The 62,470-nt window shown below is 45.6% G+C and overlaps 1 protein-coding gene across 1 annotated transcript; it reads right to left on the bottom strand.

Annotated features, from left to right (window-relative positions):
* Positions 1-24,405: 24,405 nt before the first annotated feature.
* Positions 24,406-33,460, bottom strand: LOC144499602 (collagenase 3-like). Its single transcript, XM_078221745.1, has 9 exons — positions 33,246-33,460; positions 32,316-32,464; positions 29,716-29,841; positions 29,033-29,194; positions 27,346-27,472; positions 26,633-26,766; positions 26,041-26,200; positions 25,849-25,952; positions 24,406-25,007 (listed from the first exon to the last, which is right to left on the bottom strand). Exons 1-9 carry the CDS (start codon positions 33,443-33,445, stop codon positions 24,907-24,909), a joined length of 1,263 nt encoding a protein of 420 aa, XP_078077871.1. The 5' UTR covers positions 33,446-33,460; the 3' UTR covers positions 24,406-24,906.
* Between the last annotated feature and the right edge of the window lie 29,010 nt (positions 33,461-62,470).

Raw genomic sequence — 62,470 nt, 5'->3', positions numbered from 1 at the left:
AGGATGTAATTGTGCGATCGAGAGCCTCATGTGGTGGAATAGGGTATAGCAGATCAAAGTGAATTGCTTCTCTGTGTACGAGTTTAATAAATTACGTTCCCCAGTTGAGTTTGTTACAAACTGTTAGCGATTAAAGTGCTAAGATTTCTTGAATTTACTTCTGTTTTGAGTTTAATTACAGTTTGGAGGACAGAAGAATAAAAGTGACTGTCTTAATCAACGTTCTGTATTCTCTTTAAGTGTTTTACTTTCATCCCAGTTTAAGATGTTAAGTTTGAATGAATGTTGGAAGCTTCCATGTGTATCTGTGTGTGTTTAACAAAGTGGTTGCGTGGATGCTTTGTTGTTGTTTGCTTTAAGGTTTTAATGTTAAGAAAAGATTTCTGAGACGTTAGAGAAAAAATAAGTAATTTTGTGGAGAAGTAGAAAAGCAGGAACAAAAGAATGAGGTGAATACACTGTCTATGAGTCAGTTTAAAGTATATCACGTGAGTGAAATGAATCGTAGTTCTGATTACTCCAAGTTCCAGCAGGAGATTAATCAATTAAAACCTCAGTTGTTAATGCAGATAAGCATGTTGTCATTAAGTATTTTTTAATCTGCAATTGTTGCCAAACATTGTTGAAACTTTGTAACACCATGAATTGTTGGAACTTGTGTTGCCATCAACTGGCCATCAGTCCTTTTACTCGTTCTAAATAACATTTGGACCAATATGAAATTCAAGGCTTGTATTATGTTGTTTCGTTAACATGCAACAAATTACATCGTCTAACATTGATGATAGTTCTGACTAGCCCGTACAAAGGAAAACCTGACTACAGTACTAACTTCTGGAGACCAACACCAATGCAAATTGCCCAGTTAGAATGCAGTATTAAGGTCCACAGAATATAGTGAGTTATGAACGTCTGATAGTTTAGTATTCTGTAACTGGTTAAAGTTATGCACTGCTGTTGGAATTTCACATGTCATCTATTGTTCAAGGTTTTCCAAATATAAAAACACTGCAAAGCTCAAAACTTAGCCAGCCAGGAATCAAACCACAACATTTCTAATCAATTAACTATTGTTATTGTTATATGTGTTGTACCTACTTCGATTTTGATTTGGCGCCTGTTATTTTCCGAGAGTGCGGGGGTTTGATCTGGAGCTCAGTTTAAAAATAGAAACAGCTTAAATTTAAAGGGTTTGGATAAGACAGTTATGATGTATAAAGCAGCATGATACAACTGCCGCTCGATTATCATACAGTATAAGCACTGCCATATAGACACGAGAATAAAATCAAATCCTGAAAAGTCTTAACCAATTTTATAATATATATTGTGTATTGATAAAAACATAATTCTGTAGGAGAAAAGGCTATTTATTCCAAGCTAAATGTTGGTGTTAGGCATTTGAGTAGTGGCATTTTGTGAAATACTGTAATGCAGCGCTTAGAACATAGAACATAGAACAGTACAGCACAGAACAGGCCCTTCGGCCCATGATGTTGTGCCAAGCTTTATCTGAAACCAAGATCAAGCTATCCCACTCCCTATCATCCTGGTGTGCTCCATGTGCCTATCCACTAACCGCTTAAATGTTCCTAAAGTGTCTGACTCCACTATCACTGCAGGCAGTCCATTCCACACCCCAACCACTCTCTGCGTAAAGAACCTACCTCTGATATCCTTCCTATATCTCCCACCATGAACCCTATAGTTATGCCCCCTTGTAATAGCTCCATCCACCCGAGGAAATAGTCGTCGAACGTTCACTCTATCTATCCCCTTCATCATTTTATAAACCTCTATCAAGTCTCCCCTCAGCCTCCTCCGCTCCAGAGAGAACAGCCCTAGCTCCCTCAACCTTTCCTCATAAGACCTACCCTCCAAACCAGGCAGCATGCTGGTAAATCTCCTCTGCACTCTTTCCAGCGCTTCCACATCCTTCTTATAGTCAGGTGACCAGAACTGCACACAATATTCCAAATGTGGTCTCACCAAGGTCCTGTACAGTTGCAGCATAACCCCACGGCTCTTAAACTCCAACCCCCTGTTAATAAAAGCTAACACACTATAGGACTTCTTCACAGCTCTATCCACTTGAGTGGCAACCTTTAGAGATCTGTGGATATAGACCCCAAGATCTCTCTGTTCCTCCATAGTCTTCAGAATCCTACCTTTGACCCTGTAATCCACATTTAAATTAGTCCTACCAAAATGAATCACCTCACATTTATCAGGGTTAAACTCCATGTGCCATTTTTCAGCCCAGCTTTGCATCCTATCTATATCTCTTTGCAGCCTACAAACAAGTGATCAAATTAGAGATAATGTAAGAGTACATCATGTAAAGATCGGAGCTGTATGGCATGTGATTTTAATGGGGAAAGTGATGTTTTTTGATAGGGTTACATACAAATGAATGGATCTCCAGCTGCAGCCAGTGCAAAGTGTTATTTGATTCACACTAAGCTTTCTTTGGAAGAGGGACATGTAGTTAAATGTATAATGCACTGGCTAAAGCCATACAGACATCGGGAAAAATGTGGACAAAGGTATTACCCACCATACTAATGAGATTAAGGGCGACCACAAACCGGACAACCGGATTAACTCTTTATGAAATAATGACAGGACGGGTGATGCAATTACCAGCAAGCATCATAACAGGTGGGACCGCTGTAGGTCCACTAAAAGATAAAATCAGGAGATATGTTTTGGAACTAAGCACCCAATTAAAAGGGATGCGCAAATTGGTAAAGGACAATCAGGAAATAAAAGACGCGGAGAGAGAGCTTGAAATGCTCCCTGACATCCCAACAGCAGAACGTCCTCGTGAAAACACTACCTGACAAACCAGGGTTTGCACCAAAATGGAATGGGCCGTATGAAGTTATAATTAGTGGAGATACCTGTGCCTGTATAGACATAAGAGGGAAAGGTATATGGAAACATTAAACTCAGTTGAAAGAATATGCTGGAACTAATTGGAAAAATATGTGATATACTCCAATTGCAGATATAAACAGACAACGACTGACTTCCAAGCAAGCTGAACGGGTTCGCGGGAAGTTGCGCGCGGGCAGTATAGCCTTTAAACCATTGTATAATGGTCGCGCAGATTATTAGTAAGTGATAGGATGCTTCTCATGCTGCTTCTCACGACCCTGGCCCTGTTAGCCAGAGTGGGAAAGTATAGATGGAATTATGAGGATTTAGGGATGAAGCACAGTGAACATCTCTGTAACGATGACTCTGTCTATTGTATGAACACCTTTGTGTATATGTCTTATCTTTATGCATCACAATCAAATCTGAGCAAGTGCTGGGTCTGTTCACACATTCCCGCGCACGGAGGAAAGGGAGGAATTCCTTTATTCCCTATCCCTTTATCAGCTCCGGAAATAATAGAATGGATTTTAAATCAGAATGGAGCCCAGGAAGGGACAAGGAAACTGAGATTCCAAACCCCATCGGGTACCACCATGCAGGGTACGTTTAATATCAGCAACAGTGATGTTGTTTTCGGGCTAGGGGGCGGAGGGTGTACTTTATCGACCTTTAAGAAGCATTACCAACCTGGCTATGACAGATCAGATTCCCCACCCTACTTCATTGTGAAAAATCAACAAAAGGGACCTATCTGCCTGACAAGAAATGGAACCATACCTGTTGGCCGTAGCTACTGTATACAGCAGATTGTTATCACTAATGACGCTTGGACCATGGTACAACAGGTCACAATCCAGTGCCCCATAGCCACTGTCCCGGTCAGCCTCTCCTCCGCTTATGTAAGCGGGATGACTGCATATAATGGTGCCTATTTTGTCTGCGGAAACAATGCCTATCCGTGGCTTCCCTGGAATTGGGCAGGATCGTGTTATTTGGCATATGTGGTGCCTTGTATTCACCATTGCACCGACTGACGGGACCATCCCAAGATACACCTGCTTAGGGCTAAGCGAGCCATTAGTGAGACAGAACGGTTCTTCATGATAGCCTACCCACTTTATGGGGCAGCAAAGGCAGCACAGGAACTTATACAGATGGCCTCAATCCTAGAGAGAATTGCAAATAAGACTAAGGATGGGTTCGAGGAGGTGAGCACGGCCATCTCTGAAATGTCAGCAGAGGTCGTAGCTATCCGGACTGTGGCGTTACACAACCGATTGGCACTCAATTATGTGCTAGCCTCCCAAGGAGGAACATGTGCTATAGTTGGCTCCGAATGCTGTATGTATATTCCCGATGCTTCGGAGAATATAACTCGCTTGGCAGATCATATTAAACACGTGGTGAAAACAATACAGGATGAGGGGAACCAGTATCACAATTATAACCCTCCGGGCTGGCTGAGGCAATGGTTCGGGTCGTGGGGTGCATTCCTGATGCATGGATTGATTGTATTAATTGTAATTGTAATTGCTTGCTGGGTTTGTATGGCATTATTGAACGCTTGCTGTAAAACAGTAACAGCGCGGATTATGCCGGGCGCAAGTGTACAGACAGAGGGGGCAGACCTCCCGACAAAGGAGCTAGGCCCATTCGCCGATAACATGTGGTTCTAAGTTGGTCATGGGGCCATGTTTGGACCTTGCCCGACCAAAAGGGGGGAAATGAAGACGGGAATGGGTTAATGAACTCTGTAATACTTAGAGATTTTGTGAGAAGCACTGTAGAGCTCATGTTTTCGTTCGAGCTCGGTGTTTTCATGTCTGTAAAGCTTGTTTTCATGTATCCAAACAGATAAGAGAAGCAGCTGCTGAGTACAAGCCCATGCTATTTCCCAGCTAATCGTGTTCAGGAATGTGGCTCATTTAGAATCCATTTTGTGTTCTTTTATATTATGTACTTCGCCGTTTAACATGGTGGAGCTCATATGCATGCCTTCTGTGATCGTATAATGATAGATTCATATATATTCATTATGTACCATTCATCTTTGTCGATACAAATTGTTATATAGGCCCCTGTATTTTAGTTAACCTGTTTATGCAAACTTATAATCTTGTGTAATAGATAAGTAACGCGACAAAACAGATATTCGCAGCCTTGAGATGGCCACGGTTACATGGGAAGGACAGAACTGCCGAGGCAGCAATAATCGTGGGAAGATCAGGATGTGACCAGGGGCGAAAATATATGTATAAATGTTTGCTCTTGACCTGTATTCAGTAAGAAGTCTGGAGACCATGTTATGGATCGGACTTCTTCCACAATTGTGAAAATAAACCACTGTACTTCAACTCACGACTAGTCTCAGAGGTATTATTTTACCTACAACAGCCACAAAGGCAATGTATCATGCAGGTCAATGCATGGTCTCCTGACTGAAGTGTTTATTCTGCTGCAATCCATCATCCTAGTCACCAAGGCAAACTGATGGATGCTCAAGGAGCTAAATGCTACATTGACAAAGAAAACTCAAGTGGTAATCTTCAGATTGCCTCCTGTGCTGTACATTGCTCAAGTGAGGAAGTGAAAGATTAAGAATGTCAACACATGACCAGAGGGCTGAGAAAAAGGAATAGTTTATTTCCATGGGCATGGCAGTGAGGTCTGGAACGAGGGAAGGCAATACTGAACACACAACGTTCATATCAACTAAATTCACACCAGAGGAAAAGCAAAATCAAGAGTTGGAGAAGATTTAAATTAATCTTTGCTGATACAGGTCCAGTGAGCTGAATGAGCTAACTTGCATTTAGCTGGCTTGTCTGCTTTAATTTGTGCAGGAATGGCCCTTTTAATTTGTGTGAGGCAGGACTCCCATCCATCTCCAGGAGAAGCTGCTGCCTCAGAGAGCTGCCAGCCACACCAGCAACACCAAGCAAGAGCCACTAAGGTAAAAGCAAAATACAGCAGATGGTGGAACCTGAAACAAAAACAGAAAATGCTGGAAAATCTCAGCAGATCTGACAGCAACTATGGGGAGAGAACAGAGTAAGAAGTCTCACAACACCAGGTTAAAGTCCAACAGGTTTATTTGGTAGCACAAGCCACTAGCTTTCGGAGCACAGCTCCTTCGTCAAGTGAGTGGGAATTCAGTTCACAAACAGGGCATATAAAGACACAAACTCAATTTACAAAATAATGGTTGGAATGCGAGTCTTTACAGGTAACCAAGTCTTAAAGGTACAGACAATGTGAGTGGAGAGAGGGTTAAGCACAGGTTAAAGAGATGTGTATTGTCTCCTGCCAGGACAGTTAGTGAGATTTTGCAAGCCCAGGCAAGTCATGGGGGTTACAGATAGTGTGACATGAACCCAAGATCCCGGTTGAGACCGTCCTCATGTGTGCGGAAGCTGGCTATCATTCTCTGCTCAGCGACTCTGCGATGTCGTGTGTCGCGAAGGCCGGCTTGGAGAACATTTACCCGAAGATCAGAGGCCGAATGCCCGTGACCGCTGAAGTGCTCCTCCACAGGAAGAGAACACTCTTGCCTGGCGATTGTCGAACGGTGTTCATTCATCCGTTGTCGTACCATCTGCATGGTCTCCCCAATGTACCATGCCTCAAGACATCCTTTCCTGTAACATATCAGGTAGACAACGTTGGCTGAGTTGCAAGTGTATGTACCGTGTTCCTGGTGGATGGTGTTCTCACGTGAGATGATGGCATCCGTGTCGATGATCCGGCATGTCTTGCAGAGGTTGCTGTGGCAGGGTTGTGTGGTGTTGTGGTCACTGTTCTCCTGTAGGCTGGGTAGTTTGCTGCGGACAATGGTCTGTTTGAGGTTGTGCGGTTGTTTGAAGGCAAGAAGGGGGGTGTGGGGATGGCCTTGGCGAGATGTTCGTCTTCATCAATGACATGTTGAAGGCTCCGGAGAAGATTTCGTAGCTTCTCCGCTCCGGGGAAGTACTGGATGACGAAGGGTACTCTGTCCACCGTGTCCCGTGTTTGTCTTCTGAGGAGGTCAGTGCGATTTTTCGCTGTGGCGCGTCGGAACTGTCGATCGATGAGTCGAGCGCCATATCCTGTTCTTATGAGGGCATCTTTCAGCGTCTGGAGGTGTCTGTTGCGATCCTCCTCATCTGAGGAGATCCTGTGTATACGGAGGGCTTGTCCGTAGGTGATGGCTTCTTTAACGTGTTTAGGGTGGAAGCTGGAGAAGTGGAGCATTGTGAGGTTATCCGTGGGCTTGCGGTACAGTGAGGTGCTGAGGTGACCGTCCTTAATGGAGATGCGTGTGTCCAAGAATGCAACCGATTCCGGAGAGTAGTCCATGGTGAGTCTGATGGTGGGATGGAACTTGTTGATGTCATCATATAATTGTTTCAGTGATTGTTCACCATGAGTCCAAAGGAAGAAAATGTCATCGATGTATCTAGTGTATAGCGTTGGTTGAAGGTCCTGTGCGGTGAAGAGGTCTTGTTCGAACCTGTGCATGAAGATGTTGGCAAATTGAGGTGCGAATTTGGTCCCCATGACTGTTCCATGTGTCTGGATGAAGAACTGGTTGTTGAAGGTGAAGACATTGTGGTCCAGGATGAAGCAGATGAGTTGTAAAATTGCATCTGGAGATTGGCAGTTGTCGGCGTTGAGTACTGAGGCAGTTGCAGCAATGCCATCGTCGTGGGGGATGCTTTTGTAGAGTGCCGAGACATCCATTGTGACGAGGAGCGCTCCTGGTTCAACTGCTCCATGTGTGCCGAGTTTCTGTTGGAAGTCCGTAGTGTCACGACAAAAGCTGGGGGTTCTTTGTACAATGGATTTCAGGATGCCCTCGACGTAGCCAGAGAGGTTCTCGCACAGGTCCCATTGCCCAATACGATGGGTGTGTTTGCCTTGTGTATCTTCGGGAGACAGTAGAGATCTCCAACGCGGGGAGTACGTGGGATGAGAGCACGGAGGGTGCTCTGAAGGTCCGGATCAAAGGTCTTGATCAGAGTGTTGAGGTGACGGGTGTGATCTTTGGTCGGATCTGCGGGTAACTGTCTGTAGTGTTCCTCGTTGTTCAGTTGTCGGTACATTTCTTTGCAGTAATTCGTTCTGTTCAGTATGATGGTGGCTTTTGTCTGCTGGTTTGATGACAATGTTGCGGTTGGTCTTGAGAGCATGGATGGCGTTGCGTTGTGCTTGGATGATGTTCGGGGCTGTCTTGTGAGTGCGGCTGATGAATCTGGTGTTGACACACCTCCTGACGGTTTGGGCATACATGTCAAGTCGAGGGCAGCAGCCTTCCGGAAGAGTCCAATTTGACTCTTTTCTCTTCGGTTGCTGCACTGCGGATCTCTCTGTCAGCTGTCATTGGCTGTCTCATTGTGTTCACTGTTAGCCTCTTGGGGTTTGTGGAAGAACTCCTGCAGCCTCATTCGCCTGATGAATTCCTCTGTGTCTGCTGCGAGACTGATGGGGTCGATTTTGGTGGTGGGGCAGAAATTGAGCCCTCGGCTGAGAACTTCAATTTCATCTGGTTGAAGTGTGTAGTCAGACAAGTTGACAATGGACTTCCCTGCAGTGGTACTGTTTTCTACTGTGGTACCGGGGGAGGTTTGGTTGCTGCTGGTGGTGATGCCGAGTTTCTCAAGTTTCCTGTTCTTGGTGTGCATGTAGATGGTGTAGTTCCATTAATGATGGCATAGCTTGACAATCACCAGGCAGGAGTGTTCTCTTCCTGTTGGGGAACACTTCAGCAGTCATGGGCATTCGGCCTCTGATCTTCGGGTAAGCGTTCTCCAAGGCGGCCTTCACAACACACGACAACGCAGAGTCGCTGAGCAGAGACTGATAGCCAAGTTCCGCACACATGAGGGATCTTGGGTTCATGTCACACTATCTGTAACCCCCACAACTTGCCTGGGCTTGCAAAATCTCACTAACTGTCCTGGCTGGCGACAATACATATGATGTGGAGATGCCGGCGTTGGGCTGGGGTAAGCACAGTAAGAAGTCTCACTACACCAGGTTGAAGTCCAACAGGTTTATTTGGTAGCACAAGTCACTAGCTTTCGGAGCGCTGCCCCTTCATCAGGTGAGTGGGAGTTCTGTTCACAAACAGGGCATATAAAGACACAAACTCAATTTACAAAATAATGGTTGGAATGCGAGTCTTTACGGGTAATCAAGTCTTAAAGGTACAGACAATGTGAGTGGAGAGAGGGTTAAGCACAGGTTAAAGAGATGTGTATTGTCTCCAGACAGGACAGTTCGTGAGATTTTGCAAGCCCAGGCAAGTCATGGGGGTTACAGAAAGTGTGGCATAAACCCAAGATCCCGGTTGAGGCCGTCCTCATGTGTGCGGAAGCTGGCTATCATTCTCTGCTCAGCGACTCAGCGTTGTCGTGTGTCATGAAGGCCGCCTTGGAGAGCGCTTACCAGAAGATCAGAGGCCGAATGCCCGTGACCGCTGAAGTGCTCCTCCACAGGAAGAGAACACTCTTGCTTGGTGATTGTCGAGCGGTGTTCATTCATCCGTTGTCGTAGCGTCTGCATGGTCTCCCCAATGTGCCATGCCTCAGGACAACCTTTCCTGCAGCATATCAGGTAGACAAACTTGGCCGAGTTGCAAGTGTATGTACCGTGTACCTGGTGGATGGTGTTCTCATGTGAAATGATGGCATCCATGTCGATGATCTGGCATGTCTTGCAGAGGTTGCTGTGGCAGGATTGTGTGGTGTCATGGTCACTGTTCTCCTGAAGGCTGGGTAGTTTGCTGCGGACAATGGTCTGTTTGAGGTTGTGCGGTTGTTTGAAGGCAAGAAGTGGGGGTGTGGGGATGGCCTTGGCGAGATGTTCGTCTTCATCAATGACATGTTGAAGGCTCCATAGACGATGTCATAGCTTCTTCGCTCTGGGGAAGTACTGGACGACGAAGGGCACTCTATCCGCCGTGTCCCGTGTTAGTCTTCTGAGCAGGTTGGTGCGGTTTTTCGCTGTGACTCGTTGGAACTGTCGATTGATGAGTCGAGTGCCATATCCTGTTCTTATGAGGGCATCTTTCAGCGTCTGGAGGTGTCTGTTAGAATCTTCCTCATCTGAGCAGATCCTGTGTATACGGAGGGCTTGTCCGTAGGGGATGGCTTCTTTAACGTGTTTAGGGTGGAAGTTGGAGAAGTGGAGCATTGTGAGGTTACCCGTGGGCTTGCGGTACAGTGAGGTGCTGAGGTGACCGTCCTTGATGGAGATGCGTGTGTCCAAGAATGCAGCCAATTCCGGAGAGTACTCCGGAGAGTTCATGAGTACTCTCCGGAATCGGTTGCATTCTTGGACACACGCATCTCCATCAAGGACGGTCACCTCAGCACTTCACTGTACCGCAAGCCCACGGGTAACCTCACGATGCTCCACTTCTCCAACTTCCACCCTAAACACGTTAAAGAAGCCATCCCCTCTTGACAAGCCCTCCATATACACAGGATCTGCTCAGATGAGGAGGATCACAACAGACACCTCCAGACGCTGAAAGATGCCCTCATTAGAACAGGACATGGCGCTCGACTCATTGATCGACAGTTCCGACGAGTCACAGCGAAAAACCGCACCAACCTGCTCAGAAGACAAACACGGGACACGGCGGATAGAGTACCCTTCGTCGTCCAGTACTTCCCCGGAGCGGAGAAGCTATGACATCTTCTCCGGAGTCTTCAACATGTCATTGATGAAGACGAACATCTCGCCAAGGCCATCCCCACACCCCCACTTCTTGCCTTCAAACAACCGCACAACCTCAAACAGGCCATTGTCCACAGCAAACTACCCAGCCTTCAGGAGAACAGTGACCACAACACCACACAACCCTGCCACAGCAACGTCTGCAAGATGTGCCGGATCATCGACAAGGATGCCATCATCTCACGTGAGAACACCATCCACCAGGTACACGGTACATACTCTTGCAACTCGGCCAACGTTGTCTATCTGACACTGTTGTCCCGAGGCATGGTACATTGGGGAGACCATGCAGACGCTACGACAACGATGAATGAACACCACTCGACAATCGCCTGGCAAGAGTGTTCTCTTCCTGTTGGGGAACACTTCAGCGGTCACGGGCATTCGGCCTCTGATCTTCGGGTAAACGTTCTCCAAGGCTGCCTTCATGACACACGACAGCGCAGAGTTGCTGAGCAGAAACTGATAGCCAAGTTCCGCACACGTGAGGACGGCCTAAACCGGGATCTTGGGTTCATGTCACACTATCTGTAACCCCACGACTTGCCTGGGATTGCAAAATCTCACTAACTGTCCTGGCTGGAGACAATACACACCTCTTTAACCTCTCTCCACTCACATTGTCTGTACCTTTAAGACTTGATTACCTGTAAAGACTCACATTCCAACCATTATTTTGTAAATTGAGTTTGTGTCTTTATATGCCCTGTTTGTGAATAGAACCGCTGGTATTGCAGCATCAAGCAAGAGCAGTGGCCACTGCTGGTATTGCAACACCAGCTTTTGCTGTGTGGCTTTTGCTACCAAATAAACCTGTTGGACTTTAACCTGGTGTTGTGAAACTTCTTATTGCAACATCAAGCAAGAGCAGCGGCCTCTGCTGGTATTACAGGTAGGCCAAGGTTCAACAGGAATTTGAATTTCCAAAATCTTACTGGGTCTAGGCTGACAGGCCTGATAGACCCTCGCGCTCGAGGAGGTGTGGGGGCATGTGGAAGAGGGAAGGATTGGGTATGATAGGCAGTCCAGGGGCAATATGAACCTCACTGTCTGAATGCAGAGAATGGAGACAGTGCAGAAGAGCAGTGAGCATGCAGCAGGAGCAATCATTGGAGGCGCTGTGTACCCCAGCTGCAGGAGGGGTAAGGGTTGTATGCTTCACAGGAAACATGCACAGCCTGGTGTGCAGGGCAGTCCTACAGTCAATGTCTCTGAGTGCGGCGGACTCTGTACTAGACTGCAGAGGGAGTGCTGATGGTCACAAGCCATATCTGCAGCCTATAAATTGGAGAATATCTCATGGTGGGGTATGGGGGGAAACCCCTGTAAGTGACAACACACGCAGCCTCCAAATGGAGTGGGTATGGGTTCACATGAGGCATGGACAGCTGATGGGATCGGGGAAGTGTGTGTCAATGTCCATTACCACAATGACAGGATCCAGTATTAACAGCGGAAGCCGGGGAATAGCAGGTGGCATCTCTACCTACACACTGTGGGGCACCAGGTAAATTGGGGGCACACAGACAGTGACCAAGGGACGGTCAACTCTATCCTGTAATAAAAGTGCAGCAACACCATCTTGATACAAAGGCAAAATGGTGTCTTCCAAAATCGAACGCAAAATCGAGGACTGCTAAGCTGGCCTCTGAGGCTCCTTCTTGGAACACATGTATGCTTGTTGGTGCTACTGCAGTGGACAGTGTCTAGATCAGTTACAAAAGATGCACACCCCATTGTCCAGCAAGGCAGATTTCTAAATTTGTGTTTTTAAAGTAATAGGTACAACTCAATCACCTCATGTCAAATTTGGAAAAGCTACATAGTGGAAGACAGGAATGCAGCCTTGGCTCGTGAAGGCTATAATGAAGCGGGTACAGTTGCATCAATTCTGCCATCTTCTCAGTGAAGGGGAGTTGCGGATGAACAATTAATGTCATTCGTCAGTTGCTATATGGATTCCATTCATTCACCATGAGCAAGCAAGTGCTCATAGGCCAAGTAAATGAGTTCTGAGCCACATTGATTCACAAGTTCTCACCCCTACAGGCATCCAATGTAACACCTGTGGGCTGGACTGCCGCTCACCTCTGTGTGAGTCCCAGGGGTAAGGCAGTGTGAGGAGCAATGCAATCTGAGGTGCTAAGGCTGAGCTGCCCAATCTCTCCCATAACTCTGTCATTCATACCTTTATTTTCTGCACATTTTAACCATTCTGGCCTTCATTACCTCTTTTCAGAGAGGAACCAAAATGTGAGAATGGATCCAGTGGTCTAGGGAGCCACCATTCGATGCAGGAGACAAGAGAGGGAAATGTGTCTACACACAGCTCCAGCTGGAGGCGCTGCATGTGGAACAAGGCTAGAGGGAGTGTGAACATCAACAGGGGGCTGAGAAGCAGAGACCCAGACTGCGGAGATGACTGGCAACATCGGGGATCTATCGTCCACAAGTCTCCTTTCTACAAGTGAGTGAGAGGCAGTGCAGAGCAAGGCGGCAATTCTCCAGAGTTCTGGTCTGCCATATATGCCACACCCTCTGAGAAGACCTGGCACCACATGGGTTTAGAGGCTTCCTCCTGCCAGTGGCCCTGAAGCACTCAATTTCTTTGCTTCTGTGTCTTTCCAGGGTGCAACTAGAGACCTGTGCAGCATTTCAAAGTCAACAACACATCAGTGCATTTCGAAGGTGACCCCTTTACAGGAAGGCCCACCATTACAAAGAACAAACAAAGAACAAAGAACAATACAGCACAGGAACAGGCCCTTCGGCCCTCCAAGCCCGCGCCATTCCCTGGTCCAAACTAGACCATTCTTTTGTATCCCTCCATTCCCACTCCGTTCATGTGACTATCGAGATAAGTCTTAAACGTTCCCAGTGTGTCCGCCTCCACCACCTTGCCCGGCAGCGCATTCCAGGCCCCCACCACCCTCTGTGTAAAATACGCCCTTCTGATATCCGTGTTAAACCTCCCCCCCCCTCACCTTGAACCTATGACCCCTCGTGAACGTCACCACCGACCTGGGAAAAAGCTTCCCACCGTTCACCCTATCTATGCCTTTCATAATTTTATACACCTCTATTAGGTCACCCCTCATCCTCCGTCTTACGTGAAGTTTGCTCTGGATGAGGACAGCCAGACTTAGATTCACGGGCTTTGCAGCTTTCTCTGGATTCCCAAGAGTGCAAGACACAACAGACTGCACCCGTGTGGCTCTAAGGTCTCCCTGTCAGCAGCCCTTTAGGTTCATTAACCGCAAGGGCTCCCATTTTGGGCAGCACAATGGCACAGTGGTTAGCACTGCTGCCTCACAGTGATCACAGTGCCAGGGACCCAGGTTCAATTCCGGCCTCGGCCACTGTCTGCGTGGAGTTTGCACATTCTCCCTGAGTCTGTATGGGTTTCCTCCCACAGTCCAAAAATGTGCGGATTAGGTTGGCCATGCTAAATTGACCCAAGTGTTATGGGGATTAACAGGGTAAATATGTGGAGTTACGGGAATAGGGCCTGGGTGGGATTGCGATCGGTGCAGACTTGATGGGCCGAATGGCCTCCTTCTGTACAGTGGGGATTCTATGATTCAATGATTCCGTCAATGTGTAGTTTGTGTACGATCACTGAAAGTAAAAGGTACATGTGTGTGCATGGTTCCCTCGAAGTTGCCATGACTCCTACATCCTCAGTCGCCTGTGATGCCTGAGATTATTAAGATGCCAGAAAGTCTGCAGGGATGGTTTCTGGGGATAAGGGCTACCCACTTATCAGCTCATGACTTCAGTGCATCACGTTCAGACTCCAGTCGAGGCAAGGTGAAATGTGTGTCCCTGGTGTGTGTCCAGAAAGATCCCGAGATTGGAGTTAGAGCTGATTTTCGAGAGAGTTAGTGTTGATGCGTCTCATGTGACTGAATGTGTGAGATCCATGGAAAGCATTGCTTTTTGGGCACATGATGCCATGCTGACAGTTTGGTAGTGGAGGGAGCAGAGAGAGAACTTTGGGCAAAGAGAGGAAATTATTCACCCGCCTCCTACACTGGATGGCGCTTCATGGGTGGGTGACATCTGCACCCTCCTCAGGGGCACTGAGCTCCCAGACCAGGGAGGTGAAGTTGGTTTGCTTCTTTGAGTCATCCTTGGATAGAGGAAATACTGGTGGGTCCAGACTCCATGAGCAAGGACCTCGAGGGCCCTGCTGGTGAAAGCTGGTGCGGCCTTCCTATTGAGGCCTTTGCTGTCTGGATCGCTGACACCCTGCATGGTCTGATAAAGACAGGTGGGCTGGACAGAGTGATATGTGGTGCTGGTTTGGTTTAAAGATGGCACCGGGACCTTTGAACTCATCAGTTGATAGCGACCAGGTGAATCATCTGCCGACCCGCCAGGAGATTCAGAGTGGGACTCACCTGTGCATAATCACTGAGGTTCCAAGCACAGAATCCCAGCCATTGTGGCCAATGGGAAAGCTGTCACTGGAACCTCCCACCACCGCACTCAGCCTCACTGTGGGAGAATTCTGCCCTAAGAGATGATTTTATTATAATTCCCATGGAGGCCTCAAACTTTTAAAAAGATATTTGAGTTCCCAGTAACCGACCTAACAGCCCAAGAAGTTTCAAGGTTGAAGACATTTAGTCTAAAACGAAAACTAAAAGCTGAATGGAGGCTGTGGTGATGTTGTAATGTCAATACACTAATCATCCAGAGGCCCATGCTAATGCTGTTGGATCACAGATTTGAATCCTGCCATGGCAGCTGGTGGAATTTAAATTCAGTTAATAAAAGCTAGAGTTAAAAAGCTAGTCCAAGTAATAATGACAATGGAACCATTGGGATAAAAACCCATCTGGTTCACTGGTGCCCTTTAGAGAAGAAAATGGCGGGCGGGAGGGCAGGGTCAGTAACACGTGGCTGGGAATTTCCTGCTCTGAGGCAGTGGACAGTCCATTCACTCCATAAGGACCGGAAATGATGCGAAAGGCTGGAAAATCCCAGGTTTGGAGTGTTTTAGTCTTCCTAGTTTTTCCTGCTAACTGCTAAGAGAGTTTGAAGGGTTGGGAGGCTCCAATTATAATTCTGGGGCAATGTCTAATGACTGGAGAAATGTAAGGCTCAACTGGTGCCAACATCAACTGAGAAGGCAGAAATGAGGAGTTTAGGAGCCTGAGGAGTGAGGAAATCTATTAGCGATTTCTGCAGCTGGGACCGTGAAGCACAATGGTTCAGTGGCAGCCTTCCTACACATGAATGAACCTACCTCTCACTGCTTTTGGCAGCGTGAGACTATTGGGAGTTGCTGACACCTCACCCATCCACAGTGAGGATTCCTCATGAGCAGATATGGAATATCCCAATAAAATACCATTATAGAACCATTATCTTGGAGGACGAGTGGACACTCAGGATTTAAGAAGAGTGGACCCCAGCAAATATTGGGTGAAATTTTACTGGCACATCTGCCGAGGTTTGTACGATCCTGCCCGAAGCCAACAGAGAATGCCGTTCTCCGAGCCTCGCCCGCCCCCGGAATCAGGGCAGGCTTGCCGGTAAAATTCAGGCCCTTGTGTCCGATTCTTTCCATTGGTTGCTGGGAAATTTATATCTCTTTTTAAACTATATCAGTCTCCTCATGGATCATAGCAACAGCGCTGATTGGATCTGCCTTCCCTATGTCCTTCGGCAGTTCAGCCGCTGTGTAAAAAGGTTGACCTCACGCTGCCATTGGTCCTTTTAATATTCACTTTAATCTGTGAAACCCTCACTTTAAACTCTCTTCCAAAAGGCGGCACATCTGTCACTCCAGAGTTTGCATTTTACATTCTATAGCTCCTTTAAGTAATTATAACAGCCCAAGACATTCACAGGAGTGTTTGCAGACAGAATTTGACACCAAGCATTGTAGAAATGTTGTGTAGAATCTTTACAGACCTGAGCCCGGTGTGCAGTTGGTCAGGAAATTGTTGAGAATCCGATAAAAAAATTTATTCATGGCACATGGGTAACTCTGGGCAGCCGGCATTTATTGTCCATTCCCGGTTGCCCTTGGAGAGCAGTTGAGAGTCAACCACATTGCTGTGGGTCTGGAATCACATGTAGGCCAGGCCGGGTAAGGACGGCAGATTTCCTTCTCCAAAGGACATTAGTGAACCAGATGGGTTTTCCCGACAATCGACAAAGGTTTCGCAGTCATCGGTAGATTCTTAATCCCAGATATTTTTTATTGAATTTAAATTCCACCATCTGCCATGGTGAGATTCAAACCCAGGTCCCCAGAACATTAGCTGAGTTTCTGGATTAATAGTCTAGCAATAATACCACTCGGCCATCGTTTCCTGCCCGATTAGGGCAGGAAACCAGACGTTGAGACAAGGAAGTAGGATTTAAGGCAATGGTGGGCAATCTGTGGCCCATTAGGGCTCTGACTGCGTCTCACGAGACATTTTGTCGTGAGGGTGAGAGCGGAACTGAAGAGATAAAAGAATGAGAGAGAGAGCGAGAGAGGAACTGGGAAATATAAAGGCACGGGAAAGAGTGAGACTGAGCAGAACAATTGGTTGGTGTGCATTTTCTTTGGTTTCCTTATTGATCTTTAAACACTTTTATAATTTATTGGTAGCTGCAGCTTCTTCAGAATAATAATGTTTTTTATAACAGCAGTAGCAAAGTATCGGGAGCAATCAGATGTATTAATTAAAATAAATCAAGGTAAATAAATAAAATAAATACCTAAAGCACATATCTGTGTAATTAGGAAATGTATAACTTCTAGTTATAGCTGGTAATCGCTTTGTTAAGCAGAGTAAATTGTAAATATGTGAGGTAAGTGTCAATATTTATTTGGTTTTTCCCTTGTGAAGTTGAACATGGTTTTGTCAGAGGGAGATCATGCCTCACAAATGTGATTGATTTTTTCAAGGAGGTGACCGGGTGTGTAGATGAGGGTAGTGCAGTCGATGTAGTTTATATGGGTTTCAGCAAAGCCTATGACAAGGTTCCACATGGGAGACTAATAAAGAAGGCAAATGCGCATGGGATACAGGGTAATTTGATAACGTAGATTCAAAATTGGCTCAATTGTAGGAGACAGTGGGTGGTGACAGAAGGCTGCTTTAGTGACTGGAAGCCAGTATCCAGTGGTGTACCACAGGGATCTGTACTGGGTCCACTCTTATTCATCATTTATATAAGCAGCATAGATGACTATGTGTGGGGTAGGATTAGAATCGGGGCGGGCGTGCCGGTAAAATTCTGGCCATTATCATTCCCATTGAATCTAAAAGGAACATCAGTCCTGTGAAGGCCTCAGTGAGTGAACCTCATCAAAGAGATGCTAGCAGAGCTGCAGCACCTACTACATCAGAATCAGCCGCCACTGTCATCTGTCTTTACTGCTGACTACATGGCGATTAGGTGACGACTGCATCATGAGAGAACTGGAGAACTCTTTAACTTTGGTATCACAGCAAAGCTGCAGCAAGTAATTAAGGGCCATTAAGTTTTATGTTGGCTTTACCAAGGACCAGGGTACAATAAATGATTGCTATAACATGTGCTTCAAAAACTACCTCAAAGGAAGGGTTGCCATTCTGTCAACATACGGACTATATGTGACTGTTACAACCCCTGGTTGATGTTATAACTGAACAGGAAAATTCCAGAATGAAACCCTGGCTCAAAATACCGTAACTTTCATTGGTTCTTTTTAAACACGGAGGAGCAGAGTTACAGGACTGCTAATTAGTTTTTAAGAACAAGAAATAAACATTTGTTAAACATGAAAAATGTTATTATAATAGAATTCTCTTTTACCCCACCTTAGCTTCATAAATGTATACAATTTTCAAAAATAAGTAACACTCTGAACAAATTGGCCAATGCCACTCAATTGATCTCCCATGGGTTTCTCTCACAATGGCCCCCCCCCAGATAATTGTCACACGAGAGTTTCCAAACTCCATTCTCAAAAAGACACACTTTAAAATCTTTATTCAAACAAAGCTTTCCATCAGTTGTTTGCGTTAATAATCTATTCCAGGTTTTCCACCTGCCCTTTCAAACAAAACTTCTGTTCCATTTTTTAATAAGAAATCCAATACCAGGGCTGGGATTCTCCCAAAACAATTCTAAGCCCCTAATTTGTGTGAAAACGGGAGTAACTCCAGTTGGTTTGTTTAGCTGGATTTTCAGAGTTAATCTCCAACATCTCCTGCAGAGTGCACGAGTGGGATTCACTCTAGAAATCAGGGGGCAGGGCCTATTTCCACCCGAGAGGCCGGCAACATAGCATGGAGTGAGCCACTGTGCATGCACTGACTTGCCAGTGCCAAGATCAATGTAAGTGCAATGGCCCCGCATTGCCGGCCTTCCGATCGCTGGCCAGCGATTGAGCAGGCCAGCTCTGCAATTCATTATTGTTGGCCTACCAAGCTCCTCACCCCCAATCGCTGGCCTCCTGGAACTCTCCGGGCCAACCCCGATGCCTCCCCCCACCCCAGTCGGACCCGATCTCCCCAAACCGGCAGTTCGGCAGCCCTGATCCCCCTCGGCAGCCCCAAAACCCCGCCAGCCCCGACACCCCTGGCAGCCTCAATCCCCTCCCTCCCCCCACCCAATCAGATAGCCAAATCCAATCGCCATCCTCCCTCCCTCTGCCACTGATCTCTGTGCAGAGTGTCATAAGAACATAAGAACATAAGAAATAGGAGCAGGAGTAGGCCATCTAGCCCCTCGAGCCTGCCCCGCCATTCAATAAGATCATGGCTGATCTGACGTGGATCAGTACCACTTACCCGCCTGATCCCAATAACCCTTAATTCCCTTACCGATCAGGAATCCATCCATCCGCGCTTTAAACATATTCAGCGAGGTAGCCTCCACCACCTCAGTGGGCAGAGAATTCCAGAGATTCACCACCCTCTGGGAGAAGAAGTTCCTCCTCAACTCTGTCTTAAACCGACCCCCCTTTATTTTGAGGCTGTGTCCTCTAGTTTTAACTTCCTTACTAAGTGGAAAGAATCTCTCCGCCTCCACCCTATCCAGCCCCCGCATTATCTTATAAGTCTCCATAAGATCCCCCCTCATCCTTCTAAACTCCAACGAGTACAAACCCAATCTCCTCAGCCTCTCCTCATAATCCAAACCCCTCATCTCTGGTATCAACCTGGTGAACCTTCTCTGCACTCCCTCCAATGCCAATATATCCTTCCTCATATAAGGGGACCAATACTGCACACAGTATTCCAGCTGCAGCCTCACCAATGCCCTGTACAGGTGCATCAAGACATCCCTGCTTTTATATTCTATCCCCCTCGCGATATAGGCCAACATCCCATTTGCCTTCTTGATCACCTGTTGTACCTGCAGACTGGGCTTTTGCGTCTCATGCACAAGGACCCCCAGGTCCCTTTGCACGGTAGCATGTTTTAATTTGTTTCCATTGAGATAGTAATCCCATTTGTTATTATTTCCTCCAAAGTGTATAACCTCGCATTTATCAACGTTATACTCCATTTGCCATATCCTCGCCCACTCACTCAGCCTGTCCAAATCTCTCTGCAGATCTTCTCCGTCCTCCACACGATTCACTTTTCCACTTATCTTTGTGTCGTCTGCAAACTTCGTTACCCTACACTCCGTCCCCTCCTCCAGATCATCTATATAAATGGTAAACAGTTGCGGCCCGAGTACCGATCCCTGCGGCACGCCACTAGTTACCTTCCTCCAAACGGAAAAACACCCATTTATTCCGACTCTTTGCTTCCTGTCGGATAGCCAGTCCCCAATCCACTTTAACACACTACCCCCAACTCCGTGTGCCCTAATCTTCTTCAGCAGCCTTTTATGGGGCACCTTATCAAACGCCTTTTGGAAATCCAAAAACACCGCATCCACCGGTTCTCCTCCATCAACCGCCCTAGTCACATCTTCATAAAAATCCAACATGTTCGTCAAGCACGACTTTCCCCTCATGAATCCATGCTGCGTCTGATTGATCGAACCATTTCTATCCAGATGCCCTGCTATCTCCTCTTTAATAATGGATTCCAGCATTTTCCCTACTACAGACGTTAAGCTGACCGGCCTATAGTTACCTGCCTTTTGTTTCCTTCCTTTTTTAAACAGCGGCGTAACATTAGCCGTTTTCCAATCAACCGGCACTACCCCAGAATGCAACAAGTTTTGATAAATAATCACTAACGCATCCACTATTACCTCTGACATTTCTTTCAATACCCTGGGATGCATTCCATCCGGACCCGGGGACTTGTCCACCTTCAGTCCCATTAGTCTACCCAGCACTGCCTCTCTGGTAACATTAATTGTATTAAGTATTTCTCCTGCTGCCAACCCTCTATCGTTAATATTTGGCAAACTATTTGTGTCCTCCACCGTGAAGACCGACACAAAAAACTTATTTAAAGACTCAGCCATATCCTCATTTCCCTCTATTAACTCCTCCCTCTCGTCCTCCAAGGGTCCAACATTCACTCTAGCCACTCTATTCCTTTTTATATATTTACCCCCCTCCCTCACTGATTGCCCCCCCCATAGGCCCTGCCCCCAATTGGCCATGCCTCCGTCTGGCCCCACCCCTTAGCACCTCTCATTGCCTGGTAGACAGTGCCAAGGTGCCCCTTGGGTATTGCCAGTTTGCCCCTATGGCAGTGCCATGGGGCCAGCCTGTCACTGCCAGCCAGGCTATGCCCAGGGGGCATCCTGCCTTACCTCCGACGAGCCTCAATGGCCTCTCTTCCCTCCAGCGGGGTCAGACTGCGTGTTTTCTGTTTGTGGGGAGCAGGGGTAAACCCCGCTGGAGTGAACCACTCCTGGCGGTGGGGGAGAGATGCTCGCAGTCCCAAGCCTGCTAATGGGAGGAAAATTCAAATGTAATTCTTGAAATCAGCTCCACATCGATTTCCGGCACGGAGCTTATTACACTAAAAACCTTTGCCCCAGAGGTGTACAAGATCAGCACAGCAGTCTAGGAGAATTACCCCCCTCCCCTCCAGGTTTTCCACCACTCCTTTCAGGTTTCCTTTGTCCTAAATACTTTTACACAAACACTGAGATCCAGCCGCCAATTTCCACCATTATTACAACTTAGATTCCACAAACCTGAATATCACTTCAGATATTTTTTCGGTGTCTGTCTTTACTGAAAAGTTCTCTGTTCTAGTACCTGTACCTTCAGATTTCTTGGAAATTTCTCTTCATTTTTCTAGTTCCCTCAACTAGCTGTTCTTTATGTTTACCATATCTGTTTTCGGAATCATTACTTCATAGTATGGCTTTTCTTCTAGCAAAGTCAAGAGAAATGTTCCCCCTCTAGCCTTCTGAAACCAACTGTTTCTAGGAGAGCTGTAAGAACTACCTAGCTCCAACTGCTAATGAATTCAGCTAAAGCTAAACTCAAAACGTTTTCCTACTGTAAAAGTGCTTCTGGTTACTAAACAATGACTTTATGTTTCTCTCAGCTTGTTAACTTTCTCACATCGTAAGCCTCTCTAAACACAATTGAAGCACAGTTTTATCTGAAACCAAAAACTCCCAGGTGCAAACACCTTCCTCTCACATTAATCTAATTATAGGTTTACCCAACCTTACACAGAACAGTAAATTAAATCCAACTAAATATATACCATATTTCTAATATTTAACAATATAAATGGAGATCACTTAAAACAACTTCTATTTTCCTGACAGTGACAATATGGAGAGGATCCTACACATCAGTGCAAGATGTGTTTGAATGTGTCAGATGTTTTGAAATTTGGTCTTCCCTGACTTCTGATGGAGGAACAATCCCATCACCAGATGACTTGTGGATGATAAATCACAACCCAGGTTTCCATGGTAACTAATCTCACCAAGTGTGGCCTAAACAGTTGCAGAGTAGCATTACAATGAGGTATATTTTCCTCCAATAGTTCCCATTGAGCAGATAAGGAGACACTTTAGCTGCCTAGACAAATCCGAAAGGGCTCTGTAATATGCTCCAGTTCATGTGGCACGAATAGCTCCAGTTCATGTGGCACGAATAGCTTTGACCAAACTCCCTCTCCTCTCCAAAGATTTGAACATGTTGTTGCATCCCAAATCCATGCCTACCTTTCTTGCAACTCTGTTTTTTCCCCATACAATCAGATTTCCAGTTCTAAAATGTGCGGGTTAGATTGATTGGCCAGGTTAAAAATTGCCCCTTAGAGTCCTGAGATGTGTAGGTTAGAGATTAGCGGGTAGATATGTGGGGGTAGGGCCTGGGTGGGATTGTGGTCGGTGCAGACTCGATGGGCCGAATGGCCTCCTTCTGCACTGTAGGATTTCTATGATAAACTAACATCTGAAGATCATAATTTCCAAAAGGAAGCACTGGGAGGGGCGGCAGCATTTAGTTATCAGTGGGCAAACTGGGTTTCAAATCAACCTCGCAGGCAGAGAGCACTAAAACAAAAGGTCTATATAATCATTCTGGAAGTCCAATTATGCTCATTGTAATGACTTCAACCAGGCCATTGAGGTTGGCCTATTGGAATATGAACTCCCTGATTAAGGAGTCAATTGATGGGCCAATCAGGGAGCCTTTTCCTTGTATTTAACCAGGAGTGCCAGTTCCTCTTGAACTCCCGAAAGTAGACTGCTGATTGATAGCACTTAGTGAACTGCTGCTGGAATTGTAAATAAAGGAATTTTGGTGAAGGGACCTCTGCCTCTGAAGACTTATTACACTCATCATGACAAAACAAAACAAAAATGTTGATAAACTGATCTGTGGATACCATGCAACAACGGCCTTAAAGAATGGCTGCATTCCATGTCAAAGAGACGTTGAGATGTGCATCCGAGCTGCCATACCAAGCATTCACACCATATTGAGACAGACACAACTGAGTTGGGCTGGTCATGTCGCCAGAATGCCTGATACTCGCACCCAAAGTGAATCTTCTATGGTGAGACTGATATTGACTTTGAGCCTTGAGAGAAGGTCACCCAGGATCGCTGCACTGGGCACATCCAAATAAAAAATTGTGTGGCTTCCTTCGAAAGAAAGTGTGTATCAGAGGCAGAGAGAAAACGCAAGGAGATGAAATCCCGAGCCAGCAACTCGGCCAAAACTCAATTGTCTGCAGCATTCTGTCCCATTTGCAACAGAACCATCTGGGTTCAAATTGACCCTGGCAGTCACCTATATACCCACCAGGCACCCAATCAAATACCCCAGATGACGAACATGGTCATCTTCACCTCAAGGGGCAAACAAGAAGATTCCAATGTCAGTTGGTGAGGCGGGCACAGTGAGGGTGCCCGCCTCACCAATTTATATTGGTTTACTGATGAAAGTATCAGTGGAATCATTTCCAGTCACAGAATCCCAGTTTTCCTATAAAAATGAGTTTCTCTTGGTTCAGCGGAGGCATGCACTAAATGGCAACAGGTGGAAAGTGGGTAGGAAAACTTTCCTTGTGGGTTTGGTTTCACTGTTGCCCTTTACTCAGTGAAAAATGGGCAGTGTGGAGACCAAGATTATCTTCATTCACCACTGCAAGAAACGTTCTTTACCGTGACGTACACAGCAATAGGAAGAAGGTGGCAGGAGGACAACATACCAAAAGATACAAAAACCTGATAAAAGGCAATAAAAAACCTGGTAATTTCAGAACCCCCGAGGATTCCAGGTTCTGGAAGTCCCAATTTAAAACCCAGTGGTGTGAACATATTCTAAAAGTAGTTTCACGTTAATTTAATTGTAAAACAGCTGAACGCACTAAAACGCGAATGATGTGTGACACGCACCACAAAGGAAATGAAGTTTCACATCATTTTATTTAAAATAGAATCGATGAAAGTGAGGGACTCAATTTCCTATGTTCCAATGCTTAATTTACTCATGAAAACATTTTTGCTAAAGTTAGCATTCTTTAAAATATACATAATGATATAACTTAATATTGAATAAAAATACTTCTATAGCATAACCATAGATTTTCACATTTACGCATATGGAGCAACAGTTATCAAAATATAAATAATTACAAATTATTTAGTAAACTAAATATGTCACATAGAAATACAATAAATAACATGTAGAAGTGGCATACAAAATAGAATTCTATTACTTCAAACAGTGTATCAGTTTGCAACAGCGCTTCAACACTACTATATAGAACCATTAACATTGCTGTGCTGAAATGCTAATCTGTTTAATATGGCTTATTAGTTATTGAAGGTCCAATAAATCAACATTTTTGGTATGTATGTGTTAGATCAGTTAATGGCTAGGGGCTACCAACTCTGTAAAATATGTATCTAACAGCCCACCCAGTGGTTGATTCTGTTCATGTGAAACACTCGTCGTTCTCTGGTGTTGAACAGGAATTGAGTTGGTCCACGGAAGAAGTAAATATACCCTACAAAACAAAATGGGAATACAAACTCGTAATTCTCATTCTACTCGAAGAAAGCACAGGGAATAAAATGAATTGCTCCATCATTCAGTATCAATGTTCAACACAAACTGGCCGTATGAAGACCTTTCACCTTTGTGAAGGCCATGAATTAAAAAGCCAAAATAATTGTGTTGACAATCCGCACACATAATGCACACATGCAAACACACACTTCCAGTAGGGGTCACTAAATAGCAACTAGGAGCAGAATAGTCATTGATTTTACTGTGTTTAAACCAGAGGCATTGAACGTAATCTAATTGTATTCCTCAACTTAAGATCACATCCCTGTGCAGAACAGGGTACAAACAAGAAACTTCATGTTCTGTATAGCTCATGCACTTATTGTATTAACTCATTGAGCATGAAGAAACACTGTACAGTATTCTCTTAAAAAATATTCGGACGATCTCAATACTCCAGGGGCAGCATGGTAGCACAGTGGTTAGCACTGCTGCTTCACAGCTCCAGGGACCTGGGTTCGATTCCCGGCTTGGGTCACTGTCTGTGTGGAGTTTGCACATTCTCCTCGTGTCTGCGTGGGTTTCCTCCGGGTGCTCCGGTTTCCTCCCACAGTCCAAAGATGTGCGGGTTAAGTTGATTGGCCATGCTAAAAAATTGCCCTTAGTGTCCTGGGATGCGTAGGTTAGAGGGATTAGTGTGTAAATATGTAAGGATATGGGGATAGGGCCTGGGTGGGATTGTGGTCGGTGCAGACTCGATGGGCCGAATGGCCTCTTTCTGTGCTGTAGGGTTTCTAAGATTCTTCTAAGATTCAATGAATATTTGCTTTTTAATTTACCGTGCTGTTCAAATGCTGCATCCAATCTTCCAGGAATGCCTGGCCAGTCATCTACTATCGGGCGTGGGTAACCTTCATCCATGGCTTGTTTAGTCTCATCGTAACTGGAAGGAGAAGCACATATTTTATGTAAACAGAGACAGTGATGAGAAAATATTGACTTGAATATTGATATAAAGAATGAACCATTACCTCCAGTATTGGCCTCCTGCAAAGAATAAAGTCTTTGAAGTTGACCTAATGTGAACAGCTGCATCTATTTTCCTGACGGATTTTGGAATTCCAAATCGATGGATGTTCTTTGGATAACCTGGCATGACATCATAGCCATTGATGGCCCAGTATTTGTTTCCTGTAGGATTACAGAAACAATGTTATCATTTGAATATTAGGAAATGTGTGTGAATATTAGCCAATGTGTTTTTTTCTCAGCTTCAATGTCTCCTCATGTGGTGGGTATCAATTCCTGACTAAAATGCTGGACAATCAACCTCGTCCCAATCCTCTCCTGAGTTGCAATTCTAGAGAAGTCATCTTCCCTCCCTTGTTGGCTCTGTCTAATGAAGCTCAGCTCTTGGCACACAGCATTACACATCACCACTGGTACAGTCCCAAAGAAGATAATTGTTTCAAATTTTAATCTTCGAAAAAATGTGCTAAAAATGTGAATTTAGCTCAAGTTCCAGAAAACAATGTCCCTCTTCACTGTAACATTGTTATTTCCAGCACTACGTTATCCCAGGAAAAATGTGTTCTTTAGCAATGAAAAGTAACAGTACTCAACCTTTAATGACAATAAGGGAATCCATCTTCAGATTTTCATACGCAGCATCAATCTTTTTGGGAATCGTTGGCCAGAATGAGCTAATTAAAGACAGATCAGCATCAGGAAGTTGTGGATGTCTCCTCCATAAAAACCTAAAGAACACAAATTAGAATATGACAAAAGTAAGTAAATAAATTCTCAGCACATATCACACCTTAAGTGTTATACTGATTTATTTTGTAATACCACATTGGTAAATTGTTCTTCCAATAACGTATTTTTTCCAGATACGTCACATACCTTAAAACATTCCTTTATCAAATTGATTCTAGGGCTGTGTGAATACTCTCCTATCTTACAATGGTGACTACACCTCATTGCCGCTAAAGTCTGATGGGGCATCGTGAGATCAGAAAGTGCTTGGCATAGATGCAAGTTCTTGTTAAGAGGTTTTACTCAGTGACCAGTCACTGGTTATTAGACAGGTTGGATTGGCATTTGTCATACCCAATGAAGCATTTTGGTTTGAATCATCGCCACTTCCATGGATCTCAATGAAACGAAACCCAACATGTGGAGAATTGCAGATTAAACAAAAACCATACCTAACACTAGAAGGTAAAAAGGCAGGAATATTTATCCCCAAAAATACTCAAATACTTTTGCTAAAACATTTCCAAAATGGAACTGCATCAATGCAAACATTATAAGATAGTCAACATATTTTATACCTGTCTTTGAAAAATACCATCTCTCCCCGAAGTCCAGCAACTGCGTCAAAGGACAAGTAAGGATCGCATTTTTCTGGCGTCTTTGGTGGTGGTGGCCTGGGGCTTGGATTGATCTCATTTGATGCACCTTGTGTAAAGTAACCATACATATTACTAAACAATATAGAAATACTGATTACTAAACAATGTTCAAGGCAGGGATAGTAATCCCAGACTGGAGTCCAATTTTAATAAAAGTACATTGGCTCTAGAGGTAGAATTTTAAGGAATGTCAGTGAATAACGATCTGGGATGTCAACTCTCGGCCATCCCATCATTTAATGCTCACACGAGCGCTGATTGGCAGTGGGCTGCACTTCCATCCGCCCTTGGAAGGACGTCCCACCTAAGAGAGCTGTCCGCCAATCTGATTGGCCAGCAGCTCTCCAACATGTCCAGGCACAGTGATCAAAGGAGATACTAAATCCAGGGGTAGTGGGGGTGGAGGACATTCCAATAGTGGTGGCACCTTCAGGTTGAAGTGTCCCCCCCTCTTCCTGCCCAAGATGGAGAAAAGTTTATTTCTCTGTTACCCACCTATTCGTAGCTGCACCAGTCAGTCTTTAACCTGAGACTGGCCTAGGAAAGGCCCTGAAGTGGCTGTTAAGTGGGCACTAAAATACCTGAGCAGGTGAAAGGGTGGGGTCCCTGCCTGCCCAAACATGAAATTGCATAGCTGTTAGGGTGGGCGGAGCCTCAGAGGAATCCCACCCATACAATTTTACACCCACTTTGGGGGAGCGTAAAATTCTTCCCCAAGATTTGCTGCATTTCTATGCATCATTCACAGAAACTGGGCTTTTGAGAAATGACCGTTTTATTATTGGAATAAACTTGGTTTGTTCCCTTTTCTCAACAGTCAGGTTTGATGTCAAGAACAGTACAAAGAGCAATCAATCTTTGAAGTAGATTTCTGGGTCAGATAGTGGATGATACAATGTGGAAACCTGCATATTTTTATTTCTGAGTTTATTTTCAGAGCTGTAGCATCATTTTAATTCTAAACAAGATAAAGATACTAGCACTGGAAAATTGCTCAGAGCAGTTAAGTCCCATGTGTAATCAAAATCATAGAAATCATCATTGAAACCCTACAGTACAGAAAGAGGCCATTCGGCCCATCGAGTCTGCACCGACCGCAATCCCACCCAGGCCCTACCCCCATATACCTTACCTGCTAATCCCTCTAATCTACGCATCCCAAGACACTAAGGGGCAATTTTAGCATGGCCAATCAACCTACCCGCACATCTTTGGACTGTGGGAGGAAACCGGAGGACCCGGAGGAAACCCACGCAGACACGAGGAGAATGTGCAAACTCCACACAGACAGTGACCCAAGTGGGAATCGAACCCAGGTCCCTGGAGCTGTGAAGCAGCAGTGCTAACCACTGTGCTACCGTGCCACCAAATGTCCAACAGCAGTAAGTTAAACACAACACCAGCAAGCTTTACTGTTGTAATTTACAGCAATAGTTTATGCTACATATATCATTGTTTATAAAGATAATTTGTTCTTTACAATTCAGTAAGATCACATGATATTATTACTCTGATGCCTTGATACAGTAAAAGCTCGTTCATTATCTAAATGGTCAGTAATTGTTTAGGAAGGAATATTTCTACTTTTATTCGAGACTTAACCTACCATAGAGAGCCTGGATTCCATTCACATCATCCTGAGAAAGACGGAACTCATTCATTCTTGTAAATGTGTATGTGGGGAACATCAATGCCCCAGGATCACTAGAGTGAGCCAGTCCCAATGCATGGCCAAACTCATGGGCTGCCACAAGGAACAAGTTATATCCTAAACGAAACAGTCACAAAACAACAAATTAACAATATGGCAAAACTCATTCCCCTCTGGTGCTTATTTAAAGATAAGCCAACAGTGAAATATCTAAATATTCATCGAATGGTATGCAACAGAAAAATAAACTTTAATCCTTAATTTCATGTAAATACTCTGTCCTTTATCTTAGCTGAGAGTGGTTTATACGTTACTAAAATTTTAAACATTTTAAATACTTTCTCAAAATTTATTATCAAATGTAACTGGCCAAATATCAGAATTAGATATAAGTCATGGTACAAAGTTCTAACAAATTTATAATCTAAACGCATTTTTTGGTGACATAAAATTGAATTGTAATTCTTAAGGCTGCACTTATCAGAAAGTCTTACCTTAATATATTACCAGGGAAATGCTCTCAAAATTAACATTACTAGCTAATAGCTATGTAAATTGTTTACTAACTGGAAACATCCTATTCATTTTTTCATCTTTTTGGCACTAATTATGATAATAACATTGGTCAATTTCTGTACCATTTGATCCCATTGTCCAGGTTTCATCTTCATCAAAGTGAGTGTCTCCCCCAATGCCAGCTGCAGGTGGAAAAGCGTGGGCCAGTAATCCATTTGGTCCATCAAATGGATAATTGTCACCATGTTCTGAAAATAATGGAACAGCTAACTGTCAACGTGAATTCTAAGAATTGTCAGAGTGAATTCAGGAGTCGCAAACGGCTAACAACATTCAAAATGTAGCAAATTAAGATAAATATACATAAAATAACAAATTTCCATTGTTCACCAGTTTTCACTTTGCCCACTGGTTATCGGCATAAGTTTTACAAATCGGGTGACCCAGTAGTTAATGTTTTTTAAGGTTTATTTATCAGTGTCACAAGTAGGCTTACACTAACACTACAATGAAGTTACTATGAAAATCCCCGAGTCGCCACACTTTGGCGCCTATTCGGGTACATTGAGGGAGAATTTAGCATGGCCAATGCACCTCGCAAGTATATCTTTCAGACTGTGGGAGGAAACCAGAGCACCCGGAAGAAACCCACGCAGGTATGGGGAGAACATGCAGACTCCGCACAGTCACCCAAGCTGGGAATCGAACCCAGGATCTAGTTAAATGCACCAACCAAGTTGCCAATCCTGCAGTGGAATGCCAAGTTCACTTGCCCACTTTGAGGGAGCCAGCCTCTTTAGATGCTGTGGGCATCCTATAATTACCCACTACACCTCACTGTCTCCGAGTCAGTACTATAATGGTGGCCTGTAGACCCACTCTTTAGAACAGCCAAAGATTAGTTAGGCTGTCAAGTATATTCCACCATTCAATGAAACCCTGGCTGATCTGCAAGCCAGCTCCACATACTTGTCACTGCAACATACTTCTTAATAGCATTGGTTAAAAAATGTTCATCAATCTCAGATTTAAAATCTAAAATGACATTCCCCTTTGTTGGTTTTACAACATCTTGAACTATCTCAGACACACTCAAGAAATTCACTACCTTTCCAATATGTGCTAGTTTGTTTATCTCAATTTATATGGAAGTCAAAACCATTCTATGCTTCTCTAATCTCTGCATTTATATACTTTTCCATTTCACAGCTGCTACCATGGGACCTATACACAACTCCCAATTCACTTCATTGTTTTTCTAATTCTTAACTTGACCCATAGAATCTCCATAGCCTGCTTACCTTTTGTTATAACTCAACATTACCATTGAAGTGTTTATCTTAACCACCAAGTCTATTCCACCAGTTTACATTATAAACTGATGTATTTAATTCCAGGATCTGATCATCTTGAAACCAGTCTCAGTGATGGTTACTGGACTATAATCTCCGAGTTGTTTTTGTGCCTGCAATTCATTCAATCTCTATTATACTCCATGGGTTGGATTTTCTGGCTGCACTTACCCCAAGACCGGAAATTCCTGCCCGAGATCAACGGATCTTTGCATGGTCAACCCCCCCTCCCACCCCCATCCCCCCCCCCCCCCCCCCCCCAGCACGCAACCCCCCCCCCCCCCCCCACCCCCCTCCCCCATCCATCCCCCTCAACTTGCTACAATTCCTACAGCGAGTGGGACAGGAAAATTGCACCCATGTGTTTGCAAGAAAAACATTCATTTGAGGCACTAATCCTAATTTGTCCTTTCACTGTAATATTTTACTCACATCCATTTCTTGATTCTCACCCCGGTTTAATTATTTCACGTCTTCTAGCTTTGCCTTTGCCTGCAATACCTAACACAGTAACTGTTACTCCACTCTCCCTTTACTTTGTTTTCAGGCTATTATATATTACCGTTTCCACTTGAGCCCTCCTTCCACTTAATTCCTTGGTTTAAAGTCCATGTGACCATCCTATTTATCTTTTCCTCTAGGACTTGATAAAAGCCTAGTTTAGATTGAGCCGGTCCCAGTAATACAGTTCTTTCCAATCCCAGTATGGATGCTAGTGTCCCATGGCCCACTGTCTTCAGCCATACATTCACCACCTTAATCTGTCTATCTAACCCGAATTTCCACTTGGGTTTGATAAAATACCAGCAATTATAACCCTTGAGGTTTTGTTCCTTCATTTAGTTCCTAGTTCCCTCCAAACAGAATCTCTTGCCTTCTCTTCTTTATGTTGTTGGTCCCAACATGGACTGGATGTTCTCCCTCCCTCTTCTCTCAAAGATCTTGAACAAATTGGAAATCTAGGACAGAACTTTCCCGTCCTGCCCGCCATGGGAATTGAAGCGTACGGGACAGAAAATTCAGCAGATCATGCAAAGGTCCATTGACCTTGGGCAGAAATTTCCAGTCTTGGGGCATGCGCGGCTGGAAAATCCCACCCCTGATCCCAGCACAAAAATGACTGAATGCATTTTCAGAATGCTAGGAGACCTACTATGTATGTGCACTTCCATTTTTACTAAATTGTGAATGGCCTACGTAATCAAACAATCATTAAAACATGATTGTGTATGTAGTATTTCCCTGGACTTTGATTTATATGGTTTATTTGTCTGTTCTTTTTCTCTAAGATTATTCACAAAATGATAAGAAATCTTGATACTTAAATGTACCCTGAAAGCAGTAATAATGGAAATGATTTGTGTTGATACCTCGAGCCCCGAATGAGATCATGATGTCAGCTTCTCCTTCAAAGATTCTTGTGAACTTCAGAGGTGTGACGTCACTCCAAACCTTCAAAGCTCTCCTAATTGCAGTGTCCACATCAGTAGATGAAATATCCAGCGTATAGTTTAAAATTCTTTATTAAAGAAAACAGAAAATAAGATTTTATACTAAATATTACGGAGGAAATCTTGAAAAGTATGCCATTGGTAGACTTTTTGCCTACATGCTTCAGCCTGGACATTTCTTATTCTGTTGCAAATGATAATGTCATAGTGGGGGAAATGTGGGGAATCTGGGAGCTCAGTTAACAGCTAGACCAACTATCCATCTCCATAACCAATATGATTTAGGATTGAGAGAGGAACAGAGAAACAAAGGAGAAGGAAGGTGAATTAGAGTAAAATTAGGTGCATAAAAATATATAAAGAAAGGTTTGAGTAAGAGGGAGAAGAAAAACTGAAAGGAATCATAAGAATTTAAAAATATATATATATTTCGTGTTTTGAAATCTACAAGTAGAATTTACTACTTGCCTGAACAAGACTAACTGTTCCTTTCCAGGGATTTAGACTGATTGGCTTTGAAATATTAATTCACACACAATGAATAAGTTACTTTAACTCTTAATTACCAGCCACAAACTTTGGCAGTGAGTTTAGTAGTCAATTCATCTGAAAATCCAGTTAATTCATAAAAATAACACTGAGGCTAGGAGCACAGTTTGTATAAAGTAAATGGCAAAGTGTCACAAATCAAGCAGCAAGTTTTGTATTTCATAACTCAAATTCTCTGAACTTCCTGCCCAGTTGTGCCTTAATAATATCAGTCATTCTTAACACACCTTTACCTTTACAGCAACATTTGACCCAATCAACCACGGAAATGATGCTCTGAAATGCTGTGAAAAGTATTACCTGTATGTTATTTTATTCTTTTTCCATTTAATAGTTCCTGGGAAGTGATTATATTCAGCAACGTCAGGGACTCCACATCGAGGTTTCTGCATGACTTCCATCGTTGCAGAGTCCAGATTTCCAGTTATCTCAAGACCAAAGAGTTTTTGCATTTTCCTAATCTTTTTGGACAGGGAACTCTTCGATACGTAGTTTAACATCTTTGAAGAAAACCGTGGTGAACTGTCTTCGAGCTTGTAAAATCGGTTCAAATAGACCTTCAAGAAAACAGAATATCAACATTATTAATCGTGACATTTTCAGTGAAAGAAGACGCATCTGTTTAAATCCATTGAACAGTTTTATTATGTTAGTTACATTCCACACAGTACCTCTGCAAATTGCCAATCCTCTCCATCTCTCTCGATTTCTGAAAGTAGTGGAACAGCAGAAGAAAAAGTTACAGAAAGTAAAACAAACAACACTGAAAAGCAAAAGTGCTTCATCTTTCTGTTCTCAACTGAAACTGAGAGAGAAACTTCTGCCTCTGATTCTCTCCTTACAGCTTTTATAGTATTGTCTGTCCCATGTTCTGCTAATTATAGAATGATTCAGGTGTGAGTAAGAGCGAAAACCACAGACATGTCATGAGTGGTTAAGCAAAGACAGGAAGTCATTAAAGGACGTGCTTCTCTTCCCTCGCCCAGTATTTACAATTCTTTGATGTATCTTTAAATATATATCTACCAAGAAACAGTTTAAACTGTATTTAAATGAACAAATGTCAACAAAATCGGTGTAGATTTTTATCTGATTATGACATAAACCAAGATAATGGTTGCCCATCCAACCCATTTTCTGTATTTCTGTTCTCCCCCTTCCCATCCCTCCCAGAACCACAATGGGGCTCCCGTTGTCCTCACTTTCCACCCCACCAGCATTCACATTCCTCCGCCATTTCTCCCACCTTCATCCACCAACAAAGACATCTTCCCCTTCCCTCCAGCATTCCCAGGGGAACTTTCCCACCGTAACTCCCTGGTCCACTCTTCAGTCACCACCCCCTCCCCCCCCCAACAACCCCCCACCCCTTCCCACAGTATATTTCCATGCAATCACCACAGCTGTCCTTTTACCTCACTACTCTCCTCATATTCCAAAGCCCCAAACATGCCTTCTAGGTGATTTACTTGTAGTGCTTTCAAATTAGTAAACTGCATTTGTCGCTCACAGTGGTCTTTCCTCCACACTGGGCTGGAGATTGGGTGACCCTTTTGAAGAACACCACCACTCGGTCTGCGAGCATGGCCCCCAGGCTTCGAGTTGCTGATGGTTTGCCATCTTGCTCCCATGCTTACATTTCAGTCCCTAGCCTGCTGTTCCAGCAAAGCCCTGCACAAGCTCAAGGAACCACGGTTTATCTTTTGCTTCAGCGCTTTCCAGCTTTCTGAACTCCACATTGAGTTTAGCAATTTCAGACCATGAGCCATGTCCCTGTGGTGAACCATCATTGGTTACCACTGTAGGGTTGTTCTAATGTTGTTGTTGGGCTAGGGTGTTTACACTGTGGGATTGTTCTAATGTTGTTGTTGGGCTAGGGTGTTCACACTGTGGGGTTGTTATAATGTTGTTGTTGGGCTAGGGTGTTCACACTGTGGGATTGTTCTAATGTTGTTGTTGGGCTAGGGTGTTCACACTGTGGGATTGTTCTAATGTTGTTGTTGGGCTAGGGTGTTCACACTGTGGGATTGTTCTAATGTTGTTGTTGGGCTAGGGTGTTTACACTGTGGGATTGTTCTAATGTTGTTGTTGGGCTAGGGTGTTTACACTGTGGGATTAATATACCTGTGGTGGTTGCTGTTGTGGCACATCCCAGTCGGGCCCCGCCTCCTGGGAGAGGTATAAGACCCCCTGCTCGGGCGGGACCTCATCAGTCTGGGATGGTGTACTTATGTTCTAATAGTTCCATTGTTAGGCAATAAAAGCCTTCAGTTACCGAAGCCTTGTGTCTTGTGCTCGATTGACGTGCATCAGTCCCACACTTCGATTCTTTTTTTTTGACCATGTGCCAGTTTGAATCTTGTTTTTCATGCTTTTGCTTTCAAACAAAGATGTTCATTATTCTGACATTTACGCTCGCTTTGGACAAATGTTTTATTTCTTTGCTACAACAACTATCAGTTCTTTTATTTCAGTCCCATGACATCTTTGTTATTTTATCTCTCCCCCCCTCCCCACCACCCCCCACCCCCTACGCTAACCCAGACCTTCCCTTTGATTCTTCCTTCTCCTCTTGACGGAATATAACCCAGCACATTTCTACCCTCCATTCGGTTATTGAGCCTGAAGCTTTGGCTGGATTTCTCTGGCTGTTTGCTCATGGCAGCTTCTCTGGTCCCGTTGGCAGCACACCCCCACCACCCCCACCGCTCATTTCCTGGTGCTGTCGAGTGGCTTCAATGGGAAATGCCATTGACAGTGGCGGGACCAGCGAATGGTGTGCTGCCTCTCTCTCCACTGATGCTGTCAGACTTGCTGATTGTTTCCTGCACATTCTGTTTTATTTAAGATAAATGTTACACTGCACTATTCGGTAACTATTGGAAACTGAAATCCTTCCATTTATTAATTTCCTTTGTTTAGTGATCCCTCACAGTCCTACCCTCAATAGGTTCTGGCAGCTGCCTGTTGCTTTGGTCATGTATTTTCTGTAAGCTGAAACTGTAAGGGTTATCAGATACCAGATTGGGGTGCGGGGACATAGCAAGCAGCCATATCATTACCCACATACATTCACCTCAGCCTGTACTAATGGTCAGGAGTAGAAAAAAGCTGGCTAATTTTGGTCCTTACTTGGATGAGGGATAGGGCGGCACGGTGGCACAGTGGTTAGCACTGCTGTCTCACAGTGCCAAGTCCCGGGTTCAATTCCGGCCTTGAGTCACGGTCTGTGTGGAGTTTGCACATTCTCCCTGTGTCTGCGTGAGTTTTTTCTGGGTGCTCCAGTTTCCCCTCACAGTCTGAAAGAGGTGCGGGTTAGGTTGATTGGCCATGCTAAATTATCCCTTAGTGTCCAAAGGGGCATAAGTTAGGGAAATTAGCAGGGATAAATATGTGGGGTTAGGGGGATAGGGCCTAGATAAAATGCTCTGCCAGAGAGTCAGTGGGCCAAATGGCCTCCTTCTGCACTGTCGGGATTCTATGATGATGTCTTACAAGAGACATAAATCTAAGAATAAAGGTGATGGCCATGATCTAATCAACTCTTAGGCTTTGTGGCATTAAGTGACAAGCCATTGTGTGAATGGTGAATTGCTGCATGATGATAACATCGTGGCAGCTTCCTGAGTTTCCAGCGCTGATTTAGGGAGTAAGGCTTTGCAAAGTAACTGCATATCAGTGGAATGAAAGTTTTAGTTGTCCATAAAATGAAGGGATTATTATATGGATTCTGAGTGGCACATGAATTATATTAATTGCTCCTTGTACATATGGGAACCCAACTCTGTTGAAATGGATAACACACACACACAATTGCTCCCTTCATGAAATCTATGAATTGAGTACAACAATGGCCATTTTGGGGGTTTTTGCTGCAGGTACCCTTGATACGAGAAAACTGTCCTACTGAGCGTTACAGTGACACAGTGGTTAGCACTGCCGCCTTGCAGCGCCAGGGATCCAGGTTCAATTCCAGTGTCAGGTGCCTGGCTGTGTGAAGTTTGCACGTTCTCCCCTTGTCTGTGTGGGTTTCCTTCTTCAGTCCAAAGATGTGCAAGCCAGGTGGATTGGCCGTGATAAATCGCCCATAAATGTTGGGGGGTTTAGCAGGGATAATACGTGGGATTATGGGAATAGGGCCTGGTGGGATTGTTCTCAATACAGGTTTGATGGGCCGAATGGCCTCCTTCTGCACTGTAGGGATTCAATGATGATTGTCTGATTCTGTGATCTGAGCAAGCGGAGTGAGTTATCCCAAGTCATTGACAGTTGGAGTTTCAAAGTCTGCAGAATGCTCTAGGGTAGAGTGATTGGTTCTTACATCACTTACATCTTTGTCCGTGAAATGTTTCAGCTACTTTAAGAACAAATTTACTGAAAAGATTGAAAAAATAGCTAGGCAAACTTCTTATTCAAAAATGTATAGTATAATAACATCAGAAAACAGAAAAAGCATTTTACTAATTAGATTCTGCACAAATTATAGAAAACACTTGCACCTATGGAACTCACTTTATAATTTAAAAAAAATAATCACTTGGTAGTACAGAATTTGTGTAAAACTAAAAAAAAGGAGACATGCTGTTGAAGATTTTCATCTTGCACTTATGAGGAGAGATTCGCAAGAATACCAAATCTTAAATTCACTGTGTTCTGAGTTTTGCAAGCATGGGCTGGTTAAATATATTCAATACTTTGACTGTTGCAGACAACTAAAGTGACATGCTGTTTGATGTGAGGACCAATCGCTGGGACATATGACCTGCACAGGTCGCCTGAAAATGCCTCTACCAGTATGAGTCCACTTGCATCCCAATCAGCACCTTCTTAGTGAGTAGGATAAATTGTTGTTCCCTCTGAGATTTGGTAATCATGACATTTCTGACTGAGTTAGATAATCAATGAGAAAGGACCTTTGCTGGGATGTGGGGACAAGCTTCCAAACTCAGTCAGACCCAGTCCTTTCACAGACTGAGGGTCAAAATACTAAGCGCCCTCTCCTCAAATCTCCACAATGGTTGTTGCCTCATTGATAGTTCTACACTCCCTGCGGTTATCAGCTACATTGACTTGAAGGTGTACACAAAAGATCAATGTCAGGAATTGACCCAGATTTAATGAGATATTCCTTCGGCCAGTCCATACACTGTCAGCTTGGCTGCATTAGAAACCAGTGAACCAATTTCTGTCAGAATACTTTTCCATCTTTTTGATCCACAAAATATATAAATGTCATATTTCCTGCAATTATGAAAGAGGTTGATGTTGTACTTTGCAATGTAAGGGGGTAGACCTCAAAACTGTATACTTCACTCCCTCCTTTTCCCAGCCATCTCTCCCTTCCACTCCCTGCCTCTACTCTCTAGCTCTCGCTCCCTCGCCCCTTCCCTGTCACTCATCACCTCCCCTTGCTTTTCCCTCCCTCTTTCCTTCCTATTTTCTTTCTCTTCCTCCTCTCTGTCCTTCACTTTCTTTCACTCTCCTCTTATTCCCTACCTCTTTCCACTTCTCTCCTCTGTCTCCCTATCTTCCTTAAGGAATCATAGATTCAAAGAAGGTTTACATCAGATAATTCAGCCCGTCATGCTGGTTTAGCCAACCTGACAACCCTAGCCTTTCCTCTCAGCACTGCGACTTCCTTTTCCTTTTTGAAAGTCATGACTGAACCTGCTTCCAAAGCACTCTTAGACATTGCATTTCAGTTCCTAAGCACTCTGCAGCAGAGTTTGCTTTTCATATCATCAGTGGCTATTTTGCCAATAATCTTAAACTGCTGTCTTCTGGTTCTTAACTCTCTGACAATGGGAACAATTTCTCTCTATCTACCCTGTCTAGATCCCTCATGAACACCTTTTGAACACCTCTATCCTCCCCTCGCAACCTTTTCATCAAGCCCATCTTTTCCAATCTATCACCTCATTGGAGTTCCTATTCCTGGAACCATTGTTGTAGATCTTTTCTGCACCCTCTTTAAAGTGTCCTTCCTAAATGTGGTGCCCTGAATCGGACACAATACTCAACCTGAGGCCAAATCTGTATTTTATTTAAAAATCCTCGCAACTTCTTGGCTTAGGCTGCTTTGCTCTTGTTGCGGTGGACTTATCTGAATCTCTCTCTCTTTTTCTCTTTCTCTCTCTCTCCCCTACTTGTCCCTTCTTGGTTTTGTTCTTCGTATCACTCCACTCTCAACTCTCTCTGTCTACTCCTCTCCTGACCTCTCTCTTTATCTTCTCTTACTTCATCTCCCCTTCCCTTCTGTATCTGCTCTGTCTCTCAACATGTTTGTGAGTGGTTTAAACTGTAGCACCATGTGAATAATAATATGCTTTCCTATAATGGAGGGGCTGATTGAAATGATTTGATCTTCCTTTGTCCATTTAACTCAATAATGTAAACCAGCTGACAAACATATTACATGAACATGTGAAGTTACAAAGATGTTTTAATTTCTAGTTGCTGATGTATGGATAAACACAAGGATCTGGTCACGTACATTTAATGATAGTAGCAATGCTAGGAGTCCAGAACATCAACAGAGAATGAAAAGTGGAGAGAACACCACCACCTCCAATTTCTCCTCCACTTCACACACCCTCCTTCGTAAAAATATATCTCCATTCCTTTATTGTCACCGAGTCAAGATCCTGGAACTCCTTACCTAACATCACTGTGGAAGCACCTTCACCACACAGGCTGCAGTGGTTCAAGAAAGTGGCTCACCAACATTTTCTTAAGGGCAATTAGGAAGGGACAATTAATGCTGGCCTCACCAGTAATACCCCCACATCCTGTAAATGGATAAAAAATAGACTCTCCCAAAGACAGGATCAAAATTGTAGAAAGCATAAAAGGCTATATTGAACCTGACAGGGGTAAAATACAATGGCAGATTTGTCATTTTGCCATTGTCTTATATTCATTTTCAAGATAACTGAGAACTGAATTCTCTAAACGAGACCAAAAGAGAAAATGCTGGAAAATCTCAGCGGGTCTGGCAGCATCTGTAAGGAGAGAAAAGAGCTGACGTTTCGAGTCCAGGTGACCGAAGCTTTGACAAAGGGTCATCTGGACTCGAAAGGTCAGCTCTTTTCTCTCCTTACAGATGCTGCCAGACCTGCTGAAATTTTCCAGCATTTTCTCTTTTAGTTTCAGATTCCAGCATCGCAGTAATTTGCTTTTATCTCTATACAAGAACTACGATCATGAATAATGAACATCCTTGGTTGCTTGTTAATTATATCCTAATTTGTTTTGTGGAGTGTATAGGGTAAATTATTGTTTAACAGGCCAAGATCAAGAGAACAATTTTATTAGTTTTAATTAGCGTCTAATTGGCAATCTATGGACATATTCATTGTTCATGCTTTATTAGTATTATTCAGTGCCTCAGGGCGCTCCTTACTTAATTCAACTTGTTGGTACAAACAATGAACATTTTCAGATGACTCTTCCTCTACTAATAGGGTTAAAGCTGCTTTCCTTGCATCATATGTACAGTAAGTCACTGCCTGGGGTTTTCCACTTTGGGGCGTGTCAGTCAGTTATTATTCATCATCATAGGCAGGTTGGCACACAACCACAACATTCAGCCTGGAAATGATAATGAACAACAATAAAAAGATATTGTTGATGCTGGAAACCCCAAACTGTAACAGCAAACGGTTGAAAATACTCAGCAGGCCAACCGGCATCAGCGGAGAGCAAAGCAATGGCCAGGATTTTCTACTTTTTTTTCATGGTGACAGGAACGGAAAGTTTCACGAGAGGTCCAAATCGCATTTTACCTCAGCGGGAAATCTCGCCGCAAGCACCCTCCCCCCCCTCACATTCAAAATCTGCCTGTGGCGCCATGTCGTCAGAACGGGGCAATTCATAGTTGATTTCAAAATGACGAGCTGACCACCAACAAGAGGTCGGAGGTCAGGGCACAGCTCACAAAGCTGCACTGCTGACACACTGAGCCTACAGGGCACCGCCAAAATATTTGGAGGTTGCAGGAGAGGTTTTGGGTGGATCGACAGAGGTCACGTGGGTGCCAGTAGTGGTGTGGGGGGACTGGCAAAGGCACCGCTGCCATAAAGACCAATGCATCGGGACTGATGGGGTTCAGGCACCGGGGCTGATGGGGTTCAGGCACCGGGGCTGATGGGGTTCAGGCACCGGGGCTGATGGGGTTCAGGCATCTGGGAATCTGGGGCAGATTTCTTTGAAGCCATGAGTAGTTGTGGACCAAAGAGAAGTTGCCAGTGAGCACTGGGGCAGCCTTTAAATGGAGCGGCCCCATGGTTAATGCACTCTGGTGATGGTGGGGCAGGTGAATTGGAGGACACAAGCCAGCGTCAATCCCATGGCCGGAAATGTGTTTTCAAAGTGAGTAACAACACAGTGTGAAAACCCGCCATCACCGCTGGCAGGCTAAACCATTCCCATCCACTATTGCCAAATATAGGAAAAATTCCGCCCAATGCTAACATCTCAATTCAATGTGCTTCTATCAGAATGATTTTTACACCACAGTGTGCATAGTTTGGCCTGCTGGACATCGGCCTGCTGGATATCGGCCTGCTGGACATCGGCCTGCTGGACATCGGCCTGCTGGATATCGGCCTGCCAAATATCGGCCTGCTGGACATCGGCCTGCTGGATATCAGCCTGCTGGATATCGGCCTGCTGGACATCGGCCTGCTGGATATCAGCCTGCTGGATATCGGCCTGCTGGATATCAGCCTGCTGGACATCGGCCTGCTGGACATCAACCTATTCTACATCAGCCTGCAGTACATCAGCCTGCTGGACATTGGCCTGCTGGACATTGGCCTGTTGGACATTGGCCTGCTGGACATCGGCCTGCTGGACATTGGCCTGCAGGACATTGGCCTGCAGGACATCGGCCTGCTGGACATTGGCCTGCTGGACAGGCTTGTGTCGCAGTGGGTTGCAGGCACTCTGGGGCAGGCCTGGGAAACCCAAGGGCCCATTGTAGAACCCATAAAGCAGGTTAAACCCAGGGGCTGCCAACCTCATTCAATTATTTAAATTAGCCATGTCCTGTCCCAACTCCACAAAACCTGGAAAGAATGAATGAGTTGGGATGAGGGTTTCAGATTTTTAAACTTTGTGTGTTAAAACTCACCCCAAAGGATCCCATGTCACTATTTGAAGAGCTGGATAATGTTCTGCTCGTCAATATTTATCCCTCAGCCAAAGCCAAAAAACAAATGATATTGTCATTTATCAGTTGTCTTTTGAGAGAGATCTTGATTACACAAACTGACTGTTTTATTCCTCCAGACTCCAGCAATGACTTCATTCCAAACTGACTTCATTGTCTGTGAAGCAAGTTTCACCTTCCAACAGTTTTCAGTGTGAATTAAAGTTTATTTAATACTGTCACAAGTAGGCTTACATTAACACTGCAATGAAGTTACTGTGAAAATCCCCTAGTTGCCACACTCCGGCACCTGTTCAGGTAAACTGAGGGAGAATTTAGCATGAACAATCCACCTAACCAGCACGTCTTTCGGACTGTGGGAGGAAACCGGAGCACCCGGAGGAAACCGGAGCACCCAGAGGAAACCGGAGCACCCGAAGGAAACCGGAGCACCCGGAGGAGTGCTCCGGGCAGACACAGGGAGAACAAGCAGACTCCACACAGGCAGTGACCCAAGCCGGGAATCAAACCCGTGTCCCTGGCGCTATGAGGCAGCGGTGCCACCATGGCACCCTCCTCCTCTTGGGATATCACAGAATATGAACCTTCAAAGAAGAGAAATCATTGCCCAGTTATTAGCCTCTCATCAGCACAAAAGTTGTGGATGGCAAGAGCTGCTTTAAAGTTAAACATTAACTTTAACACAATGGTACGTGCAGACCCGTAGGTTTTATTGCAACAGAAACTACTATAATAAACGCAGCTGCAAAACAACTTCCTGAAAAAATAATGTGACGTTCATGTTCGATCCTTCTCTACGCTATGTAAAGCCATTCTTTTAGTTTGTTAGATGCAAATGAGCAATTCTTTAACAAATGCTGGAAGCTGAATGAAGAGTTAACTGAATTCAAAATGGAACATCACTCTAATGAATTCAAACCTTGCCAAACTCCAAGCTGAAATACACCTCAACAGGTCCAGTTATGTGATTTGACATGTCTGATTCTGCCGGGTCGTATGATTGGCCCGACTGACTTCAAGTCTGCCCTGTTATTTAATAAGTGGCTTTTCTACACAGATATCTAATACAGTGGCTGGAGCAAAGTTGGCTCTGAATGAATTGGGATGGGAGTTTCCACAAACCCCAGACATGTCCCTGTTCTGTTCATATTCTGTAACATTAACCAAGCAGTATGATATACAAACTCAGGGAACATAACTCAATGCTCAACATTAGATCGTTGGCTCAGCATTAGATCCCAGGACATTGTGGGAGGCTAGGGAGGAAATTGCGGGTCCCCGAGCAGAGATATTTGAATTATCGATAGTCACAGGTGAGGTGCCTGAAGATTGGAGGGTGGCAAATGTTGTGCCTTTTTTTGAAAAGGGCTGCAGGGAAAAGCCTGGGAACTACAGGCCGGTGAACCTCACATCTGTGGTGGGTAAATTGTTGGAAGGTATTTTGAGAGACAGGATCTACAGGCATTTACAGACGCAAGGACTGATTAGGGACAGTCAGCATGGCTTTGTGAGTGGAAAATCATGTCTCTCAAATTTGATTGAGTTTTTTGAAGGGGTAACCAAGAAGGTAGATGAGGGCAGTGCAGTTGATGTTATCTACATGGACTTTAGCAAGGCCTTTGACAAGGTACTGCATGGTAGGTTGTTGCATAAGGTTAAATCTCACGGGATTCAGGATGAAGTAACTAAATGGATACAAAATTGGCTTGATGACAGAAGCTGGAGGGTGGTTGTAGAGGGTTGTTTTTCAAACTGGAGACCTGTGATCAGCGGTGTGCCTCAGGGATCGGTGCTGGATCCACTGTTATTTGTCATTTATATTAATGATTTGGATGAGAATATAGGAGGCATGGTTAGTAAGTTTGCAGATGACACCAAGATTGGTGGCATAGTGGACAATGAAGAAGGTTATCTCAGATTGCAATGGGACCTTGATCAATTGGGCCAGTGGGCTGATGAATGGCAGATGGAGTTTAATTTAGATAAATGCGAGGTGATGCATTTTGGTAGATTGAACCAGGGCAGCACTTACTCAGTTAATGGTAGGGCGTTGGGGAGAGTTACAGAACAAAGAGATCGAGGGGTACATGTTCATAGCTCCTTGAAAGTGGAGTCACAGGTGGACAGAGTGGTGAAAAAGGCAGTCGACATGCTTGGTTTCATTGATCAGAACATTGAATACAGTTGTTGGGACATCTTGTTGAAGTCGTACAAGACATTGGTAAGGCCACACTTGGAATACTGTGTATAGTTCTGGTCAACCTATTATAGAAAGGATATTATTAAACTAGAAAGAGTGGAGAAAAGATTTTTCTCTGGAGCAGAGAAGGCTAAGGGGTGATCTTATAGAGGTCTATGAAATAAAGAGGGGCATAGATCAGCTAGATAGTCAATATCTTTTCCCAAAGGTAGGGGAGACTAAAACTAGAGGGCATAGGTTTAAGGTGAGAGGGGAGAGATACAAAAGGGTCCAAAGGGGCAATTTTTTCACACAGAGGATGGTGAGTGTCTGGAACAAACTGTCAGAGGCAGTAATAGAGGCGGGTACAATTTTGGCATTTACAAAGCATTTAGATAGTTACATGGGTACGATGGGTATAAAGGGATATGGGCCAAATGCAGGCAATTGGGACTGGCTTAGGGGTTTAAAAAAAGGGCGGCATGGACAAGTTGGGCCGAAGGGCCTGTTTCCGTGCTGTAAACCTCGATGACTCGATGATGCTATGATTATTTATTACCGAATGTATTATTTAGAATAACCTGTTACAGGTTATGGTAACATTATGAGATCAGATCTCAATTTAACACTCGCAGGGTGAAAGAAGTCAGGAAAAGGGGGAGACCAGTTTCTCAGACTCATGGTCCCTTTCATGGTATCTGGGATTTTCTGAGAATCAGAGAAACCCTACAGTACAGAAGGAGGCCATTCGGCCCATTGAGTCTGCACCAACCACAATCCCACCCAGGCCCTATTCCCGTAACCCCACACATTTACCCTGCTAATCCCCCTGACACTAGGGTCAATTTTGCATGGCCAATCAATCTAACCCGCACATCGTTCGGACTGTGGGAGGAAACCGGAGAAACAGAGGAAACCCATGCAGACACGGGGAGAATGTGCAAACTCCACACAGACAGTGACCTGAGGCCAGAATTGAACCTGGGTCCTGGCGCTGTGAAGCAGCAGTGCGAACCACTGTGCCAGCGTGCCACCCACACAGTGGCAAAGTGGTTAGCATATTCTGCAGGAGATGAGGGTCCAATCATACCAGTTTCCTGGCCTCATAGCGGACCCCGCTACCGGGGTTCAGTAACTGGCTGAAGAAGTCAAGCAGATAGAATTTGCTGCACTCCAAGAGAATTGGTGCTCTCTGACCGTGCTCTTCATAAGTAACCAAATGATTCTGTTGTGAGTGACAGATAGACAAGCTGGATATGCTGAGATCTAATATAAAAACAGAACATGTTTGAAAGACACGACAGGAATATTAGTATTGACAAAGGGAAAGAAATCATGTTTTGGATGTGTACACTGAAACATAAAGGATTAGCAAACAGTTTTAGTATGTTTGGGAAAAGAGAGAGAAAGGTAAAAACAACAAAAATCTCAGTAAAGGAGCAAAATGTTGCAAATGTTGGAAATCTGAAATAAAAACAGAAAATGCTGGAAATACTCAGTGGGTCAGGCAGCATCTGTGAAGAGAGACAGAGTTAACATTTCAGGTCATTGATCTTTTTATCAGAAGCTTACAAAACTGAAACCTTACATCTGGTTCTCTCCATAGAGTCTGCCTGGTGAATACTCCAGTAGGCCTGTAAACAATCGATATTCCTGCACGCTTATCAACTGCTTCATGTAAAACTCCTGGATATATAAAAGTCTTTGCACTGAGGCACGGAAAGGTTGGAAAGGGAGATGTCAATAACCAGCAGGGTGGAAGGAGAGCAGAGGCCCACACAGTGCCGATGATTCAAAGGTAAGAACTATTAGTCACTGTGATGTCCAACCCCACCTACACATTCAGTGATTCAGTAACCTGCTGTGGGTTATACCGGGAGTTCTTCGTCTGTTTACTATAGATTGGTCACACAGCCATCTCTCTCTGTCTGCTCTGGAGGAGGAACAAAACCTTCCATACAAATAATTGATCGACCTGTTTGCTTTGCCTGAGACAGGATCACCATTGTCAGCGGCAGGCACTGCTAGGGATGGTCCAATGACTGGATGCTCATCAACCCTTCTCTCTCTCTCTCTCTCTCAGTCTCATATCCCTACCCTTCATTTTTCCTCCCCCTCCTCTTCTGCCGCTAATCTAGACATGTTACAGATGTTAGGAGGGGAATTCCAGGTGAAAAGCAGTTCCACAGCACAGCCACCCGGTCGGTAAAAGCCTGAATCCACTGCTTTAACTCTGAGACTTTGCCACATCCATGGATTAAATCCTGGTGAAGTTGCACTGGCAGAAATGTCTGATCTCCTCTCACCTGACGAAGGAGCAGCGCTCCGAAAGCTAGTGGCTTTTGCTACCAAATAAACCTGTTGGACTTTAACCTGGTGTTGTTAAACTTCTCACTGTGCCTCCTCCATAGAATCCCTACAGTACAGAAGGAGGCCATTAAGCCCATCAAGGGAGACATGTGGGGAGAGCAGAGACTGGTGGAGGGAGCAGAGAAGGATGGGGAAAGCAGGACCATGTAGGGTGAGCCAAGACATGTGGAGAGAGCAAAGACACATGGAGAGAGCAAAGACGCATGGGGAGAGCAGAGACACATGGAGAGCGCAGGGCTGCATGGGGAGAGCAGAGATGCATGGGGAGGGTAGAGATGCATGGGAAGAGCAGGGCTGCGTGGGGAGAGCAGAGACACATTGGGAAAGCAGGGCCCTGTAGGGTAGCCGAGACATGTGGAGAGAGCAGGGATGCATGGAGAGAGCAAAGATGTGTGAAGAGGGCAGAGATGCGTGGGGAGAGTAGAGACCCGTGGGGAGAGCAGGGACGCATGGAGAGAGCAAAGTTACGTGGGGAGAGTAGAGACACATGGGGAGAGCAGGGACATGTGATGTACTAACCACATCCCACTCAGGCCCTATTCCCCTAACCCCACACATTTATCTTGCTAATCCCCTGTCACTAGGGTCAATTTAGCATGGCCTAACCCGCACATCTTTCAATTGTGGGAGGAAACCGGAGCACCCGGAGGAAACCCACGCAGACATGGGGAGAACGTGCAGACTCCACACAGACAGTGACCCGAGGCCGGAATTGAACCCGGGTCCCTGGCGCTGTGAGGTAGCAGTAACCACTGTGCCACCGTGCCGCCCCATACAACAATCATATCATACAACAATATCCAGAAATACTGTCAACTAAGTTCTATGAAGGGTCATCTAGACTCGAAACGTTGGCTCTGTTCTCTCTCCACAGATGCTGTCAGACCTGCTGAGATTTTCCAGCATTTTCTGTTTTTGTTCCAGAAATACTGTCAACTTCACTGATAAACCACACGGCACACTGTGTGTGATCACTGATCCCAACCCATCACTCCACTGGTGATGATTCATGCTTTTACTTCTCTTCCCTGAGACCATGACATCTCAAATAGAAACTCAGTTAAATTTACCTTGACCTCTGAGATGCAAAGAATTCTACCCAACACCTGGAGCACAAGATTCACCTCTGTAAGATTGCCTGAAATTAGATGACCCCAGTCCAAGGATGCAGTTGTAAAGGGTCAGTACACTGGTACCTGGATAACTGTAGCTGCATCGAGAGGCGAAAGAGTTCAGAGTTATTTCCTTGGAGCAGAGATGCTGAAAGGGATATTTGATAGAAGTATTCAATATTACTCAAACTCGAGAGTGAATAAAGAGGAACTGTTTCCAGTGGATCAGTTATCAAAGGACAGATTTCAGAGAACTGGAAAAAGAGAGGGGAGGTGAGGAAAATCGTTTACACAGCAGGTTGTTGAGATTTAGATGACATTGCCAGGAAGGATAGTAGAAGGAGATTTAATAGCAATTTCTAAATGGACCTCGGATAAACCCCTGAAAAGGAGAAGCTGTAAGAGACATGTGGGGAGAGTAGAGACGCGTGCGGAGAGCAGAGACGCGTGGGGAGAGTAGAGACGCATGGGGAGAGTAGAGACGCGTGGGGAGAGGAGAGACGTGTGGGGAGAGTAGAGATGCGTGGGGAGAGTAGAGACGCGTGGGGAGAGCAGAGACGCGTGGGGAGAGTAGAGACGCATGGGGAGAGTAGAGATGCGTGGGGAGAGTAGAGACACGTGGGGAGAGTTGAGACGCGTGGGGAGAGTTGAGATGCGTGGGGAGAGTAGAGACGCGTGGGGAGAGTAGAGACGCGTGGGGAGAGGAGAGACGTGTGGGGAGAGTAGAGATGCGTGGGGAGAGTAGAGACACGTGGGGAGAGCAGGGATGCGTGGGGAGCGCTGAAACGTGTGGGGAGAGAAGAGACGCTTGGGGAAAGTAGACAAGTGTGGGGAGAGTAGAGACGCGTGGGGTGAGTAGAGGCATGTGGGGGAGTAGCGACGCATGGGGAGAGTAGAGATGTGTGGGGAGAGTAGGGATGTGTGGGGAGAGTAGAGACGCGTGGGGAGAGTGGAGACGTGTGGGGAGAGTAGAGACGTGTGGGGAGAGTAGAGACGCATGGGGAGAGCAGGGATGCGTGTGGAGAGTAGAGGCGCGTCGGGAGAGTAGAGACGCGTGGGGAGAGTAGAGACGCATGGGGAGAGCAGGGATGCGTGGGGAGAGTAGAGACACGTGGGGAGAGTAGAGACATGTGGGGAGAGTAGAGACGCGTGGGGAGAGCAGGGATGTGTGGGGAGAGTAGAGACGCGTGGGGTGAGTAGAGACGTGTGGGGAGAGCAGGGTGCATGGGGAGAGTAGAGACACGTGGGGAGAGTAGAGATGCTTGGGGAGAGTAGAGACGCGTGGGGAGAGCAGGGATGCATGGGGAGAGTAGAGACGCTTGTGGAGAGTAGAGACGCGTGGGGAGAGTAGAGACGTGTGGGGAGAGTAGAGACACGTGGGGAGAGCAGGGATGCGTGGGGAGAGTAGAGACGCGTGGGGAGAGTAGAGACGCGTGGGGAGAGTAGAGATGCGTGGGGAGAGTAGAGACGTGTGGGGAGAGTAGAGACGCGTGGGGAGAGTAGAGATGTGTGGGGAGAGTAGAGACGCGTGGGGAGAGTAGAGACGCATGGGGAGAGCAGGAATGCGTGGGGAGAACAGGGATGCCTGGGGACAGTAGGGATGCGTGGGGAGAGTAGAGACGTGTGGGGAGAGTAGAGACGCGTGGGGAGAGTAGAGATGCGTGGGGAGAGTAGAGAAGCGTTGGGAGAGTAGAGACGCGTGGGGTGAGTAGAGACGTGTGGGGAGAGTAGAGACACGTGGGGAGAGCAGGGATGCGTGGGGAGAGTAGAGACACGTGGGGAGAGTAGAGACGTGTGGGGAGAGTAGAGACGTGTGGGGAGAGTAGAGACGTGTGGGGAGAGTAGAGACGCGTGGGGAGAGCAGGGATGCGTGTGGAGAGTAGAGGCGCGTCGGGAGAGTAGAGACGCGTGGGGAGAGTAGAGACGCATGGGGAGAGCAGGGATGCGTGGGGAGAGTAGAGACACGTGGGGAGAGTAGAGACATGTGGGGAGAGTAGAGACGCGTGGGGAGAGCAGGGATGTGTGGGGAGAGTAGAGACGCGTGGGGTGAGTAGAGACGTGTGGGGAGAGCAGGGTGCATGGGGAGAGTAGAGACACGTGGGGAGAGTAGAGACGTGTGGGGAGAGTAGAGACGCGTGGGGAGAGTAGAAATGCGTGGGGAGAGTAGAGAAGCGTTGGGAGAGTAGAGACGCGTGGGGTGAGTAGAGACGTGTGGGGAGAGTAGAGACACGTGGGGAGAGTAGAGACGCGTGGGGAGAGTAGAGATGCGTGGGGAGAGTAGAGAAGCGTTGGGAGAGTAGAGACGCGTGGGGTGAGTAGAGACGCGTGGGGAGAGTAGAGACGTGTGGGGAGAGTAGAGACGCGTGGGGAGAGTAGAGATGCGTGGGGAGAGTAGTGATGTGTGGGGAGAGTAGAGACGTGTGGGGAGAGTAGAGACGGGTGGGGACAGCAGGGGTGTGTGTGGAGAACAGGGATGCGTGGGGAGAGTAGAGACGCGTGGGGAGAGTAGAGACGCGTGTGGAGAGTAGAGACGCGTGGGGAGAGTAGGGATGCGTGGGGAGAACAGGGATGCATGAGGAGAGTAGGGATGCGTGGGGAGAGTAGAAACGTATGGGGAGAGTAGAGACGCGTGGGGAGAGTAGAGATGCGTGGGGAGAGTAGAGAAGCGTTGGGAGAGTAGAGACGCGTGGGGTGAGTAGAGATGTGTGGGGAGAGTAGGGATGCGTGGGGAGAGTAGAGACGCGTGGGGAGAGTAGAGACGCGTGGGGAGAGTAGAGATGTGTGGGGAGAGTAGGGATGCGTGGGGAGAGTAGAGACGCGTGGGGAGAGTAGAGATGCGTGGGGAGAGTAGAGAAGCGTTGGGAGAGTAGAGACGCGTGGGGTGAGTAGAGACGCGTGGGGAGAGTAGAGACGTGTGGGGAGAGTAGAGACGCGTGGGGAGAGTAGAGATGCGTGGGGAGAGTAGTGATGTGTGGGGAGAGTAGAGACATGTGGGGAGAGTAGAGACACGTGGGGAGAGCAGGGATGCGTGGGGAGAGTAGAGACGCGTGGGGAGAGTAGAGACGCGTGGGGAGAGTAGAGACGTGTGGGGAGAGTAGAGACGTGTGGGGAGAGTAGAGACGCGTGGGGAGAGTAGAGATGTGTGGGGAGAGTGGAGATGTGTGGGGAGAGTAGAGACGCGTGGGGAGAGTAGGAATGCATGGGGAGAACAGGGATGCCTGGGGACAGTAGGGATGCGTGGGGAGAGTAGAGACGTGTGGGGAGAGTAGAGACGCGTGGGGAGAGTAGAGATGTGTGGGGAGAGTAGGGATGCGTGGGGAGAGTAGAGACGCGTGGGGAGAGTAGAGATGCATGGGGAGAGTAGAGAAGCGTTGGGAGAGTAGAGACGTGTGGGAGAGTAGAGACGCGTGGGGAGAGTAGAGATGCGTGGGGAGAGTAGTGATGTGTGGGGAGAGTAGAGACGTGTGGGGAGAGTAGAGACGCGTGGGGACAGCAGGGGTGTGTGTGGAGAACAGGGATGCGTGGGGAGAGTAGAGACGCGTGGGGAGAGTAGAGACGCGTGGGGAGAGTAGAGACGCGTGGGGAGAGTAGGGATGCATGGGGAGAACAGGGATGCGTGAGGAGAGTAGGGATGCGTGGGGAAAGTAGAGACGCATGGGGAGAGTAGAGACGCGTAGGGAGATTCGCGATGCGTGGGGAGAGCAGAGACGCGTGGGTCGAGCAGGGATGCGTGGGGAGAGCAGGGATGCGTGGGGAGAGTAGAGACTCGTGGGGAGAGTAGAGACGCGTTGGGAGAGTCGGGATGCGTGGGGAGAGCTGAGATGCGAGGGAAGAGCGGGGATGCGTGGGGAGAGTCGGGATGCGTGGGGAGAGTAGAGACGCGTGGAGAGAGCAGGGAGCATGGGGAGAGCAGGGCCACGTTTCCGATCCTCACAAGATTTTGTGCCCATGTCGTTGTTCACGCCTGTGGCGGAGGCAGCCACAACTTCACCCCCTTTGTGTTTAATTCCAACACTCTTCATCTGATTTCAGATTTTCATAAGGTGCAGTATTTTGCTTTTATATCTTCTGACTAATTTGACATCTGTTTTTGGTCTGCATTTGCATGGAGCCACTGAGTGGCTGCAACCTCACAAAACTGGCAGCAGAATTGTTCGATGTACAATTTGCAGTGATGAAAATGGACAGAGAAAGGCTTCGTACAAAGCTAACCAGAGCTAGTCTTGTTTCAGTCTTTAAATTGTGTTCAATTGATCCTGTCTCAATCTAATGTATTTTTCCCAAACTCCATCCTTGATGCTCCAGCTCTCTGTATATCAAATGGTTGAGCAATTAACCATTGGTCAAGGCTACAGAAGTTGGATGCTTAAAGTTTGGATTACGTTTGCAATAAAGTGACCATAAATCATTTATTTCTTTTCAAACATCTTTGTTATTTGCCAGCATTGTATTCTTGGAATTCATTTCTGTTGGTGCCAGCTTTACGTCGTACACTCTTTTTCTCAACAGGATTGCAATTGAACTAACAGCAAAATTGGGCTAAAGACAGGAATTCCTTTGGGGATCCTGCATGAATTGGATGAGGAAGACAAATCCATGAAAGGACATCAAATGCACATTGGACAATAACTGAGGTGTAATGTTTACGGCTATCTCTGGACCCAGAATTACAGAGCCAGAAACTCCTACCCAACCATGTCAGAGGAGACACAGATTCACCAAGCCGGCATAAGAAGGGAGCGGTTATTGGGCAATGCCCCAGCCTGACCTTTTCCAGTCTGACCTCCCCTCCTGTGCAGTGAATGCTCCGAGGACACTCAGTAAGGGAATAGGTATGTACAACAACCAGACGATGAAAGGTTTCCTCGATTATTTCCATGACTCTTGTCCAAACCATCTGTGTCATCTTCCAATTGCAAGCTGCCCCCCTGGTGCTCCTTGATTTTCTGTAACTAAGGGCAACCTCTCCCTGGACATCACAAGACATCCAGATGTTTGCACTTAGCAGAGCAGCCAGCCAGCTGTGCAGAAGCTGACATTGCATCTTGTGGGTGTGGATTGCAAGATGCTTTCTTGTGGTCATAAGTTCTCAGTCCATCATTTGATGTTTGACAGACTCCAAGCTTTCAGTGTCACTCTCTTGAGGATGTTGCAGATTCCAGTTGTTGTACCCACTCTGCATATGATGCCCCAGTAATAAGAATGAGGCAGATTTTCCACTTGCCCCCTACCCCCCACACTCCCCAACCCCTGAATCCAGCCCAGGGCCTTCGAACTGATGGAACAAACTGTTAGAAAGGAACAGATAATGCAGATGCTGGAAATTTGAAGCATTATAGCGAGGAAGATCGAGAAGAGTGTCGCTGCGATGACACAGCCTTGCTCAACCCCAGACTGAATATGAGTTTGGTTTGGGGTGGATCTGTTGGTCAGGATCAGGCTTGCATATCATCATGGAGTGGGCAGAGGTTGGTGACAAAGTTTTGGGGACAGTGTCAAAGGTTTTTGTGAGGTCAAAGAAGGCCATGTAGTTGCTGCGGAGTGAAGGCCGTGTCTGCTGTGTCCCTTACTGGGTGGAGTCACATTGTGATTCTGGGAGGAGCTTTTCAGCCACAGGGAGAAGGCGATCAAGGAAGATTCTTGCGATGACCGACCAATGGCCGATTCCTTTGTAGTTACTGCAGCCAGGCGTGTTACCCTTGTGAAGATGGGCATGATTATGGTGTCTCTGAGATCTCCTGGCATGTTTCCCTCCTTCTAGATAAGGGAAATTAGGTCATGTATTTGCGCCAATAGAGCTTCCCCGCCATGTTTTATTGTTTTGGCAGGGATTTCATCTTCTCCGGATGCCTTGTTGTTCTTTAGCTATCAGATAGCCTTTTCTATCTCGCGCCAAGATGGGGTTATGCAGAGATGGTGGCAGCTGGCGTCCTGCAGGACAGCGTTAAGGACACCACCTCGAAGCCAGAGTCTCTGCTAAGGAGGTCTGAGAAATGTTCTTTCCATAGTCACTGACTGTCTCTCTGTTCTTGCTGAGCACCTCTTAGCCAGCAGTGGGACAGGTGATTGAGCTGTAGGTAGTCTTGACTGCACTAAAAAAACCTCAGGTGTCACGGTTGTGGGCTAACTGCTGGATCTCCTGCGCTTTCTCCACCCATCATCTGTTCTTTACATTCAAAGGTTCATAGAACCCTACAGTGCAGAAGGAGGCCATTCGGCCTATCAAGTTGCACCAACTCTCTGGCAGAGTACTTTATTCAGGCCCTCTCCCCCACCCTCTCTCCCGCTCTACCCCCACCCACACATTTACCATGACCAATCCATATAACCTACACATCTTGGGACACTAAGGGTCAATTTAACATGGCCAATCAACCTAACCAGCACATCTTTGGACTGTGGGAGGAAACTGGAGCACCCGGAGGAAACCCACGCAAACACAGGAAGAATGTGCAAACTCCGCAATGCTGGAATTGAACCCGGGTCCCTGGAGCTGTGAGGCAACAGTGCCAACCACTGTGACACCATGCCACCCTTGCGGGGTTTTTTGCTGGGTCGCAGCCTCTAGCCCTCTGTACAGCTGCTTTCTTGCTCTCGAGTGCTGTGTGGTAACATGGTAAGTCCAGCAACGCATTAGGCAAGAAGATTGAGTCCAGGACCAGAAACTGAGAATAAAATGCTACAGCTGTTTCGGTTACTTCAAGATGATGTTGGTGGATCTATGGCATCTAGATGAAATTGGGCAGATTCTGCAGACGTGTGCCATTTGTGGTGAAGAAAATGTCCGTGTTACTTAGGTTGGTTGTATCGGCTGGAGATCAGAATACCTTCTAGAACAGTGGTTCCCAAAGGGTGTGGCGCGCCACACTGGTGCGGCGAGAGAGGATGGCAAATGTGGCGGGAAGATTCAAGGACAATCAAAGAAACATTTAAACATGGTTTAAACAAGCATTGTTTTATACTTTCTGGATGTCCCATGATCATATTATAAAGTAGTTGTGTTCTATGTTATGAATCAAGCACTGCTAGGAGTTGTTTTTTGTTTGTTTTTGAATGTATTTCTTACCAATAAAATATTTGGTGTGTCGCGAGCAAATTTTTATTCTGAAAGTGCAGCCCAGTGAAAAAAGTTTGGGAACCACTGTTCTAGAAGGAAAGGAAGTGAAATGTTTTGTAAGGAAGCCAGCGTTTTAGTAGGTTTTGTGATTGAGATTGATGATTTACATGCTATGTGGACTACTGAGTCACGTTGTAAGATGTGTCTTGATTATATTCACCATTTAACATGTGATATGTGGTTTATAATTGACCACAATTTTCCTGTTAGTTCAAAATAAAAGCAAATTACTGCAGATGCTGGAATCTGAAACCAAAAGAGAAAATGCTGGAAAATCTTAGCAGGTCTGGCAGCATCTGTAAGGAGAGAAAAGAGCTGACATTTCGATGACCCTTTGTCAAAGGGTCATCTGGACTCAAAAGTTCAGCTCTTTTCTCCCCTTACAGATGCTGCCAGACCTGCTGAGATTTTCCAGCATTTTCTCTTTTGGTTTCCTGTTAGTTCATGTGTACTGCATGTCGATTGCAGATATTAGAGAATAGGTTATCTAAGATAATATCTAGCGTTTTCTTTGTTTGACTCTTGTATAGTAAAAGTTCTCCTGTTTTAAACTGGAATTTTGTGGCTTCATTCTTTTAGTAAATAGCTGGGAGTTTGCCTCTCTTCTTTTTTAAAATGAAGAGTTACTAGTCTCTACTGAGCTTGCAACACCCTCCAGAGATGTTGCCAAAGCTACAATAGAACCTGGCCAATTTTTAATTCCATAAGGATTAGGTGACAATTATTGGTTAATACTTTGGGGCATCTCATTCTGCAGCTGAATCAGTGGAGAAAGGAAACCACTCTCTATCCTGCCAGCCAGGAAATGAAGAATTGGGACATCAGGGCATTGATGAGAAGAGGTGAGAATAACATTTGAATAACAGATAATTACCGTAAACTGCACAATTTCCTCCAGTCAAGTTTTTACACGCTCATTATGTTTTATCCTCCACTTTCCACTATAAACACACCTCAACTATTTGCTGCCACTTTAGACGTAGTTTAAAGGCTGGGGAAGGAACCTCTGAGAAGTTAACACATTTAGGGATTTGATTTATTATTGTCACATGTATTAACATACAGTGAAAAGTATTTTTCCTTGCGCGCTATAGACAAAGCATACTGTTCATAGAGAAGGAAACGAGAGAGTGCAGAGTGTAGTGTAACAGTCATAGCTAGGGTGTAGAGAAAGATCAACTTACTGCGAGGGAGGTCCATTCAAAGGTCTGATGGCAGCAAGGAAGAAGCTGTTCTTGAGTCGATTGGTACATGTCCTCAGACTTTTGCTTCTTTTTCCCGATGGAAGAAGGTGGAAGAGAGAATGTCCAGGCTGCGTGCGGTCCTTAATTATGTTGGCTGCTTTTCCGAGGCAGCGGGAAGTGTAGACAGTGTCAATGGGTGGGAGGCTGGTTTGAGTGATGGACTGGGCTTCGTTCATGACCATTTGTGGGGGTAATTTTTCTGCTACAGTTTAAGGCTACAATCATTTTTACCTGCATTGAAATCTTTTTAGTACTAAAGTCATTGCTGCCCCAGCATGTCTCCAGTTGTTGCTATGAAGGCTCTCCAATGCATTCCTTTTTATCTTCATAGTAAGTTGTGAAAAGCCTGCAAACTACCACACTTTGTTTTTCATGGCGTTAGCCCATATACAAGGATTGCTGTCAATTGACAGATTTTAAAAAAACTTTCTGTCCATTTTGTTAGATTTCTGGATTGTCCTGTCTATATTAGTCCAGAGATGGTTTGATGGACTACGAAGGGTTGGCAACACTGGCTGAACATTTCCTGGAAATTTGATCATGTGACATTGGATCTCAAAACATCTGTCTGTTTTACCAATGGTATATTTGTTGAATTTCTTCATCACCAAATAAAATCTTCCAACTTTTTGTGTTGGAGAAACCAAAGATTTCATTGAGATTAATGAGAATGGGTGGGATTTTCCGGCTGCTCACCCCAAGACCGGAAAATCCTACCCGAGGTCAACGGACCTTTGCATGGTTCATGTCCCACCTGCTACAATTCCCATTGCAGACGGGAAAGGAAGATCCCGCACAATATCTATAAATCAAACAGCATAAAAGAATAGAAAGGATAAATCAGATTTAAATAATAACTATTTACTTAATGGGCGGAATTTAATTCCCATCCCCCATGGAGAGATCTTCTCACACATTGGTGGTAACCTCTGCATTTGGATAGCAATTTAGTTCCACTAACCCTCAAAGCCACTGCCAGCTAACACAGCCAAATATGATGCCAGCTTTTCTCACTACCCCTCCCTCTGATTCAGAAAATCTGGGTCAATTCCCACACCAGGGGGGGATTTTTCCCGTCCTGCCCGCCATGGGAATCGTAGCGGGTGGGGGACAGACCATGCATTGACTTCGGGTGGGATTTTCTGGTTTTGTGGGAAGTGCAGCCAGAAAATCCCACCCCAGGACTTGTTGGCCATCGCAGGAACCTTTGTGATGAGGCAAAATAGGTTCATAGGCCGAATTTTCCAGCCATTCATGGCCCACCACACTGCCAGAAAGGACGGAGAGTTTGGCAATCAGCCAAATTTCCGTTCACTGCAGGGAGACGAGAAAATCCCACAGGCATGAAAGGCCGGAAAATTCAGTCCATAATCAATCTGCAAATTCTTTCAGTGTGCCTGTGGCATGCAGCAAGAGTGGTAGCTATTCCTGGTTAGCCATGCTAACGTAGGGTAGTACCCCTCAAGCTATACCCACTTGCCTCTCTCTAAAACAGAAAGAGATGCCCACAGTCCTTTGGGGCTCATTAAAAATGGACAATGGGCTCATTGTGAGTGATCAACTACACTAAAAGCTCAGGCCTCTCTTGAAATAGGAGGAAAGAAATGGCTGAGACAATGGCTCCTTAGAAACACAGCAAAGTTTAAAAGTATAACTTTTTACCTATAGCAGAAATGGATCTTGAACACCAACAGAAGGCAAAAAAAACGCTTCAAATGTGTGAATGTCGGTGAATGAACAAAACCCAAACTTTGTCCATGATGGATACTTCCAGGAAGCTCTTTAGTTGAAGAGATATTTTGCAATCAAGTTGCCTAATCTTTGTCTCTCTCGCAGAGTTTGAGATTAATCTTTTTTGTGACCAATACCATCTTTTCCTTTATTATTCCTCAGTTTTAATCAGAAGTTCCCAATGCGGTTTTAAATCTGTCTTCTTCCTCCATTTTGTCAAACTCTCTCTATATCAGTGACATTGTATTAGTTTTCACATCTATGCCAATAACACCAGCTCTACCAGCCAACATCCTCTCTCAACTCCTTCACTGTTGCTAAATTATCAGACTTCCTATCTGATATCCAGTAATTTCCTCGAATTAAATATACAGAAGACCTCCTCCAAACTCCATTTCCTAGCTACCAACTCCATCCCTCTCCCAGGCTACTGTTCAAGACAAAACCAAACCGTTCACAACCTTGGTGTCACATTTGACTCTGAGCTGAGATTCTGACCACATAGCCACGCTATTAGTAAGGCCACCTATTTCCACCTCAGTAACATCACCTGATTTCATCCCTGCCTCAATTCATCTGCTGCAGAAACCCTTGCCCATACCGTTGTTGCCTCTACATTTAACTATTCCACGTACTCTTGGCCGACACCTCACAGTCTACTCTCTGTAAACTTGACATCATCCAAAGCTGCACTGTTTGTGCCTGTACCAAGTCCCCATCCCCTAACAGCTCAGTGCACGCTGATTTACATTGGCTTCCAGTCAAGGGGATTGTTCATTTTAAAACCTTGTTTTTAATCCCTTCTCAACCCAGCTCCTCCCCAATTCTGTAATCTTCCCCATCCCACAATCCTCCGAGGTATCTGCATTTAACCAATTCTGGCCTATGACCTTCTCTGATTTTATTCAATCCACCATTGTTGTGCTTTCAGCTGCCTCGGCTCTCAGATCAGGTATTCTCCTGCAAACTTCTCTGACTCTCTAAATGCCTTTCTTCCTGCAGACATTCCTCAAAATAACCTTGACCTGCCCTAATACTACCGTACCTGGCTCGGAGTGTAATATTGTTTTATAAAATTTCTGTGAAGTGCCTTGAAATTATATATAACATTAAGAGTGTAATATTGATATAGGTTTATTGTTATTTTTCTCTCCTGCCACAATGGACAGCACAGTGGCACAGTGGTTCGCACTGCTGCCTCACAGTGCCAGGGACCTGGGTTCAATTCCCGGCTTGGGTCACTGTCTGTGTGGAGTTTGCACATTCTCCCTATGTCTGCGTGGGTTCCCTCTGCGTGCTCCAGTTTCCTCCCACAGTGTAAAGATGTGCAGGTTAGGTGCGTTGGCCATGCTAAATTGTCCCTCAGTGTACCCGAACAGGTGCCGGCATGTGGCGACTACGGGATTTTCACGGTAACTTCATTGCAGTGTAAGCCTACTCGTGACTAATAAATAAATGTTGAGGGAACGTATTAAGCCCATCTCACTCTCTTTCCCGCAGTCACATTCTATTTCTATTCATGCAATTTCACTACCTCTTTAACAGTTTCAGCGTTTAGGCGCCAATGCAAGAGTTTGTAAAAATCTTCTACCTCCTGAGGCATCTAATCATTTGGCCAGCCTGTATCTGACCAGCAACATCTGGATTGCAGTTTGTGCCTGCATCTTACCGGCTGTTCACTCCATGCTCCCGCTGCAGTGAAGTTGGAGAATTTGGTGCCCAGCCAAATCTCCATTCACTGCAGCAGGATGGGAAAATCCCACCGGCCTGAATGGTCATCTCCATTTAGGTTGAAGCTTAGGCCTCAAAATGGTTCTGACCTTTTCGCCTCTGCATAAGTGGGTTGTCGATTGGCTACCCTAAAGTTCACCTAAATGATTTAATTTGACATTCAGTGCTCCTATAATATCATTCCTATTTACATAGTCAAAATGTTCTTATCTGTGTGGCATTCTTCTTTCTTACTTATTGTTCAATTCTGGTATCGAAGTCTTCCAAGATTCTGTCATATATAAAAATATATTTACAGACATTATCAATAAGTATTTAGTACAGTTATTTGAGCTAATGTATACAGGATATTTATGTGGAAACAGGAAAACATTAAAGAAAACAGCCAGTTTCTCAATCCGTTCAATCCAATAATCTGTTTTCCACCCCACCCATGCAATTCCCCTCATTCCCTACCCCACTTCCAGGAACGTACAGCAAATCCCACAATAGATCCTGCAAGCAACACTCGTGAAATGATGAGAAATGCACTCACTGAGATGAGACACAGTATATACCGAGGGAAGGGAAACTCCACCTAACTGTTTAGTCCCAAACAGAAGAAAAACTCACCACAAATACATGACTCAGACTCTGTACTTCAATGAAAAGATGTAAACTACCATGCTGTTTGAAGCATGGGCTGGACTTTCCTCCCCTGATGGATTCAGGATGGCTGGAAGAGAAAATTAATTTAGGTTAATTAATGTAGCACTGTATATCTTTGTCCAGAGCAGAATGTGGATACCCCATAGCACTCATCAAGATATTGCTATTACTATTTAAACCTTCCTGTAACATTTTAGAATCATAGAATCATACAGTGCAGAAGGAGGCCATTTGGCCCATTGAGTCTGCACCAACTACTATCCCACCTAGGCCCCACCCCCATAACCCCATGCATTCACCCAAGCCAGTCTCCCTGACACTAAGAGGCAATTTAGCATGGCCAATCCACCTAACCAGCATATCTTTGGGTTGTGGGAGGAAACGGAAGCACTCAAAAGGAAACCCACGCAGGCACAGGGAGAATGTGCAAACCCCGCACAGACAGTGATCCAAGCCAGGAATCGAACCCTGGTCCCTGGCGTTGTGAGGCAGCAGTGCTAACCACTGTGCCACTGTGTCGCCCCATGAAAACTGCATTTTCTTCTCACAATGAATGTTACCAGAAAAGAGACATTCAGGGTTGCAAGACAATGCCCACAAGTAGAGGTGAAGTTAATGACCAGGTTTACTGGTCAAGGTTTGTATTTCTTTTTTATTTCTGCCATTTCATTGCTGTCAATAAATTCAAGAGTTCTTTCTCTGATGATTTTTATTTTTCCACGCATTTTGACCTTGTAACAAATGTGTTTCACTCGAATATTCCCATTGTCCTCCGCTATGAACAAACAAGGAGAAGAATCAGGAGGATGTATCCAGGAACATCAGGCTGATCAGGCACTATCTCATCTTGCCACCATCCACAAATATCCACCCATCCAGAAGCTCACAATGCAGCAATACTTGAGAAAGCTGTGCTTCTCTCAGTAACTGAACAATGCCACCACTATCCTGGACCTCCAGGGCCTCTTTATCAGAGGTCTCACACCTCTAGGGGCAGTAACAATACTGATGCGCGATTAAATCACTCGGGAGGCTGGATCATACCCGGGAAATAAAGGCTTTTATTAGTAACAAGAATGGAGCATACTGCATAACAATACAATCCCAGACTAAAGGGTCACCAGGCAGTGCAGTGACCTTTATACTCCTACAGGTAGGCGGAGCCAACCGGAGTGTACCACAGAACAATACCAACAGGTAGAACACCCCAACCCTAACCCCAACAGTGACAACAGTAACATATGTACAAGTACCCAGAGTGGTAACCATCTATGGTTCAGTACCCATAGTGGTAACCATCTATGGTTCACCACATTCACACCTCCTTTAAAACAAAAGCTGGTGGGGCAAAAAAACAGTACGAACTGTCCATATATTCACAAGTTCAGTCGTATCGGAGGGCCGCACCGTCTCTGCGACCTCCTCAACACTGGCGGTAGCGCCGGTTCTGGTAACCGTGATGACCCTCTCTCCAAGGCGGTGTCCAGTGACTCCTCCAGTTCCTCACGGACGGGTGGACCACGAGGTGGCGACAATCTCCTGGACTCAGGAACGCCCCGAGGTGGTGACAATCTCCTGGACTCAGGCAAGCTCTATGCCCATCATGGACTTGTCGAGTCTGTGAGGCTTGGCCTGGTCCAGGATGATTGACGCCACTGTTGAATGCTGAGTGCAACTGCAGGCAGCTGAGATGGTTGATAATGATGACCCCTGCTGGTCGTCTGCGGTCGGTGCCGACCAAAATGGCTGCGCCCATGGATCGCACGTGGTCGATGGCGTCGAAAGTGGCGGCACTCGCAGGTCGCACGTGTCTTGCGTCGTCGTCCTCAGGAATGGCGGCGCTCGTGAATCGCACGTGGTGGAAGACCTCGACGAAGCCGGAGACAAGGAGACAGGTTCTGGAGAGTCACACGCCGCACTGCTTGGCTTCGAGGGCGGTTTAGCTCGGCACACTTTAGCATAGTGCCCTTTCTTCCCACACGCGGAGCAAAATACCGTTCTGGCCGGACATCACTGACGAGGGTGCTTTGCCAATCCACAGAAATAGCAGCGCGGGCCTCCCGGAGCCGCCGCCGCCGTCAGGTCAGAGGTTGAAAGCACGATCGCGCAGTTCCTCGGGGCCGCGGGGTAGAGTTGAGTCGGTGGCTGTACTTGCCATGATGTTCCCACGTGGTCGGTGAGGTAAGTTTCAAGACTTCTGGAGGCCGTTTCCATCGCATCA

Source organism: Mustelus asterias, chromosome 10 (genome assembly GCF_964213995.1).
Source record: "Mustelus asterias chromosome 10, sMusAst1.hap1.1, whole genome shotgun sequence".
NCBI lineage: Eukaryota > Metazoa > Chordata > Chondrichthyes > Carcharhiniformes > Triakidae > Mustelus > Mustelus asterias.
The sequence above is the reverse complement of the archived record's forward strand: the minus strand, read 5'-3'. Positions and strand labels throughout refer to the sequence as shown.

What these genes read in the sequence shown, in the direction of transcription:
- LOC144499602 (XM_078221745.1), bottom strand. Translation starts at nt 33,445, where the DNA reads ATGTTAAACTACGTATCGAAGAGTTCCCTGTCCAAAAAGATTAGGAAA. An exon ending in TTCCCTTATTGTCATTAAAG is followed by an intron (nt 26,201 to 26,632) that starts GTTGAGTACTGT and finishes GTAATCCTACAG; the next exon opens with GAAACAAATACTGGGCCATC. An exon ending in GCAGGAGGCCAATACTGGAG is followed by an intron (nt 25,953 to 26,040) that starts GTAATGGTTCAT and finishes TTCTCCTTCCAG; the next exon opens with TTACGATGAGACTAAACAAG.